The following is a 72,089-nucleotide window of genomic DNA, read 5'->3' on the forward strand; positions in this document are numbered from 1 at the left end:
AGCAGCAGCAGCAGCAGCAGCAGCAGCAGCAGCAGCAGCAGCAGCAGCAGCAGCAGCAGCAGCAGCAGCAGCAGCAGCAGCAGCAGCAGCAGCAGCAGCAGCAGCAGCAGCAGCAGCAGCAGCAGCAGCAGCAGCAGCAGCAGCAGCAGCAGCAGCAGCAGCAGCAGCAGCAGCAGCAGCAGCAGCAGCAGCAGCAGCAGCAGCAGCAGCAGCAGCAGCAGCAGCAGCAGCAGCAGCAGCAGCAGCAGCAGCAGCAGCAGCAGCAGCAGCAGCAGCAGCAGCAGCAGCAGCAGCAGCAGCAGCAGCAGCAGCAGCAGCAGCAGCAGCAGCAGCAGCAGCAGCAGCAGCAGCAGCAGCAGCAGCAGCAGCAGCAGCAGCAGCAGCAGCAGCAGCAGCAGCAGCAGCAGCAGCAGCAGCAGCAGCAGCAGCAGCAGCAGCAGCAGCAGCAGCAGCAGCAGCAGCAGCAGCAGCAGCAGCAGCAGCAGCAGCAGCAGCAGCAGCAGCAGCAGCAGCAGCAGCAGCAGCAGCAGCAGCAGCAGCAGCAGCAGCAGCAGCAGCAGCAGCAGCAGCAGCAGCAGCAGCAGCAGCAGCAGCAGCAGCAGCAGCAGCAGCAGCAGCAGCAGCAGCAGCAGCAGCAGCAGCAGCAGCAGCAGCAGCAGCAGCAGCAGCAGCAGCAGCAGCAGCAGCAGCAGCAGCAGCAGCAGCAGCAGCAGCAGCAGCAGCAGCAGCAGCAGCAGCAGCAGCAGCAGCAGCAGCAGCAGCAGCAGCAGCAGCAGCAGCAGCAGCAGCAGCAGCAGCAGCAGCAGCAGCAGCAGCAGCAGCAGCAGCAGCAGCAGCAGCAGCAGCAGCAGCAGCAGCAGCAGCAGCAGCAGCAGCAGCAGCAGCAGCAGCAGCAGCAGCAGCAGCAGCAGCAGCAGCAGCAGCAGCAGCAGCAGCAGCAGCAGCAGCAGCAGCAGCAGCAGCAGCAGCAGCAGCAGCAGCAGCAGCAGCAGCAGCAGCAGCAGCAGCAGCAGCAGCAGCAGCCAGAGCGATTCTGTTCGCAGACACTCAAAGAAATGAAGGGAACTAATTTATTGAGGTCGCATTAGGAAATAAGGTGGATGTCAGTCCGCAAGAAGAACGCGTCTGTGCGAACTCAGCTGTCGCGATGTGTGTCCGTTCTATCGCTCGGTCCAGCTGCGACTGCCTCTCTCGGTATTCACATTTCACACCTTGACATCCGTTCTTCCCACGGTTGAATCCCTGGTACCGGCACGTACAGTCGTGAGCAAAAGTGGAGAGACCGCGCTAACTGCTACGAATGCTTTTTTTTATGTATAAAAAGATGTGCCAGAGAAAATTGCTTGGGCAAGGAGGCAAGTATATTATGCATGGTACCTAATGAACTTCTCAGAAATAACTGTTTCACTGTCAGCAAAAGCTGGCGGGTAGTTTTCTCAAAGCGCATGGTCTCTTGACTTTTGCTCACGACTGTACACCAGTCACACATAAAGCCCTTGTCACACACACGTCAGAGACGGCTCGCTCTCTCTCCTCATGTGATCTTGCTCTGCGGTTTCGTATGCTGCGCCGACGGCCGTGAGAAAGTCAGTTTTAGCCTTGGCTGGGCACGGTGTCGGATAGCGGCGTCAGCGTTCGATGGTCAAGGTAGAAAATGCCTAAACTGGCACTTTGGTCGGCGTAGTCGGCGTAGTGCTGACACGACCCTCCAGAATTTGCGCCTGTCCTCAGGTGCAAGCATTCCGGGGAGATGCCATAAGCTCATTATCGACGAGATCACGCTCCTTGTACCTCCGCAGTTGTTTAACGTTCACTGTTTTTCGATTGATTTAACCAGGTGCGTGGTGTAGTCTTTCTATGACTACGAGGTTTGGCTCGATAACTTCTGTAATTTCAAAGGGTCCTTCTTAGCGCGCGTCAAGTGTGTTCTGTGCGCCAGCTTCGAGCACGACGAGATCTCCGGGGCGAAATTCTGTGGCCCATCGCCTTGCGTAATATCGGGCGGTTGATTCTCGTTGACTCTCGAGAAGACAGTCCCTTGTTTCCGTACTGACAATTGCTACAATTGCATGTATAATCTGCTCTGTTGCCACTAAGGTCGGTCTCACGGCATACACTAGATTGAGAGGCAAGCCCGCATCAAAACACGGAATAGTTAATTACAAAGCAAAGCGCTTTCTCATATGCGCCCATAAAGAGGTAACAAGGAGCTTTAAAGAAAGGCTGTTGGCCTCCAGTTTTATAGGTACATGGAGCGGAAAAACTACTGATAGATGAAAATTGAGCTTAACTGAATGTTCATTTTCCAATCTGAAAATGAATATGTGATGCCCCATGTTATGTTTGGGGCATCAGAGCCCCATGAGCGAGTAACCTCTCGATTCGGTTGCTGGGTAGAGACTACTTTATTGTGCTTTAGGAGAGAGGGGAAGAGAAGGAGAGAAAGAAGCGCGAGCGCCTGTAAAGAAGGCATTGCTTCTCGTGCTCTGGTCGCGCACATGGTCCCAGGATGGTCCAGTTCCGAGGCAACGCACGGCTCGGATTACGTCCGCGCGTCGTTGTCGGCGCAGGCAGGGGGGACCCCCGCTGGTCCCTCCGAAGCGGCCAGCTCGCAGGTACAAGGAGGCATTTCAACTGGAGCAGCCGTGCGTCCGTTTGCTAGGAGGCGGTGTGGCATTGCATCGGTTCGCGTACACAACACCCCTTCCTCCTTACACTGGGCCACCGTATCGGTTGGGTGGACTACGTTCACGTTGAGGCCTTGGCTGAGCTTGATCATGCCTGCGCTCGTTTTGTTGGCTGTCGCAGGGTTGTGTTGCGCAGTCATTTTGTCGGGCCTCAGCTTCTCCATGTTCGGAATGGGGCGCCGTAGGCAGATCGTCCTCAGGCGAAGCTCCCGCTTGTGGTGTCGCGATCATGTAAGGAGCTGGCAGTGTGGACTGTTGTTCGCTTGCTGCTGGTCCGCTGGTCTGATCGTTCAGTGGCGGATCTTCCGTCGGGTAACATGTAATAGTAACATACATAATGTTTACGAGCTGCGCATGTAGTTAACAATGCGCCTGCAGCAAAATGCAACTTTCTAGTAGATCGTCAGGATGCAAAAAAGTGCTGGACAAATTTTAATTTCACAACGGCATTGCACGCTCCGTTTGGCGCCGTCACTCTGAGCCCGCGATACGATGGTAACGAGGTGGATGAAAACGTTGACTTGAGGTTATATTATATCCGATGCATGGCCTCTGGCCGGCGTAGTGCAGTTCTCAGATTTCGTAAGGCTGCCGGAATGGATACTAAAAACATGTAATGCTTACAATGCAAATGTGTTGTGCATTACAAGTTAATCTCGGATTGCTCTACTACGGACGATGCTCCCTAGCTGTTACTGTTGTATATAACCTAATTATGGACACTGAACCCCGCATACTGTATTTTTTTTATTCTTGCAACCGTTTGCAAAAAAAAAGAGTGCCTGAACGTGTAGTAAAGAGCACATGATATCAGCACCGTGACAGCATTTTTACTGCTTTCACAATTACTTGAACAGACTTCGTCATTCTGCAAACGAAACCCACGCTGATCCCTCCGTTTATCTTGAAGTTTTAGTAATTAATGAAAAATGAAAAAAAAAGAAATCAAAACACCCTTACACCCTTGGAGATTGGCGGGTGCATTTTACTAAATGAACCTTTTCAACACCCCAAAAATCCCGAGTGGGGGTAAAATAGGTGGGAACAATTAAGAACACCCATTTCACGAAAAAACATGGGTGTTGTAAAGGTGTTAAATGACTAATATACCCTTAAGGGTGCAAGTTGGTTTGCTACAACAAGGAATAACTGACAGTCACACTGGTGGTCTCGCACAGAGCTGCCACCTCCCGAGCAAAAGGGCGGTGGCACAAGCACAAAACATCTCACACAGAAAACCGCTTAACTCTCAGAGATGAAAGCTTACGTGCCAAGTACGGAGTCGCCAGCAGTGCTCGACAGGACAGAACTACTCAACAGTGTCTGATGGCCGCTTTTTAATGCCAACGACAAACAAGGACATGAGGGCGGTCGCTTCGAATGATCCGCCTCAAATATACGCAGCTAATCAAACCCTTGATTAAGACTCAACACCAGTGGGTCGGTCATAATTTCGGACCCAGGCCCTTATTTCTTTAAAATAAAAATTCAGCATACATGCAGCATGCTCTCTCCACTCGAGGGCTCAACTCTCCCCACCGGCACTCCTCCTCCTTTCTCTATCTCACGGACAACATGGAAAAATGCCGCTGCCGCGTCTCCCGAAGAAGCGCCGCCGGGGGTTTGAGACGAGGACGCTATTTCGTTAGCCACAGGGGGCCAGGGTGACAGACATTCAGCGACCATCAGCGGGAGGAGCTCATCGCCGTCGCTGCTGCCCGAACCTACAGAGGCGCCGCGGGTGGGCAAGGTCAGATCGCGCTTTCGTTTAGGAGAAAGCGCCAAACTTCTCTATATAATAGAACAGTCCCGCGCACCCAAGTTTTAAGCTGAATAAAGCGCAGCTGGGGTGTATTCGAGATGCCGTGTGTCGAACATCTCCATTAACTGCCCCGTTCCTTCGCTAGCGGCGCCACGTGTGGGGCCGCTGGGAAAGCGTGTTCCTGAAAAACAGGCCCTCCCAGGCACAGGGGAGCGCAGCTATTGTCGCACCCCGAAAGTCTTACAATGCCTGGAAGGTGACAAAAACGAAACGTTCCCGCACCTCAAGCGTTGTCGGGAAGCGGCCGGCACCGGAGGAAAAGCACGATAAAACAAACAAACAATCAAAACGCTTCAATCCTGACTCCGAGGAGCGGGGTCCGGCTGCCCTTTGTACGCGGCGCGGAGCTACACGTGTAAGTTTCAATAAAAAAAGAATGGAGTTGCCTTTGATCGCCTCCTTGCACCGCCTACTCGTATTCAAACCCCTAACAGGAATGATCACAATGAGGATTAAGGGATAGCTTGCATGAAGATCGAACGATGCAAAATGTACACTTTGTAATATTTTAGAAAATGCTGAAGTGCTCTTTCATTGCTTAAGTACTGTAAAATTTAGACCTAATTTACGGGCCAAAATAATTTCAGTCTCCTTGGTATACAGAGTTCTAATAGTAGCGCTGGTATTCGGGGATAAAAGACAACGAGCATAAACGCAACTGGACACGAGGTGCTCGCTACTTTGATGGTTAAGCTACTCCCCAAAAACATGAATTGGGAGTATAATCAGGGGAGGCGGGAAGCCAGGACAAACTCTAAACAAAATAACTATGGCAGCAAGACAGGCACATATTACGTGGATGCAGCGGGTCCCACTGAGGATGGCATTTGCACCATTGCTGTTGTTCACGAAGGGAGGCCGGTGAACGGGCTCTCAGTTAAAAACTAACAACGCACTAATGTTGAAGGAAGTGGCGATTGGACTGGCCGCTACCCGCTGCGACCCATCCTACATAATATCGGACTCGCAACAGGCCAGTCGAAATTACGTGCGGGGTAGGATAGCGCCACTCGCCCACAGAATTTTATTAGCAAATGCGAAAAATTCAGATTCGGACTATTAGTATTATATGGGTTATATGGGTGCCTGGTCAATAGGGGGTACAGGGGAACGAGATGGCTCACGCGGCTGCTCGAGCGTTCCTCCCCCGGGGTTCCGCTCAATCCTACGGTTCTACCGAGGCAACCATACCAATCCAGCTCATCACTTAAACGGACATTACAAATCATTTACGCCTCTGCAGGAGGTCACTCCCACGACCCGCCAGATGTCTCGACAGATCAGAGGAGTGCAACATTACAGGCTCCAAACCGGGTGTTTTCTAAATTCCGCCATACAAAAACACGTGCATCTGACATTCACGGGTTGGTGGAAATTCTGCTGGTAGTAGTTGACCTATACCACATGGTGTGGGCCTGCCAGCAAAATGCAAAAATGAAAGTTATAAAACAGCCAACTAGGGAGGGCTGGGAGGCGGCCCTGTCCAGCTCGGTCCTGGAAACCCAGCTTGCCCTGGTCCAGAGACTTCGGGCCGCGGCGGCGGGCAATGGCGTACCGTAATAGGGTCTGCCACTCAGCTCCACAACCATGCGCACCTGCCTTCCCTAATCGTTTCACTGTAAATAAATCTTTTCTCCTTCTCCTAGCAAACATGACTGTCATAAAAAGAGCAATAGGGTGAGTTTGATTTGAGTATCAATAAGAGAAAGCGACGTATGGCCCGATGGAGCTTAGTTAGTTATTTATATGGGGTTTTATGACGCAGAAGTAACTGCGGATTTGATGCGCCAAACACAAGGTTAATTACTTTTTTTTTCTAAATATTTTGAGTTAGAAATGCTCATGTTTGTTTTAAAACATTTGCATTCTTAAGAAACGTACAGACAGGAGAAAACTCGGAAAATGCTTGTTCGCCTAGAAAATGCGTCCTAAAGGAGCATCCGCGATGTATTGATTGGTATGGTGACGTGGTCAAATACGCAAAAAATAGAGCTCTAAAACAATTTTCCCAGTAAAATTGCCTCTTTATGGAATTTCCCCATATTACACTAAGGCTCTTAAATCTTTGCGACTGTCTTCCGAATTATTCAGAGCATTCCGCGTGACATCTGTAGGGCCATCTAGGCACTCTGGAATTTAGATTCTTTATCTTTTATCTGCGGCCATTGACAGAAATCTCCTTCCTTCTTTCTAAGCTCTCCTCGAGACATTTTATTTCGGTGTCACATTCGATCTTCCATGCGAATAAGCGATTAAGATACAAAATTAGAGGCGGGAGAGTGAGCCTCAAGGGCAATAAACATCTTCAGAAATTCGTTTGCAGCGACAAAACCCTTCGTTTGCTCGGCACTGCGCCGTATGCGATGGGCGAAGGAGGTAAAAAGGAACGCCACTGCGCAGTTAATGCTGCGTGATATGGATATCTTAAGATATAAAGCTGCTCTCCATTAGGGAGTCTCCTAGAACAATCAGAGAGCCTGGCGAAAATAAGCGAATGACGGCAACTACACGGGACCTTCAAGCTGCACCATAGTTAGAGACAGCGCTCGAGCACCCAAGGCACATACAGACGCTCCACGTTTGGACTACTGGCGCTGAGAACAGATGAAATTGAACCCCTTACCTATCAAACAGGAGCGCGAGAGGGAATTGTATTGCTTTAACTCTGCTAATGATATTCGCACTAATCTGAACACGCGATGTTCTGCCCTCCCCAAGCTTCTAACAGCTTGCCGCCACGTGCCAGATTATCCGCGACTAGAGGCACTCTGTTTACATTTACTGACGCTTTGACTATGATTCGAATGGGGCGGTCGGAGGACCATATTGCAATTCAGACTGTTTTCTCGAGAGCCAAGAACACTCTCCTAACACGGTTTCGCCCTGCTATCGCGGGATTCCTATTGCCCTCTCCGGGGTTCTCCGCTAGACTAGAGGGCGTGGGGTTCCTATTGCCCTCTAGTGTAGCTTTCGCTACAGTAGGTTAATTAAAAATGTATTTCGCCAAGCCGGGAGGAGGACACTAGCAGTGTTTACTAAATGCGACAGCTAGCGCATCCTATCGCATTGCAACTGGTTCCTAGCGCATCGCATTCATGTAAACAGGAGTAATGCGCTAGGAAAGCGCACCGCATTAATGCCCCAAGCAGGGCTGGATTTCGAGGGGTAAGTGGAATTACCCCTTTCACTCAATCTCAGTAGGCCACACCGCGTTCCGCCACCACTACGCTAGAGACGATGAACTACATGCAAATGCTGTCGTATCGCAATACCGTTAGGCGCTACTAAATGCGATGCGATGCACTATTGTCGCCTAAAGTCGCCTATTGTCGCCTAAACACGGCTACTACGGCGTATGCACCTTTACCACGGTAACTGGGTGCGCCGGCACCGCAGGCATTCCGCCACTGCATTCGCTACAGAGACGAGGAGGAGGATAGCGACGTCTCAGCAAACGAGCCTCCCGGCGTGGTGAAGGGGAGGGTAGTTTCTGCACTGCGCCAGCGAGCGTCGCCCGGAAGATATGCATCGGCGAGAGTAGCCGGGCAAGTTGGTATATGATCACTAAAAACAATAGCGCACTTTCCACAGGACACAGGGAGTAAGACAACGCACTGCGCGTAACAAACAACTGAAGAAGTTTATTGCATGCTTGCAATAAATAGGATAAAGGCTCAGAAAACGAAGTCAAGAAAACTGTCTTCTTGTCACTCCTTATTGTCGTTGCTGGTGCAAATAGCTGACTTCCTTTATTGTTAGCGTCAATGATGCGGTGCTTACATATTTATCCTTTTTTGCTTTTCAGAATCATGTAAGCCTCATAAATCTCAGCATGAGTTGTAGATTGTATAGCTTCAAATATTGCATCTTTTGAAATCAGAATTTCATTTGCAATTAGTCACGTGTGCGGCTAGGCTTGCTGCCGTACCCTTTGCCAATTTTGTCAACATGGTCCATTAAATGAATGTTAATTCACCTTCCGGTTTGTCCAATATAAGTCGCTCCACAAGAATGTGATACCTCATAGACTGCATTGTCTCAAGCAATAAACTCGTCTGTGTTTTCTCCTGCAGCGGATGGTACCTGTAGGGCCTTTGTTCACCATTGCGCACAACATTGACAGTTTGTTGGGGGCATTAGAAATCAAGCTTAGGTCGCCCGAATGGAGCAGGAAAGCGTCTGCTGGCATCGCATGCGCAGGGAATAATAATAGTAAGTGCTTAATCAAGGTCTTCGTATATGCCTTGGACTTCGCAAATGTGTTTCAACAGCAGCGACTGTTATTATCGGCCGGGATCATCCTGCTATTACACATATTGCTATTGACACAATAAGAACGCATATTCGGCACCTAACTAGGGTTCCAGTCATCATCTAGCACACTTCCAATAATTATGCCAAGCAATGCATTCGCCAAAGTCATAGAAGCCCATCTCACCTATATTCCTTCGGAGTTCACCTCTGCTGCAAGACCATGCTCCCCCATATGGAGTCTACCTTGACCAAGATTACAATTTAATATTCCTTGAATTACGAAGAACGCCGGAATGTCATCACCTACTCTTAAACAATTGACATTGGATTATCTGCACTTCAAACATCAAAATCGCATACATGTCTACACAGATCTCTGAGTTAATCTGACCAGTTCCGCGGGACCTGTGGCTATACCGCCCAAGTCAATCCTGAAAAAGGTTAAAACATCATACTTGACTTCTGCAACTGGTGCTGAACTAGCTGCACTACGCGTGGCAGTTGAATTCATTTACAAAGAACGTCCACATTACTGAACATTGAGGATGGAATGAAAAGAGAGATTGCGCCCACACCACTAATGTATCGGGGGTAGCGAAAGTTCCGGAATTGACCATATAAATAAACAGGTCCATCAAACGTGTTTGATTAGAAGCTATGAATGAAAGGTGGAATGCTACTCAGCGACCCACAGCCGAGGAAGCGGGCCCGGGGAGACCAGCCGTACCTCCCCTGGGTAGTGGCGGAAAGGATAGGGTATACAGGAGGGGCAATAGGAATGAGGGTTAGGTTATGAGAAGTAGGAGGGGAATGTAGGCAACTTAAGGTTTTGACTGACAATTTAAATCGAGCTCCCTTTCGGGCCTCCGTAGAGGGCGAGCACTTGCTCTTATCCGAATGTGTGGCCCTCGGCCCCAAGATGCTTCCTCCACCACAAGGCGTTTGCCGCTTTTCCGGAATCTGAGACAGGTTCCCATTATGAAGCCGTGATTGAGGTTAATCGTCCCCTAAGCCCGGTTCCCCCATTCCGGCTCTACTTGAGGTGCTTCAGAGGTTGATTTCGCTTAGTGTTCGTCTCTACTTCAAGGCACTAGGCAAGTGGCCAGACTTTAATCTGGCGCACAGTGATGAATACTCACCTTCAATTTTCGGCCGACATTGCACGGTGGATGGTTTGACATGCAGGAGGAGCAGCAGTCCTGAAGCCCCATTAGCGACACGCATATGTCCGCTCTCGTGCTGTAGGGCCATGCATCATATAGGGGATGCTTCCCACGAGAGCACCTAGCGAATTGTTCGCCCGGCTACTAACCGCGTCCGAGGTGGTGTTCCAGGCCGTTCTCCAAGCCTACTTGAGCCGGTCGCTTGCAGACCTATCTAGGTGTTCCTATTCACTACGGGCCCCCTTTCAGAGTGTGTTCCAAAAGGCTGTTCCAAAGTTTCGGTTTTAGTAGCCTCTAGCTATTCTCCACCGTCTTTTTCTCTGTTTCAAACCAAAGGTGAGTTCTCCAGAATCTAAGCTTGGTTCGCTCCAGCCGATAGGCTTGCATCGAGGCACCGTTCTCTATGGCAACGAAAATCAACACCTATGCGGCTGGATAATGCCTTTAGGAAAGAGGCGACTTTTCAATCCAACATACAGAGTCAGCTAGCTGCGTTTCCTAATCGTACTCCGCAGCAACGCTATCGTTCCCTATGCCCCGGGCAGGGTTTTCCCGCATCTAACCGACTGCCCCGTATGTTGCTTTTTGTTCAACGTCCAAGGTTAAATAACTGCATTTCCTAACAGCACTCTGCAGCTACGCCATCCTTCCCTCGGCAGCGGGCAGGACTTTCCCTCGGCCTGCCGATCAACCCGGATACTGAAAAAGATCCCAGCATCAGAAGTATGCTAGCCGTGTTTCCTCGTGTACTCTTCAGCTACGCCGCCATTCCCCTGACAGCGGGTAGGGCATTCCCTTGGTTTGCTGACTGACTTTAAGACTGGACTCAATAAGAGCACAGCATCTGAAGTCAGCTAGTCGCGTTTCCTTTTGTACTTCGAAAGCTTATACGCAGTTCCCTTGGCAGCGGGCATAGCGTTCCCTTGGCCTGCCGACCGATTCGAATACTGGACTCAATTTTCCGGATTACACACGCCCCTCCCAAACAAGCTCTGGACCTTCCACCATTTCCGGCAACGGGATAACGTCTGTTTAAAGATTCTAAAGCAGCCCTTCAAGCCCTGCAAGCCGCACTACTCCGCTGGTCACATGAAAAACTCGTTGGAGATATCTGCTATAGTTACCACGATGCACTATGAAATGTCCCAATATTATTTTTCAGTGGCAGCCAGGTCACTGCGGCATCAAGGAAAACCACCAGGCAGACGAGGCTGCCAGTTCGGCCCACAGTGGCGGCATTATGTTTTTTACTTAAATATACGGCAGGCGCTTTGATGTGCCCTAGCAGGAGTGGTAACAATAATAATATTACATTTTATATAATGTTGATGCAGAATGTGCGCTTCGTTTTTTGGCCCTGGAGATCACCATTTCAGAGTGGAACACAAGGAGTTTTGCAACCGCCGCCTCAGGGCACTGGATCTTGAACTACGCCTCCACCTTCCCCATCAGATTGCTCGTCAAGAAGCAACGTTGCTGTGCCGTTTATAGCTCAATGTTGCGTTCATCAACAAGTATGCTTTCAGGATTGGAACGGCCAGCAACCCTGCCTGTGCAAAATGTGGCTGTGAAGAGACAATCGAGAATATCTTATTTGAATGCCCTGCATTTGTGAGTGAAAGGCATAAGCTGCGTTGTGCGCTAGATTGCCTCGATCCTTGCCCTTTAACGACGGAAAAGATCCTTGGCCCGTGGCCATGACAGTCGACCGCCTTCAAAGCATACAGGGCACTGTCTAGTTTTTAACAGCCACCGGCTAGTGTGACAAACTGAGTACACCACACCCCTTCCTCTTTCCCTCTTTCTTCCCTTGTCCCTTTTCCACAGTGCAGGGTAGACAACCGGAAGCGTTTCGGGTTAACATCCCTACCTTTCATCCTCATTCATACCTGCCCGCCGCCTGCCCGCCTGCCTGCCTGCCCGCCTGCCCGCCTGCCCGCCTGCCCGCCTGCCCGCCTGCCCGCCTGCCCGCCTGCCCGCATGCCTGCCTGCCTGCCTGCCTGCCTGCCTGCCTGCCTGCCTGCCTGCCTGCCTGCCTGCCTGCCTGCCTGCCTGCCTGCCTGAATTTTCTAAAAATGAACAGCCGCCCTTCTTGAACACCGGCAGACGTCTGGCTATCTTCTAGTCATTCGGTAATTTTCCAGCGATTAATGAGGCACGAAATATAACAACAAGGAACTTCGCAATGGATTAAGCATATTGTTTCAAAAAAAATGTTTCCAAGGTTATCAGGAGCACGTGAAGATTCAGTTTTTAAGTTTAATAGCATCGAAACTATGCCAGGGTGCGAAATAAAATTTACTTTAGATGGATGAAACATTTTATCATTGGATGAACAAATACCAGAATTCGAAAATACACTATGGAAATAACAATTGAAATGACACGCAGTATCCCCGTGATCGGTAATGATTGAACCATCAATACTGATCTGGGATACTGGTTTCTTTTTTTGGCTCATATGATTCCAGAACTGATTCCAGAACAAAGCGCTGGCGAGCGTTTAATGACTGGCCACCACTTGTGGTGCTCACGCGGAAAGAGCAAAATGTTGCGGTAAGTTGTTTTTAGATGTGTTTCTATGAGTCGGCCTCCCAACTCGCACCCTCATACATTTCGCGGTGTTTATAAAACACTTCTCCTTTGTAATAAGATTTCATACTGTCGCGATCGGTACTAGGATGCTCATAGTTGCTTTGTGCCGAATCGCTTTGAAATCTTTCGGCTCCATGTATTCCTATGGGCGCTAACCCTACTTTTCATTCCCAGTCGGCCCAGCCTGGTGACAGAATGGCCACCGCATTGTGATTACGTCACAGATTGGTGATGGTCTATAGTAACAAAAATTTGTTCGCAATAGTTCATTCGCGCAGCATTGTGAGCATGAACTTGTGGAATAGAGAACTTGAATGTTATGGCCGGCATTTTTGTGCCAGTTATGTTTATCTAACTTTGCTTATGAGGGTTAGCAATAATGAAACTTGGTCTGTAAAATAGAGGGATCCGTTTCCATCCAGGCACGCGGCGTCTTGCTTTAGCTTTCATTGATGTGGACAGAGACAGCCACTGATGCGAATGTGATATTGAGGGCATCATATGCAACTCTTGGAGTACATAAACCGGAGTAAAAATTATTTTCGAACCCAACCGTGGCAGTCGGATTTGCATATAGAGGGGAACCGTAAAGGGCCCCTGCATGCTGTGCCGTCCCCTCTACCGTTAGCTACGGCAGTGGGCTCCGAGACGACCGCAGATGCCACGGCTTTACAGTGTCCAGGCGATTATATACCGACCCCAGGCGGTGAAATGAGCGGCACCCATGCAGCGCTGCAGGGCTTGATTTATAATTCGTGAGTATAACAGACCACGGCACAGAACATGTACACGGAAAGTGTCATCAGAGAGTGTTCGGCCGCCTGGATACTTGAAATTCGGCATCGTCAGAATTCACCCAAAAATAGTGTCTAACCTAATTACAATTTACCAAGATACTTTGTAAAACAGGTTTGGGGTGCGACCTGATGCAGGTGAACACCTCCGGCAACGCAATCCCTCACCAGAACAGGAGTTGGCCACCCTGGTGCAGTAATTGTCCGCAGCCTCCTATGATAAGCTCCATAAAACCCCGGCCCTCACTCACCAGCGGCTGCGGAACAACTGACCACGGCGGCGGTCAGACCTGTGACGCAGCAGGGGGTGCTAAGAAAGCCTGGCTCCACTGGGCAGGCCGCCATTGGAAACTGACCCTGGCAACGTTTAATGCTAGGACCCTAGCTAGTGAACCTAGCTTAGCAGTGCGGTTAGAGGAACTACAGGGCATGAAATGAGACGTCATAGGGCTTAGTGAGGTTAGAAGGCCGAATGAGGCATATACTGTACTGAAGGATGGGCATGTACTGTGTTATCGAGGCTTTCCAGAGAGGCGACAACTAGGAGTAGGTTTTCTTGTCAATAAGTATATAGCGGGTAATATAGATGAATTCTATATTATTAGTGAGAGGGTTGCAGGCATCGTAATTAGGCTTAATAAGCGGTATAAACTGAAGGTTGTACAGGCCTATGCACCTACATGTAGTTATGATGACCAGGCAGTTGAAAGCTTCTATGGAGATGTAGAATCGGCAATGCGAAAAATAAAGACGCAGTATACTGTACTAATGGGCGATTTCAATGCCAAGGTAGGGAAAAAACAGGCAGGAGACAAGGCAGTAGGTGACTATGGCATTGGTTCTAGGAATAGCAGGGGGGAGTTACTAGTTGAGTTTGCAGAGCGCAATAACTTGCCAATCATGAATACCTTCTTCAGCAAACGGAAGAACCGGAAATGGACATGGAAAAATCCTAACGGAGAGACTAAAAATGAAATCGACTTCATAATGTGTTCAACCCCCGCCATTATGCAAGATGTAGAGGTAATCGGGAAAGTGCGATGCAGTGACCACAGGATGGTGAGGTCCCGAATTAGCCTAAATCTGAAGAAGGAACGCAACAGATTAGTAAGAAAGAAATCCATCAACGAATTAGCGGTGAGGGGGAGGGCTGAAGAGTTCAGGATCTCGCTACAGAATAGGTTTACAGCTCTAACTGAGGGTGGCGACATTACCCTAGAGGCAAGGAACAATAATTTCAGAGATATAATTACTGAGTGCGCGGTAGAAGTAGGCGGTAGGATAGTTAGAGGGGATACCGGCAAGCTGCCTAAGGAGACGAAAGATTTGATTAAGAAACGCCAGAGTATGAAAGCTTCCAATCCAACAGACCAGATCCAATTGGCCGAGATATCAAAGCTAATCAATAAGCGCAAGGTGGCCGATATAAGGAAGTATAACATGGAGAAAATTCAGCATGCTGTAAAGAACGGGGATAGCCTTAAAGCCGTAAAGAAGAAATTACGCATAGGCAAAAACCAGATGAATGCGATAAGGGACAAGGCGGGCAAAGTCATCACTAATACGGAAAAGATAGTCAAAGTAGCCGAGGAGTTCTATACAGATCTCTACAGTAGCCAAAGTAGTCAGGACCGTAATGAGATTGGCGGTAGGGAAAAACAGTCAGACGTTTCACCTGTGACAAAGACGAGATCAAGAAAGCACTAGAAACTATGAAAATGGGGAAATCAGCTGGAGAGGATCAGGTAACTACAGATTTGATGAAGGACGGGGGGGGGGGGGGATATCGTGCTAGAAAAACTGGCCACCCTGTATACGCAGTGCCTGGTGTCATCGACGGTACCGGAACCATGGAAGAATGCAAACATTATCCTCATTCACAAGAAAGGGGACTCTAAGGACCTTAAAAATTACAGACCAATCAACTTACTGTCTGTTACGTATAAGGTATTTACCAAGGTAATCGCTAATAGAATCAGGACAACCTTAGACTGCAATCAAGCAAAGGATCAAGCAGGGTTTCGGAAACGGTACTCTACTATCGATCATATTCATACCATCAATCAGGTGATAGAAAAATGTTCGGAATATAACCAGCCCTTATACATAGCATTCATTGATTACGAAAAAGCATTTGACTCAGTTGAAACCTCGGCGGTGATGCAGGCACTGCGAAATCAAGGGGTAGACGAGCCTTACGTGAAAGTGCTGGAAGATATATATGGTGGCTGCACAGCAACCATAGTTCTGCATAAAGTAACAAATCTCTCATAAAGAAAGACGTTAGGCAAGGAGACACAATCTCCCCAGTACTATTCACAGCTTGTTTGGAGGAAGTATTCAGAGACTTCGAATGGGAGCAGTTAGGGATAAGGATAGAAGGATAGTAATCTGCGACTTGCTGATGGCATTGCCTTGCTAAGCAACTCGGGGGACGAACTGCAAATAATGATTGATGACCTAGACAGGAAAAGTAGAAATGTAAGCTTGAAAATCAATTTTCAGAAGACTAAGATAATGTTCAACAGCCTCGGGAAGGAACAGCAGTTTACATTAGGTAGCTAAATACTGGAAGTAGTAGGCGAATAAGTCTACTTAGGACAGGTAGTAACCGCAGATCCGGACCACGAAAAGGAAACAACAAGAAGAATACGATTGGGATGGAGCGCATTTGGCAAGCACTCGCAGATTATGACTAGCAGCTTACCGGTATCGCTCAAGAGGAGAGTATACAACAGTTGCATCTTGCCTGTACTCACCTATGGGGCTGAAACGGGGAGGCTAACCAAGAGAGTTCTACTTAAGTTGAGGACAACCCAGAGGGCTATGGATCGAAAAATGGTAGGGGTAACATTAAGAGATAGAAAGCGTGCAGAGTGGGTCAGAGAAATAACTCAAGTTGCCGACATTCTTTTAGAAAAAATAAGAAGAAATCGACATGGGCAGGACATGTAGTGCAAAGAGAGGATAACCGATGGTCGCTGAGGGTAACAAACTGGATTGCAAGGGAAGGAAAGCGTAGCAGGGGGCGGCAGAAAGTTAGGTGGGCGGATGAGATTAAGAAGTTCGCAGGGGTCAAGTGGATGCAGCTAGCACAGAACCGGGTTAAGTGGAGAAATATGGGAGAGGCCTTCGCCCTGCAGTGGGTATAATCAGGCTGATGATGATGATGAAGATACTTTGTTGGGCGAGTTGGTACTTATTCATTATTAATATAAACAGCGCGAACACGGAGACAAAGGACACGATACAAGAAAACCACAGTACAAGCGCTTGTACTGTGGCTTTCTTGTATCTTGTCCTTTGTCTTCGTGTTCGCGCTGTTTATATTACTAATTATAATATCGGCGATTTAGTTTTGACCTCCAAATGTGGGTGGCCCATCATCAAATCTTGGCCACCTGAACCCCCGAAAATCAACCTCGCGCATATTTGAGGAACACTAAACAGCAGAAGCTCACTCTAACTTAATGTACAAAACGAAACGTGATGTTAAAACAAGAAACCACATTACAATGAAGTTAGACAAGCAAAAAGCAGTGCGGCAAATACATTTACCAGGTACTTTTTTGTGTTTATGTTTTTAAAAGTGCGGGCTTGAAAATGGAATAATATGCAAGTAAAAAATGATCACCCCTTCATGGATTCCTGCCTTGTCGTGGCGGAGGGGCTTGCGAAACTCGATGAAGTTGTGAAGTGAAGTGGAACTCAAGAGACTTAATTCTAATGCGCGAGAACAAGAGAGTGAGAAGTTTGGGCTTAAACTGAACATTAAAAAGACAAAGATCATGACGTCGTGCCCTATCAAGTCCTGGAGCATCAAGGGACAAGAAGTGGAAGCCGTGACAGATTTTCCCTTCTTGGGCTCTAAGAATACCGCGGAAGGTGACTGCATCCATGAAATTAGGAGACGCCTGCTTTTGGGAAAGACAGCCATGACTAGCATTGAGGGCCTAGTTAAGAGCAGAGACACCAGACTGTCAACCAAGATCCGTATAACTCGTGCTATGGTCTTTCCAGTTATTACGTATGGATGCTAGAGTTGGACTGTGAAAAATGCTGACCGCCGAAGAATTGACGCGTTTTAATTGTGGTGCTGGCGGAGACTCTTGAGAGCTCCTTGGACTGCCAAAAGATCGAATCAGTCGATATTGTCGACCATAAACCCTGACTGCTCATTGGAGGGTCAAATTCTAAGATTAAGCTTATCTACTTAGGTCATCTGATGAGAGTCTTCGCGACCCTATGGTCACGAAGACTCGGACACGACTGATTGACTGAACGACTGAACTGAACTAAAAAAATTATCAATCTGCGATGTTTAGAAATACAGAGTACACTTTTAGGAGGTGTAAGAGTGTCATAATTTAACACATTCGGTAATGAGTACCGCATGATCTGGCAACCATATCGGTTTGTGCTTATGGCACCTACCATTGTTTTTCTTAGCATGGGTTATCAGCGATTTGACGTAATTTCACAGCTGCAATTTCCTTGAGTTAAGGCCGTTTTAATTCATCTCTGCCGAATACAGTGATGCATGAACAAGAATTATGCAGATTAGCAACTGGGATCGCGGTCGGGTTCGCAAATATTGCTCTTCTGCGTGCGTCACAATCAACGTGTAATGTTACGTGTACGGCTATTTTATGCAATGTGTATACTGGTCATGTTGGCAGAGGTTGTTGTACAGCTAGGTAGGAATATCTTAGTGAAGAAAAAGAACGGTAAACGCTAATTTTGTGTTTTGCGACAAGACACATTCCAAGCGCGACAAAGTCAAACGCTAACACCTCTTTCCTAGCTAGTCATCAGTACTTGCAATTATGTACATCAATATTTCGTCCATATTTGCCCCTGCCAAAAATGCACAGATAAGATAAAATTGCGACATGGATCAGAACCAATACTCAATTGAGAGGAAATTACAGTCCAGGGTCTTTTCATTCCCTAGCGCAAGCTAGCGGCGACCACGCTCGACGAGCAAAAAAAGGTGGGATAAGAGGTGGGCCGAATGGTCCGCAGAGTCTCGAACAAGAAAGGGGTCTGAGAAGCAAAGACGCTCTACGACTGGCCAATGCCTTTGTAATAAGCAGAATACTGTACACCCCGTATCTCCACCTCAAGAAACACAACGAAAACAGCCTAGAGGTGATCGCGCGCAAAATAGCGAAGAAGGCCCTCGACCTCCATATAACCACGTCGAAAGTGAGACACTCGTTCGGGGAGCTGAGAGAAGCCCACACGCGAATATCGCATACACAGTCAGGGCGTCATCGAATAACCCGTATACCGTTAAAAATGGCGACAACGGGTTGGCGCAGAAGCTGCCGCTTTTTTCCATCAAGGCAAGGAGTCCCGACAGAAAGAGATTACCGATCCGGAAAGGGCGACAGCTAGACGCCAATTGGAGTGACAATCACAAGAAAAAATCCGGAAAGGAACACGGGGGTTTTTCCGTTGTTCAGCGACAGTGGTCAACTACGGACCATCGGGAACAAAATGTTCAAGTGTCTCCCGGTAACTCCATCAAGGGTCGGTACTCTCAAGGCGGCCACGCGGACATCTCTACTGAGAATATGAGCGGAGTGACAGACGGTGTCGTCTCTGGCTAAGCTTCTTCAATTCGTCATGCCATCAGCGCGCGGCGGCCTGCTCAACGCAGGTGTGCTCCAGATCATGAGCAGCCGGCAGCTACCGATCACCGCAGGTGTTTCCCAGACGATCAGACGGCGCCAGATACCGAGCTCCTCGTGTGCTGCTATCTACACCACAACACCAGCTTCCTCCTCACCTTCAAGTCTTAAACTTTCGAGGGCGCGGCTCAGCGAGAGTGGAAGTGTTGTAATGTCAGTGACCTTAAAGTGATAAGGACACTCCCTCAACAACGAGCCCGCCCTTCACCTAGGGAACCTTGGGAACACGAACCCTTCAAAAACTGCATGTGTATTTTGGCATCGTCAGTTCTCCGTAGTTCTTCTCCACTTCTCCTAGACATGTGGCGCAGTGGTTACGGCGCTCGACTACTGTTCCCAAGGACGCGGGATCGAATCCCGGCCTCGGCGGCAGCTTTTCGATGGAGGCGAAAAGCAAGGCGCCCGTGTGCTGTGCGATGTCAGTGCACGTTAAAGAACCCCAGGTGGTCCAAATTTCCGGAGTCCTCCACTACGGCGTCTCTCATAGCCTGAGTTGCTTTGGGACGTTAAACCCTACGAACCAACCAACCAAGTTATCGTCCTTCAACTCCTAACTCCTTCGAACCGCAGCACATCTTCCTGGGTGGAGCGGGTGTCGATGCGGCCGAGGATCCGTCCAGCGGCACCCGAGTTCCACCTCTAACGATACACATACAACACACGACTGTAACTGAGGAAAGAGTAAGACTTCTCCAGGAGTGGCGACAACAAGTCCAACATGTCCACTAAGGTGTCCAAGGACGACCACGAGTGTAGGCGCATGGCCAGGGAAAAGGCCTTAGCTCACCACTCCGGAGAGAAACCAGGAGTGTCGATGCGTCCGGCCGGCACCAAGGCGGGTGGTACATGGCGGCAATGATCCACTTGTCCAAAACGGTGAACGGGCTCACATTTAAAGCTCGAAACATGACACAGGCAGAGGAGATCTCCATCGTGGTCGCAGAAACACACTCTGATTCCAAAACAATCCTAACGGACTCACGAGGGGCGTGTAGCAACGTTTACTAGGGCGAGGTCCTGTATCTGGCCTACCGGCTACTAAACAACAGCTCGGACTTGGCCTACCGACTACTGCAAAGCAGTTCGTACGCAGGAAGTGCATCCCGCCGCTTCACAGTCTGGGATCCGACGTACTCGGGAATAGGAGATAACAAGGCAGCAGTTGCCGCCGCCCGCGCTCTTTGTGACCGGGCAACCACGTCCTCCTCCTCATGAGAAAAATTTAAACCAGTCTACACTTTCAGAAAAATTGCTCAGTTGTACCAAAACAGCCATAGTTTTAACACCCCCGCCTTCGCGTAAAGGTTAACGAGACCGGATTAACCCTTGTTTCTTCGCCTGCTTACGAACACCATGATGTAGCCGGCGTCAGTGCAGTGGTGATACACCCGACTACTGCGCTGGGGTACCCGAGTTCAAGACCGCAGCGGCTGCGTTTCGATGTTCTTGTTGTGGCTGTGAGAAGGAAAAGAAGATGCACGAGCCTGTTACTGGCTCTGTTATAGTGCTCTAGAATTCTTTTAAGCAAAATAGCTCTGTAGCTGAACCACCTCCGCAGCATCCATCGAAACGCAGCCGCCGAGATCGGGTTCGAACCCGGGTACTCCGGCACAGCAGTCGGGAGTATTACCACTGCACCACCCAGGGGGGGTTCTGATTTAAAAAAAGAAGCCGATTTATTTATAGGAAGGGAAAGGCGCTGTAACTGTCTCACTTGTTTTCTGTGGACACCGAAACCGCTCCGTGAGGGAAGGGAGGAAGGTGGGAATGAAAGTGGAAAGAGAGAAAGAGGAGCCATAGTGGAGGGCTAAGGAGCAATTTCGAACACCTGGGAGCAGGGGGAGGAGGAAAAATTTTATTTAGCCCTAGATTACTTGGCAGTTTTTGGACGTCTTCAGAGATGTCTGGTTGTTGAATCCACAAGAGTCTTCTCCGTCGACCTCGTCCACTTTTGCACAATGGTCGGTTGCCCTCAGTCCAGGACTCCGCTAGCTACTGCCACCCGTCAGGCTCGCTGTACCATACCTTGCTGGTCTTCGCAGCGGTCGCTGGACAGCAGTCTCCCATTGCTCCGCACTCGTGTTTCGAATTTTGGGGACCACATCTATGTGATGTGATACAGTGTTGGTTTTTCATCGCACCGCGGACATCTGTCAGCGTATATGGTAGGGTGCATTTTGTTTAGTATCTGTAGGTTTGGGTATGAACCCGTCTATGTCTCCATAGGACAGCTTCCTCTCTGGTGAGAGAACTGTGGGGTGGGGGATATCGCATTCTTCTTCCTCTATAATTTTCTGGTATGGCCGAGTATGCCTTGGGTGCTGGCAAAAGTTCCGCGGACCTGTCGGATGCTCGGAAAGTAGTGTATGCTCGAGCTATCCTGCCAGCCTCTTGGTTCCCTGCCACCCCCATGTGCCCCGGTACCTACATAATTTTGTGTCTGGTCTTGTTTTCTTCGTGGTTTTTAATTCTGTCGCTCGCTTCGAGGATAATACGGAGCGCGTGACGACCAATCCTACCATTCATGAAATTTCGACAGGCTGTTTGAGAGTCCGTGAGTATCGTTAGCGACCGCCCAGCTCTATAGCCCTCCGCCACCGCTATATCAATGGCTACTTCCTCGGCCTCTGCTACTGTGCAGTGTCGGATAGAGGCGCTGGTCACTTCGCGTAGAGACGAATCGATCACCATGGCCACTGCTGTGTCCACCTTTCGAGCACGCGTCTGCATACACGGTCGTGTCTTGAGGAGCGTATGTTTTTTGAATAAATTCGGCCCTTGCTTCTCTTCTACATTGGTGGAGTTTAGGGTTCATGATTCTCGGGATTGGAGCTACCTTGAGGGACTTGCGAGTTCGTCGGGGATCGTTACCGTCCTCGCGATTTCTCGCATCTGCTCACAGTATCCGAGTCTCTGTAAGAACGCTCTTCCAGTCATTGTCTGCAGCAGCCTGATTTTTGGCGACTCAAGCTGCGCCTTGTGTAGTTCTTCGAATGTGTTTTGCAATCCAAGAGCCATGAGCTGTTCTGTAGACGTGTTGCGCAGTAATCGCAGCGCCTATACGCTTTGCGTAACAGGACATCCGCTTGTTGTATTTCACTCTTGTTGAGACACTGGTAGGGCAGGCTGTACATAAGTCGGCTCACTACCAGGTTTCTAACTAGTTTTAGTGTGTCCTCTTCGCGCATGCCATGCCGCCTGTTGGTGATGCGGGTGATCATGTGTGTCATTTGTAGCGGTTTTGTTTTGAGCATGGTAAAAGGCCCCGCCGGGGTGGTGCAGTGGTAAGACGCCCGACTACTGTGCCGGAGTTCCCGGGTTCGAACCCGACCGCGGCGGCTGCGTTTCGATGGAGGCGAAACGAAGAGGCGTCGTGTGCTGTGCGATGTCAGCGCACGTTAAAGATCCCCAGGTGGTCGAAATTACTCCGTAGCCCTCCACTACGGCTCCTCTTTCTCTCTTTCCACTTTCATTCCCGCCCTCCTCCCTTCCCCTACGGCGCGGTTCGGGTGTCCACAGAGCAAGTGTGACAGTTACTGCGCCTTTCCCTTCCTGTGAACCAATTAACTTAGCATGGTAAAAGTGTGACTACTGCGTTGGATCGATTGAACCCACATACCTAATATTCTTATTGTCTTTTCCGGGATGGGCATTCCTTCAAGGTAGATGTTGAGTGTCAGGTTCTCACTGGTTGGAACGGTCCGGTTTTGTTTGCCTCTCCACACTCGAAGCAGTTCCGATTTCTCGGTCGAGCATGCGAGTCCTCTTTCTTCGACATACTTCTGTACACAGGAGGCCTCTTCCTGTAGTTTTTCTTCCTTCTCCCCGAGGGAACCGGTGTTCGTCCAGAATGTTATGTCGTCTGCATACATGGCGTGCCTGATGCCTTCGATCTTCTCTAGTTTTCGTGCTAGACCTATCATAGCTATACTGAAGATGATAGGTGAGGTGACTGATCCTTGGGGTGTTCCTTTGTTTGGCGCGTGAATTTTGTTCGATTGGAGGTCTCCCATGCCGATGGTGGTAGTTCTATCTGACAGGAAGGCTTTGAGGTACCCGCGGATTCTGCGTCCGCAGTCCAGGTCGTCTAGGCCTTTAAGGATCGCTTCGCAACTGACGTTATCAAATGCTCCCTTGATGTCAAGGGCCATTATGACATTTTCACCTGTTCGGGGTACATTGCGGAGCACATCTTGTATTTGAAGCAGCACGTCCTGCGTCGAGAGTTTTGCTCTGAAGCCGAACATGGTATGGGGTAAGTGTTCATTATCTTTCATTAAATTTTGCAGTCTGAGCATCACCACCCGCTCGTAAAGCTTGCCGAGGCACGAAGTGAGCAAGATGGGCCTGAGATTTTCAATTTGGAGTTGTTTTCCAGGTTTAGGAATCATAAGAATCATTCGGCTACGCAAATTTTGACCGATTTCATCTACCACCTGGGGATCTTTAACGTGCGCTGACATCGCACTGCACACGGACGCCTCTTCGTTTCGCCTCCATCGAAACGCAGCCGCCGAGGTCGGGTTCGAACCCGGGTGCTCGGGCACAGTAGTTGGGCATCTTACGTACCACTGCACCATCCCGGCGGGGCGTTCTGATTGATTGATTTATAGAAAGGGAAAGGCGCGGTAACTGTCTCCCTTGTTTTCTGTGGACACCTTAACAGCGCCGTAGGGGAAGAAGGAAGGTGTGAGTGAAAGTAGAAAGAGAGAAAGAGGAGCCGTAGTGGAGGGCTACGGAGTAATTTCGACCACCTGGGGATCTTTAACGTGCGCTGACATCGCACAGCACACGGACGACTCTTCGTTTCGCCTCCATCGAAGCGCAGCCGCCAAGGTCGGCTTAGAACCCGGGTACTCCGGCACAGTAGTCGGGCGTCTTACCACTGCACCACCCCGGCGGGGCAGGCGGGGCGTTCTTAACTGATTTATATATTTTAAACTGATTTATTTATAGGAAGGGAAAGGCGCGGTAAATGTCTGGCTTGTTTTCTGTGGACACCGCAACCACGCCGTAGGGGATGGGAGGAAGACGGGAGTGAAAGGGGAAATAGAGAAATAGAAGCCGAAGGGGGGGGCTTCGGAGTAATTTCGACCACCTGGGGATCTTTAACGTGCGCTGACATCTCGCAACAGACGGACGCCTCTTCGTTTCTGATTTATTTATAGGAAGGGAAAGACGCGGTAACTGTATCACTTGTTTTCTGGGGACACCGCAACCGCGCCGTAAAGGAAGGGAGGAAGGTGGGAGTGAAAGAGGAAAGAGAGAAAGAGGAGCCATAGTGGAGGGCTACGGAGTAATTTAGGCCACCTGGGGATCTTTAACGTGCGCTGACATCGCACAGCACACGGACGCCTCTTCGTTTCGCCTCCATCGAAACGCAGCCGCCGAGGTCGGGTTCGAAGCCGGGTACTCCGGCAAAGTAGTCGGGCGCCTCTTCGTTTCTCATGCGGACAGAAAAAAAAACTTATTTATTTATAGGAAGTGAAAGGCGCGGTAACTGTCTCACTTGGATTTCTGTGGACACCGCAACCGCGCCGTAAGGGAAGGGAGGAAGATGGGAGTGAAAGTGGAAAGAGAGAAAGAGGAGCCGTAGTGGAGGGCTACGGAGTAATTTCGACCACCTGGGGATCTTTAACGTGCGATGACATCGCACAGCACACGACGCCTCTTCGTTTCGTTCCGGACAGAAAACAAAGAAGACAAGAAGGAAAAAGAGGAGGGAGAAAGACGCGCGCCACAACAACAGCCGTCGTCCACCACCGAAGCAGTGGCAGGTGCAATGACGGCCTGCAACATATAAAATTCGGTGGCTGGCTAGCCCCCGCCGCAAGCGGCATTGACCTACCGTTCCAGCCCCATAGGGCAAGGAACTGGCACCCTTCATTAGGCGAAACGAAGAGGCGTCCGTATGCTGTTCGATGTCAGCGCACTTTAGAGATCCCCAGATGGTCGAAATTACTCAGGAAGCTCTCCACTACGGCTCTTCTTTCTCTCTTTCCACTTTCACTCCAGCCCTCCTCCCTTATTTTATGGCGCTTTTCAGGCGTCCACCGAAACAAGTGTGAAAGATACCGCGCCTTTCCCTTCCTGTGAGGCAAATATTATTATTGGTTTGGTTTGTGGGGTTTTAACGTCCCAAAGCGACTCAGGCTATGGGAGACGCCGTAGTGGAGGACTCCGGAAATTTCGATCACCTGGGGTTCTTTAACATGCACTGACATCGCTGAGCACACGGGCGCCTTGCTTTCCTCTATCGAAAAGCAACCGCCGATGCCGGGATTATTTATAATTATTCTTCTTATCACTATTATCCATTGTATGCAGTACGCTGCATAATATTAACCAAAATTCGTGCTCTACAGTAACCACCCAGCAGAAAAACGACGGATGGTATCAAATGGAAAATTTCCAATGGGTTTGCTCCTTTAGTTGGATCAGTGGGCACTAATTGGCGTTAGGTCCAAGTTCCAAATTGTGCCAACAAATATGAGGGAAAATAACTGAAAATTTTTCAATGGAATCAACTGCTTATTTTTGACAGTCCCAGGTTTTATCTGAAACGCAACAATGTTTCTTTTGAACACATTGTGGGTGAATTGAATGCTCTAAGTTGGAAAAATGGCTGGCTGTTCAATGAAATCTAGGATGTTCCAGTTAATACGAGCTCGTTCCAGTTCCTTCCCTAGCCATCGGTCTTACTTTCCGGGCTAGAGGAATGGAGCCCCAGCTGCAGGCCGAGGAGCGGTTGCTCTCCTTTCGTGATATTCTGTTGCACTAACCTGATGCCTCCCCTGATGGGGCTGGGACAAGTGGGTCACCGCCGCTTGCGGCGGGGACTAGCCTGTCACAGAATATTTATCTGTTGTAGGCCGTCATTGCACCCGCCACCGTTTCGGTGGTGGACGACGGCCGTTGTTGCGGCGCGCATCTTTCTCTCCCTCTTTCTTTTCTTTCTTCTCTATCTTCTCTTCTGTCTGCACGAGGCCGCGCCGGGGTGGTGCAGTGGTAAGACGCCCGACTGCTGTGCCGGAGTACCCGGGTTCGAACCCGACCTCGGCGGCTGCGTTTCGATGGAGGCGAAACGAAGAGTCGTGTGCTGTGCGATGTCAGCGCACGTTAAAGATCCCCAGGTGGTCGAAATTACTCCATAGCCCTCCACTACGGCTCCTCTTTCTCTCTCTCGACTTTCACTCCCATTTTCCTCCCTTCCTTACGGCGTGGTTGCGGTGTCCGCAGAAACAAGTGAGACAGTTACTGCGCCTTTCCTTTCCTATAAATAAATCAATCAATCAATCAGGCCGCGGAGGTGGCTCAGGTAGAGATTCAGTACTAGGCCCGTGCATTTTCTTTTCCTTCTTCCTACAACCACAACAACTTGACAAACGAAGGGAATGTACACCCCGAGCCACCTCTCTCACCATAGGGCAGGCCGTACACTGGCGAAGCTTGCAGACTCGGACTGCTCCATACCCTACTCTACTACATGCCCGATATCCAGACCAGTTTTCCTCATCATGCTCTCTGTGGCAAAAAAAGGACACTTCCTACACATCGTTCTTACATGCCCCACCTTTCCTTATCCCCCATCACCGAATGTCGCCGAGTTGTACTGGGAGTCTCTCATGAAGAGCACCTCAAGTCGACATCATTAGATAATTTCCAGTGCTATGAGGAGGATTGCTCTTCAAGGACTTTTACATTATATGGGTGTCTCCCATGTAGTGAGGGAGACCCAAGTGCCATGCAGGGGGCTTCGCCCCCACTATTTGTTCCAATGGCAATAAAATGCTTCTACCACCACCGTTCCAATTCAGAGAGGGACAGCGACGCAACAAAAGTTAAACGTTTCAAAACGCAACCTGATAGCGTCTGGCTCCAGATAAATTGCCTGGGCCCCGCCGGGTGGTGCAGTGGTAAAACGCCCGGCTACGGTGCCCGAGTTCCCGGTTGCGAACCCGACCACGGCGGCTGCATTTCGTTGCAAACGAAACGCAGTGGCGTCCGTATGCTGTGCGATGTCAGCGCACGTTAAAGATTCCTAGGTTGTCGAAATTCCTCGCAGCCCTCCTCTACGGCTCCTCGTTCTCTCTTTCCACTTTCAATCCCACCTTCCTCCCTTCCCTAATGGCGTGGTTAAGGTGTCCACAGAGCAAGTGTGACAGTTTCTGCGCCTTTCCCTTCCTCTGAACCAATTATTATTATTAATATTATTATTATTATTATTAGTAGTAGTAGTATTACGAAATTGTCTGCCCGTGCTTATCTGGACCCAGTGGCATTTATGTGGAACCAATAATAGTAGTAAAATTCTTTCCGCACATTTTAACGAATTTTAGCGCATTTAGCCCGAACAGCAGCTTCGCGGTCTAAATGGCGGAACTTCTGATCGCAGCACGCACTTCACTCCCACAGTGATGTCGCGCGCGGTTTCTTTTCACCTACTCTGATGAGCCAACCCATCGATCACAGTAAACGAAAATTATATATTTGCGACCTTTGTTTTTTATGGCGAATACAATACTGCTCTCACTTCGAGCCTTTGACGTGTCGTGGCGCGTCCATATATGACCTTTCACGTGACCGTGTGGCGTCACGCCAGACCGAGAGACGGGGCCCCTCGCACCATCGGAGTGTGGCGGCGAGACATACAAGGAGCTGTGTCGCAGCCGAGAGAGGTCGCTCGCTGTTTGTGACGTCACGCTAGGAGGATAAATGGGGCTGTGGCTCTACTCATCGCAGTAGTCAGAACGCAGCCTTACGGTATGTCGGATGATGTGTATATGGCGTATAAGGCCCATATAAATGGGCAAACAAGAAGTGAATTAAGTTACTAGGAGCAACCAGAAACAACAAACAGTAGCATCCCTGCTTTCGTATTACTCCAATGTAGATTCTGCAGTGCTCTAATTTTTTTACATCAAAATAGCAAATGAAAAAAAGCTAGTTGCATATTTGCGTTGTTTCTTTTATTTTTATTGCTGCTTTAAACATAATCGGTACATACAGCGGCCATCTCACGACGATAATTTGTCATTTTAAAATTAAACAAACTGTTTCACCTGGTCACGCAAAATTCCTGCAGATTTTGGTGATCTAGGCATCCTGAAAGTACTCATGTCGCCAAGGGTTTTAGAAATGATGTGCCATCAGAACAGGAAACCGTATCTTGAAAGGGGATGCGGCGCGTTATTTTATTACCAGTGCTAAACAAAAAGCAGCCTGACAGAACATGGACAAATAGGCAATCGCTTTTTCGTCATAGGTTATGTAGCATCAGCCTGATTTAGGCCTTGACGCCACGCAGTAGTTTTAAGTGCTCACGATCACAAGCCTAAACATGGTCTTGTCCATTTTGACCAATCCTTCTGCAAATCGCTGCATGAGCTTCGCCAAGGTATAGGCGCTGCGACCAGGTGTTACATTCATCCAATTAGTTAGGGGGACATTTTTGTAGCTCTTCGTGTGAACGGCAAGTTTTATCGATCCCTCTATCAAGATTCTATGTTGCGTTGTCGTATTCAGAGAATCAATGAAGGGTGTTTTTGCGTTAATTGAACGATGACTTTTCTCTATCTGGTGACCTTTGCCTGCAGCACTTCGGTGGGCCTAGTTCCCTCATTGATTTGAACTCTGCAGAAGTCGTATGGAGAGCGTTGCACTAGCTGTTCCGTACGGGCGACCTCCTTCCACATCCCCGACGCTGTAAGTACAAAGAGCAACAGGGATTCGTGCCCCCCCTCCCCCCCTCTAGAAACCCCTGCTTGTATTCCCTGCCTTGGAAATACCCATGTGTGGCGTCATTTCTGCGGACGTCGCACAATCAACGCAATCTCCTCTATGTAGCTTCATAAATACAGGCAGCGCAGCACATGCAGCGGAAAGATCTGTTACTCTGTTGTTTTCTGACTTGAGCAGCCATGCGTGGATTTGGAAGAATATTTATTGCACTCCTCCTGCTATATCGGCAAACTTTCTCCTCTTATTGTGGTGTAGGCAAAGAAGCCGGTACTGCGTGAACATAACGCCAGTTGCAATGCTTGCACTATTATAAATCCTTTGTCTGGCATTATGCACAAAGCTCTTGTTATGAAATGCGGCAATTATCGGGCAGCTTTCGTTTGGAGATATAGATATCTGGTTGCATTAATGAGAATCTGGGCAACTCACCGGGGGGTGTTTATCCTGACCGTTTCATTTGAGCGTATGTGATCGCACGGAAAACACTCTTTTCGTGATGTCTGTTTTAAGCGAAAGCTTCACTGGCCCGCAGAAGAGCGATAGAAAGAGAGAATACTTTATTTTCACCGACATGGACCTTGAGGCAAGGGTTGAGCCAGGGGGAGGGTCTCCTTGCCATCTCTCCTTCGCCGTGGCCGCAGAGAAGGTCTAGGAGTAAGCCTCCTCCTCCAGCCATAGAACGATCATTTTTTCATACACATTTGGGCTGCGGATGTAAGACTCCCAGGTAATTTGATCAAGGGGATCAGTTTCTTTAGCTCCCGGAGAATCGGGGCATTGCAAGCTTAGATGATTTTGACACAGAGGTACGTTGCAGAGATTGCAAGCCTCTGGATCACCTGTCAACTCATTATGCAGAGTAACATGAGGAAAGAAACGATTGGCCTGAATTTTTCGCTAGGCCCTGCATTCTGAGGGTATAGTAGGGACCTACCTGGTGGTGGATAGATCCTTATGTTTAGTCGGAGTCTCAAAACGCTCCTTGTAGGTGATGGAAGGGTCTTTGTACCCGGGTAGCGGGGTTTCTATGGCCGCTCGGGTGTATACATCTCGAGAGAGGTGAGGGGCAGCCTCATTTCCTGGTAGACTCTCGTGAGCTGGAACCGAGATCACTAAAATCGCCCCGTATAGCGGGTGCTTTCTCAGTAGACTGGCCACTTTCTTAGAAATTAGACCTTTGCCGAAGTTTCTAACAGACGTCTTATTATCTGAAATTATAGTTTTGGCTTTAGTGCCTGTACATGCTAGCGCTATCGCAGTCTCTTCAGCTATTATAGCGTTACGCGTAATAATGGATCCAATTACTTTCTGGGAGTAGTTGCCATCTACCACTGCTGTGACCGCGGCCCGTTCTAGTCCGCAGACAGCATCGCAATAGGCTGATTCCTCAGGAGGGTTGTTTACTAGTTTGCCTTGAATAAATTTTTGTTATGTGCTGTCTTCGTTCCTTGTCATGAATCGGGTGCATATTCTTAGGGACCGGTGCGATTTTGAATACTTTCCGCGTCTCAAGCTTCAGGAGTTCTGGGACATAGGGTGGCTCACCTGACTGAAGCTGTAGTTCTTGCAATATTTTTCGACCCACTACAGTGAAGGTGAGCCGTAAAATCTGGGCCTCCCTGACCGCTGTAGCAATCTCTACCCCGGTATTATGCATTCCCATAGCTAGAAGCTTCTCTGTCGACGTGTTGGGGGGGGGGATGCCTAAAGCTCTTTTGAATGCCGTTCTGATCATCTTCTTTAACTTCTCTACTTCACCAGGATTGAGATTGAGAAAGGGGGTGGCATAAGCTATCCTGCTGATTACAAAGTTATTTGGCAGTTTTATTCGGGAGTTTTCTCTGAGGCTTTCGTTCCTGAGAGAGATTCACCTGAATATCCCCGTTACCTCGTCGACATACGTCTGAAGCTTTTTCTGGATGGTGGTGTTTTTCCTATTCTGCTGTAGGAAATACCCCAGGATCGTATTTGTGCTTACTCTAGATAACTTGATCCCTCCTACGTATACCTCCAATGGTTTGTGTAGGTGCGGTAGGTGGGATTCTCTGGTTAGTTGTGATTTGCTGCACATTGAGAAAAGTTCAGATTTGTTAGGAGAGCAATATAGTTCTTCATCTAGGGCGTAGTTTACAACTATATACGCCGCTTCCTGCAGCCTATGCGATATATCGGCGCTGCAGCCTCCATCGGTCCAGATTGTTCTATCGTCTGCATAGATGCTATGTTGATGCCTTCGATCTTATTAAGATGGGACAAGAGACCTTTAATTGCAAAATTGTAGAGTACCGGGGAGAGGACAGATCCCTGGGGCGTTCCTCTGCCCCCGGCGCTGATGGGCTCGGACCTAAGTCCCACGAAGTTAACTTCAGTTTTCCTGCAGGTGAGGAAATCTTTGACATAGTTAAAGCACTTGCTTCCCCCTCCAGCCGAGTTGAGGCCTTCGAGAACAGCTCTGTGCTCGACATTATCAGATGCTTTAGTGAGATCAAGTCCCAGGATGGCTCTATATGATGCATCGTCCTCGGGAGCGTCCATGATGTCATGCTTTAATCTGAGCATGACATCCTGTGCGCTTAATCCCAGCCTGTACCCTACCATCTCCACTGGCCAGAGTGCCTTGCTTTCCATATGCCTAGAGATTCTGATTTGGACCACTTTTTCTATGAGCTTTCCCTGGCAAGAGGTGAGAGATATGGCCCTCATGTTAGACAGTTCAAGTTTCTTGCCCGGTTTAGGAATAAGGACCAATCTGGAGATTTTTCACTCCTCTGGGATTTCGGCCCCTTCCAAAATTTTATTCATTACTTCGCAAATGACGTGTAAAGAGTCTTTGTCCAGATTTTTAAGCACAGTGTTTGTGGTATTGTCTGGCCCTGAAGCAGATCTCTTTTTGAGATCCTGAAGAACCACCCTAATTTCTTTCAATTCAATTGGAGCATCTACGGCCTTATTCTCGGGCCTGGTATAGCAGGGTAGAGGGGGGCAGGGATCCAGACATGTATATGTTGTCCTGATTGCATCTAGGAGCTCCTCGTTTCCCCCTCAGAACTTATGCTTGATCTTAATCTGGTCTAGTCTAGTCCGTCTCTTAGTGTTATTGGGATCGATGAGGTAGCGGAGGATAGCCCAGGTCTTGGGAAGGCTCATGTTGAAGTTCATCTCATCACACACCTCGGGCCAGCTCCTTTCGGACAGCTTGGCTGCATACCGCTCAATTTCCTTATTGAGGTTAGCAACCATTCTTCTGAGATTTCTGTTCCATCTTTTAGTTTTCCACCTTTCCTCCAATTCTCTCTTGGATTTAAGGAGGTGTTTGTCTAATTTTGAGACTTGGAGATTCGTCACCTGTTCTTCCGTGGCCTCCTTTATAACCGATTAAATTCTTGTTGCCACTCAGTCAGGGAAGACCAGGACTTATTACCTGCAGCCCCTCTGATGGACTGAAATTTATCCTAATCGATTGTTTTCGCTCGTAACGCGGTATCCCGAAGATTAAATCTCAGCCGAATTTTTATGACCATATATTCGTTGCCGTTGTGTTTTCATCTTGTGGGGCTCCGCAGCTCCTTTAAGCGTTTAAAACTGCGCGTGCCTTTTCCTATTTGTATTCTATTTGCGCGGGCAGCGCGAGTGCGCATGAGTTAACGATTGAAACTCCCTTCTAACATCATTGTTTTTCCTGACGCATAACCTTTTCATGTCGCTCTTCTATCACACTTCATGAATTCATGAATCTAATCTGTTATGCATTTTATCTTTTTAGCCCATCAATTCATTATCTATGTGCTTGTGTCCAGCATTACGTGCTCAGAAACGTTCTCCTGTTCCATGTTTCACAACTTCCGAGTGCGCTATATTCATCCTTTTTGAAGTACTGTATTTCCTTGTTTTGTTAGATTTGCATTTATTTTTCTTAATCTCCGAACACCTGCTCCTGCCGCCTGCATCAATTGTTAATGACTTCTTGTGCACCTATTTCTGCTTAAAGTTTTTTTCTTCCTTGTATTGAAACTATTCGTGCTTTTTATGAATCCCCCTTTATGTAAAACCCGCAAGGGCCCCTAGGGTATTTGAAAAAAACAACAACAAATACATTTTGCTCACTTTTACATAAAGAAGCGACCAATCACATTTGGCACAATGCCGCGCAGGATTTCCGCTGCCTACGTTGCGCGCATAATATTTTCGCCGCTAGTTAAGACAATTTTGCGTCTACGAAGACCCTAACGTCAACCTGGCGTACTGTATACGAGGTATTCAGGCGATGTCCCGGACGTCATTTTGTGGCGCAATTCACAGCTTCAACAGTAAAAGTACAGATAAGGAGGGAAGATAGGCCCGTAGTATTTGACCATCCTACATGCACCACAGCATAGCGGCTACTGTTATGTAGGTGCATACTACATATATGATAACGAAGCTAGCTGTCTATACATACTAATAATTGCGGAACCCACAAATAACTGCGCTATATTTATATGCATTTTTGTACATTTCCTTTGAATGGTTATTTCTAACGGATCTTTCCATGAACGATAAGAGCAATCACATCCGTAGTTCCAGAAATATCCGTATATCATCATACAGCTTAATTTAGTTTACACTATAGGCTTGAATAGTTGCCAACACTATCCGCCAATAATTTTCGTCCTTGTGAATTATTTGTTCGACTGCGCGAAAAAAACAATCTGGATAATAAGATCAAAATATACTTTCCTATGAATTGAGGGCCCGCTAAACAAGTGTGTTATCAGGCTCATCACTTGATGTTTCAGCACACGAAAGAAAGGCGCATGCATTGAAGGGTTTTTAGCAAAGGAAGCACGCGGAGGAGGAGGAGGAGGAGGAGGAGGAGGAGGAGGAGGAGGAGGAGGAGGAGGAGGAGGAGGAGGAGGAAAATCTTTATTTAGCCAAAATATTCGGCGGTTTTTGGACGTCTTCAGAGATGTCTGCTTGTTGTATCCACAAGTCTTTTCCGTCGACTTCGTCCACTTTTTCACAATGGTCGGTTGCCCTCAGTCCAGGACTCCGCTAGCTACTGCCACCCGTCAGGCTCGCTGTACCATACCTTGCTGGTCTTCGCAGCGGTCGCTGGACAGCAGTCTCCCATTGCTCCGCACTCGTGTTTCGAATTTTGGGGACCACATCTATGTGATGTGATACAGTGTTGGTTTTTCATCGCACCACGGACATCTGTCAGCGTATATGGTAGGGTGCATTTTGTTTAGTGTGTGTAGGTTTGGGTATGAACCCGTCTATAATTGTCTCCATAGGACAGCTTCCTCTCTGGTGAGAGAACTGTGGGGTGGGGGATATCGCATTCTTCTTCCTCCATAATTTTCTAGTATGGCCGAGTATGCCTTGGTTGCTGGCAAAAGTTCCGCGGACCTGTCGGATGCTCGGAAAGTAGTGTATGCTCGAGCTATCCTGCCAGCCTCTTGGTTCCCTGCCACCCCCATGTGCCCCGGTACCTACATAATTTTGTGTCTGGTCTTGTTTTCTTCGTGGTTTTTAATTCTGTCGCTCGCTTCGAGGATAATACGGAGCGCGTGACGACCAATCCTACCATTCATGAAATTTCGACAGGCTGTTTGAGAGTCCGTGAGTATTGTTAGCGACCGCCCAGCTCTATAGCCCTCCGCCACCGCTAGAGAAATGGCTACTTCCTCGGCCTCTGCTACTGTGCAGTGTCGGATGGAGGCGCTGGTCACTTCGCGTAGAGACGAATTGACCACTGTGGCCACTGCAATTTTGTTGTGTCCTCCTCTCGAGGACGCGTCTGCATACACAGTCGTGTCTTGAAGAGCGTATGTTTTTTGAATAAAATCGGCCCTTGCTTCTCTTCTACATTGGTGGATGTTAGGGTCCATGTTTCCGCGGAAAAAAAAGTTGCGAACTTCCGCCTACCTTTTCCTACCACGAGGGTAGCTTTGTTGGGAACATCGGCATCAGCTTTTGAGTAATCGTACGTAACGTATTGCCTTTAAAACAAGACGAAGTAAAAGTTAGGCCTCGTGCTTCGCAAAGCGTTTATTGCTTTAAGGCAGAGACATTCTTGCAAACTATCTTATAGGTTGGTTTGGGGGTTTAACGTCCCAAAGCAACTCAGGCTATGAGAGACGCCATAGTGGAGGACTCTGGAAATTTCGACCACCTGGGGTTCTTTAACGTACGCTGACATCGCACAGCACACGGGCGTCTTGCTTTTCGCCTCCACCAAAACGCTGCCACTGAGGCCGTGATTCGATCCCGCGTTCTTGGGAACAGTAGTCGAGCGCCGTAACCATTGCGCCACCCCGGCGGGGTCCAGTTTTCTTACAGGAGGAGTATGAGTTTCACTCTCGATGGTGTCAGCAAAGTATATTTAGGTGTAGGCCCGTATATGCACATTTAATTGTTTGAAAGCAGTAGTCCTTACATTTTCACTTTCCGTTTTCCGTAGATGCTTGCCGTGCGCCCCAAGCGCGCACTCCACGACAAAAGCGAATAAAATAGACAGCCTCGGGAAGGACTGGCTTAATTTTCATTCGAATTGTTGTCTTTGAAGCGCCAGTCTAGTAGGTTGAAGCAATATGAGTTTGGAAGGCAGTTATCTCCGACAGTCACCAGCGCGCTGCTGTGCCTGTCACTTGTGTGCTGACGTTTAGAAACAAAAAAGCCGCAAAATACAAAAGGCGGTCAACTGGGTCCAACTGATTCGACCTGTCTGCCGCATGGACACTAGTTGTAGGAGTAGACGGCGAAGAAAGGTTTACAAGAATAGTTTTTTTTTAGAGCGCAGCTCTTTGGCGCCGGTTCCTGGGTTTCGCGTCGGCGTAGGCGTCTTCGGCCTCGTAACCAACTCCGCCCCTTTTCATCCCCCCAGTCCGAGCCGGCGCTACGACAACCGGAGCGTCGCACAAAGAGAGGGGGGGGGGGAGGGTACACTCGGCGGCGAACTAGAGGGGCAGGAGCACGCGCAGCGACTGACTGATGCCGCTGCCGCCCTAGTATGCCACCATAGCCCTAAGAAGTCAATAAAACGTGACAGCGTAGATTGAGTTATAGGAAGGGAAAGGCGCAGTAACTGTCGAACTTGTTTTCTGTGGACACCTCAACTGCGCCGTAAGGAAAGGGAGGATGGTAGGAGTGAAAGTGGAAAGAGGAGCCGTAGTGGAGGGCTACGACTAATTTCGACCCCCTGGGGATCTTTAACGCGCGCTGACATCGCAGAGCACGCGGACGCCTCTTCGTTTCGCCTCAATCGAATCTTTTTTTTATTTTATTTATAGGAAGAGAAAGTCGCGGTAACTGCCTCACTTGTTTTCTTTGGACTGATTGATTTATAGGAAGGGAAAGGCGTGGTAACCGTCTCGCTTGTATTCTGTGGACACCTCAACCACGCCGTAAGGGAAGGAAGGAAGGAAGGTGGAGTGAAAGTGGAAAGAGAGAAAGAGGAGTCGTAGTGGAGGGCTACGGAGTAATTTCGACCACCTGGGGATCTTTAACCTGCGCTGATATCGCATAGCACACGGACGCCTCTTCGCTTCGCCTCCATCGAAACGCAGCCGCCGAGGTCGGGTTCGAACCCGTGTGCTCCGGCACAGTAGTCGGGCGTTTTACCACTGCACCACCCCGGCGGGGCGCCTCCATCGAAAAAAAAAACAAACACTGATTTATTTATTGGAAAGGAAAGGCGTGATACCTGTCTCACTTGTTTTCTATGGACACCGCAACCGCGTCTTAGGGGAAGGGTGGAAGGTGGGAGTGAAAGTGGAAAGAGAGAAAGGGGAGCCGTAGTGAAGGGCTACGGAGTAATTTCGATTACCTGGGGATCTTTAACGTGCGCTGACATCGCACAGCACACGACGCCTATCGAACACCGTCGCCACCATGCAGAAAGAGGAGGAGGGTGTCCCCCCCCCTCTTTCTGCATGGCGGCGAGGGTGCTCTTCTATTGCGGAAACGCCGGCTCGCTCTCAGCGGATCACGGTGCATCCCGTTCTCACTCGCTTTAGGCGCTAGCGGCGCCGGCGCATCAGTCAGTCGCTGCTATCAGTTCGACGCGCAAAGTCTTATGGGCCCACGCGCTACTTCCCGCAACCTCCCGTTAACTGAATTGCACTTTTTCTCCGACCACAAAGCTTCTTTCATGGCAGCCAAGAGCTGTTAGTGCAGTGTTTCTTGAAGAAATACGTGTGAAAAATTAAAAAAAAAAGTCTGTAATTGTACATACGCGTCTTGCTCGAAATCTTTGTCTCAATCTATCAAAAAGGGGAAAGAGGTGATGAGCTGCGCTCTCATTTCGCATTAGGAAGCAATGTAATTGTGGCCATTTTCTTTTTTGCTGGGCATTGAAACATTGAATTTGACCAAAACAAAGTCAAAATCCACACAACGGTGGACAAGCAGAATAATGAAGAAGCGAAAATGAAGTAAAAAAAAAAATGACCCGCCGCATGGTACAGCGGTAAAACACTCGGCGGGGGATTTAAGGGATCAAGGTTAGGTTCCCGGGTAGCGAAAAATATTTTTTTAATCAGGAAGAGTCAGACAGGTTTTAAGCGTTGCTAGGCAACGACGGCAGAGCTTGGCGAGGGGGCTGTGCAACTGACCTGGGAAAAATAAATTTCATAAGAGCAAGAACATACGGCATACAGTATAGACGAAGCTCGGCTCGCGCCCTATTAGTGAAGCAAAATCATCCGGTGCCCACTCATGGCGCTGCCTGTTCTCCGTGAGTGCGGCCCCCTGGGCTTCTGCATGGTGTCTATACCCGGCTCTGGTGCCCTTGATGTTCGCAGGCAGCCATGCAGGTGTTGAAGCGTAGCAAACCATGATGGCCATGCTTTATCGAGCTTCGGCTTAATAAACTAGGTTGTGTTTATCAGTCTAACCTGGCTTAGCAATAGCACACAATCAAGCATAACAATGCTTTCGCTTGTATACTCGGGCCTAGCCGAGCTAAGCCGTAGGCATTTTTTCTGTTCAAGCCGCGTTCTGTTTACGCAATCTACGATGTGCGCAAAAGATGTGCGCTTGTCGATTATGAATCATAGAATATCGATTTGTTCCAATGCACGCAGGGGTAATATGAATACCTTAGGTTTCGTAGCATACCTCTGTCGCTATTCGCAGCGCATGGAAGATCCATACAGCCAGGAAAGATGAAATTCTGAGTGTGAGACAGGCTTGACTTAACTCATTCCTGAAAATATCAAAAGCTGTGAAATTTGTCAACGTCCTGGGCACGACAGGGTGAAGATGTATGAATATGTAGTGCGGAAAAATAGGAAAAGAAAAAGGAAAAGTCGTGTCGCTTAATTTCGAACCTTTTGGGCTGGTGTACGTGCTTAAACAAAGGAACGAAAAGACGACAAACTCAAGAAAAAAAATTGCCTTAATAGTCACCGGTGTATTCACGTCACGTGCTTGCTGAATAATGCGATTTTAGAGAAATAAAGTGATGAACCACAAAACATAAAGAAGCGATAATCAAGACAGCCGTTATAGAGGCTCGCCGAAGCGCCGTAAGAGCAACTCATTTTCTTTTCGCTGCTCTGAACGCACGAAAGAGGCATAGCAGAAGAAAGGCTGCTTCTGTTCCCGCAGCTCCGGCGCTATGATCTTCTTCTTAGCCCCAGCAGTGACGGCGAGATGTAAGGAAAAATTGATTCTGTGGGAACCGGGAAGCAGGGCTTTCAAACCCGTACAGGATTCAGGAGCGCAAATAGTTTGCAGAGGCTTTTGTGAGCGGTAGGCTCGACGAGCAGGTATCATCACGAAGAGCGAAAATGGGATGGGTGTTCTGACAGCCGGAATCGCAGACGGATGGCAGCGAGAAAAGAGGGATCGATTCATCTAAGAAGAGTAGAGCTGAATACAACAAAGTAAATACTAAATTTCAAAATTTTCGGTTATGTATCACAAAATAATATTTTAGTGAAATAAAGCTTTAACCAAAAAAATTTATAGTACAACGTACGTTTAGAGCATCGAGGATCAGTGGTATGTAATGTCATTGTCGGCACAGAAAATGTACACATTCCGACCAAAATCAAATGCCTCCCTTGAATATGTGTGCAGTGCGCCAAGGATGTAAGATATCAGCAGTGCAGCGATACGGCTTGAATTCCCCCCCAGAATGCCATGAATTTTATATCAAACCTGAAAGGAAGCATAGATGATTCCTTCCTCATACTTCTACCCATGTTCTTAAACTAAGACGGTAAGACGAAAGAGTAACATGTAACACTGCAAGTAACATGTCGACATGAAACATGAAATCCAATAACAATGTTTAGCCTGCCTGATTCCTCATGTAAAAGTGATTTAGTGGTGGTCTGAAGTAATTCCCAATTTTCTGAAGAAACTTTGAACATAGAGCATAGCTGATAATAAAAAGGCTAATTCGTACCGGGCGGATGAATTCCAATAAAGCTACAAATTTTGTTTTGTCATAATAAATTTTTGAGGGGACGGGCTTTGTGTGAGTTTATTTCTTCCGACGTTCGCCTCGCATAATAATTAAAAATCAGAATGTTGCGTTTGAAATTGTCAAATAAATGTTTTTCTAAGGATCGACCTTCTTTCTATTTTATAGCGATGTTTTATTGCCCTCATTTTGAGCCTTCCCCGCACAATAGGAAAACGCCCACGCTTGAGTGAAAATGAACCAAGAAAGATGCTTTGAGAGTATGTTATGGGGATCCTGGTGGACGGTAGAAGGTAGCAGCTTTCAGCCCCTAAAACTAGCCGGACGCTCTCGAAAATAAATTATATAAATAATTGAAAAAACAGTTATAAAGCTTTATTCGGACCCGGTAGGGCTAGAAGAACGCGTCTCTAAATTACGCTCCGTTTTCGGAATGCTACTCGGAGAAAAAGAACAGGTCAGACGAGAGGGAAGCTCCAGCGCGGGATAGACGCTGTTGATGCGCGCCCTTTCAGGTGTAGCTCGACACCTTGGAGCACACATAAAAGAGCACTTGATTTTTGAGCCCATAAATAATTATTGATATCAACTAAGTGCTCCGTAACAAAATTGCTTGGGTTCTCTAATGGCTTTAGCCCCGATGGATAATAAATCAGCAAGCTTGCGAGAACTCAACTTACTGACAGCTGGTATCAATGCTGGGATGCATGCGTTAAGGAACGGAAAGTTTTTCATGGACCTAGGTGCAAGCAGAGAGTTCGTGCAGTCTGAGGTGGCGGAATGGGCCATTCTGAAAACTCTTTTAATATGCCACTATAGCTGTTCAAATTTAGTCACGTCACGCTCCATTTCTTAGTGCCACGAGGAATGACTGAGGCTCATTGTGCTGGGCGATGCAGATATCAGTGCGTGTTTCCCGAAAGCGCTCGAAGAAAAAACCTGGTGTCAAATGCTTAAAGATGAATTTCCGGCGTCATTGGAGCCGTTATCAAAATAGGAGTGTTCAGAATCCCTAGACACGACAACCCTATTCGAAATGCTTCGAACAGAACGTTCTAATGCATATTACGTGCGATATTTGCATTATTTTCGCAATTCCCGAGATCTAAAGGCCCGTCACGGTGTCCCATTGGGAATATGGCTATCCTATTTGCTTTACCTGGCCCACAATTTTCTAGTTTAAAAATACAGGGCTCAAATACTTTAGAGCTGAAAGAATTTTCCTTAAATTTATTTGTTTCGCAGCTTTGATCGTGTGCGCTTGCCAATCTGCCATGCAGAAGTTTTTTCATAATACGCAATTTAGTCTATTTTGTCCTCACAGTGCAGAGTTTATTACAAATGTAAGGAGACAATAGATTACAAGATTACGGAGCCCAACTAATACAAGCGTAGAAAACAAAAAGGATGCAATTATAATAATGACAAGAACATTCTTACCGCAGCACAGCCATATTGATGAATAGTAATAAGAGGTACAACAAATAGTATAATAACTCAGCTAATGAACACAAAAATTGACCTTACGCGAGTAGAGTTGTTAGGAATCTTTTTAAATTGAAGAGAAAAATTCATGCTAGCTAATTTTAAAGGAAGGAATTACATTAAGGAAGGAGGTCTTAGAATAAAAGAACCAAGCCGCCAAGTGCTAGAACCAAGACCAGTACTCATGTGGCCGTATTTTGTCTGGTTCCTCCTCCATCGCCGTCCACCCCAATGTCTGTGTCGAAGAAGGAGGAATTTTTCTCTGGCTCATTATCGATGCTAGTGGATTTCTGTCAAATAAATGATGCTAAACAAGACCCTGTCGCATACTAGCATGGCGAAGAGAGGCGCCTATGCGCGCGTCTCCACTTCCTGCTTAGAAAGCCCCATTGCAGGTTATGCAAGTCTTATATAAGAGCTCTGGGGTCCCCATCAAAAAATATTTCTAGCGCATACAGTTTTAATTTGACTTAATTAACCACACTAAATCATTGGAAATATTTCTCATCATTGCACTGTCTGTCCTCTCAGCCTGCTGTTCAGTAGATTTTAACGCTGCGTTTTCTTTTTGTCACGGAAGGTCTGTTATCGGTGTCCTTATGCCTTGCTGTGATCATCGCGCACTCCGTAGGCAAATTGAGAAAGATCACAGTTATCCTTACTGATCCCATCCTACACAAAACTACTGCGCAAATAACCGTTAAGTGGTGCGGGCGAAATTCTCTGAAACAGTGCAGTAGAAGGTGCGTACCCTGCCGCAATTATTAAAATGCGCCGCATGTTTTTAGGAGACATAATACCACTGAACACTTAAGAGGAAACTTAGGCCTCGCCTAAGAGCAGACAAAACAGCGCCTTTAAGACCGCGATTTGAATTCCTCAAATATACTGCATTGAGCGAATCACACACAGTTAGGCAAAGGGTTGAGCATCATCGGTTTATTTGTTTTTGGGAAAAAAAAATCTTTCACTCATCGACGGGCACCTACACATATACAATGAACCGCATAGTATTTCAGAGGGCACGCATGTGGTCGTCTAGATTCCCTATCGTAATCTAGGCACTGACGTGAGTAACAGATGCATGCTAAATGTGAAGCGAAAAGGCATCAGACCACTCTAAACTCTGCTCAAAAAACCCTTGCGTCGAAATTGTGACACAAAATCACGGGCGCGTTTTATCCGACACCGTGTTTCTGAATTCTGGATTGCTGCGATCTGCGATGGGGAATTCTATACCGAACGAACGGTATAAGGGGTCGCGTAATATTATTGAGATGTAGTTTTTCGTGTGCAATACCTGTTTTGGTCATTTGTTGCCGCTGATGTGAATGTCTAATAAAACTTTTTCTAAGCACAGAACTTCAAAATAGGCTAAATTCAGCGCAGTAGAAAGAAGCGACGCCGCTCTTGGTGAGCAGCGTAGGGCAAAAGTAAGCATTGTGCCGCGTTTGAATAGAGAATGGTAGGAGGCGCACAAACCTAATAGGCAGTATTGCTAGAGATGGACAATGACCATGCTTAGGGATCGCTGTCAATGGGAAAGAGATGACTCAGGTCCAGAAAGAACAAACTGTAGGATCGTCAACAACGTTTTTTGATAGAGAAAGAGGGTGGCTTTAGCTTTTGTTAAGTACTGATGCTTATTTTATTAGCATTAATGCTAGTTGTTTTCCACATTTGCACAAAATTAGTGCTCTGAGGAGTAGTAATTATCGTGGACACTTAACCTCCGCCCTTCAAAGGTAGGACACGTTAAAGTAGGGAGGTAAAACTAATTGCTTGGCTGAAAAAATCCCCTTAGCCTGTGGCAAGATATACATCTGCCAAACTGGCCGACGTGCGAATGATCGGGCTGCAGAGAATAAGCGTTCTTTGAAAAACAGTCTGAATTTATACTTATCTTGACCTGCGATTTCAAGCCAATGTTTGAACCGCATTTCACAGAAATAAGGATTTTACGCTTGTCAAGACACAAATCTCTAGGGACACTCTTGCCCGTGAGTTACTCGAAGCCTCCTATATAAAAAGGCTAGGTTCGGAATAAATCAGTTACACATCGGCATCACTATTTAGTAGCGAAAGTCGTCTTTCGAATTTTGTTAATACAGCGAAAACCAAAAATGGCATGCTATGTTGCCAACAGTGTGGAAGCATTTGTTTTTTGAAAAAGTTTCTATGTGGTGTTGTTTCAAAAAAAGAAATTGGCTTCAGCGCCGGTCCTTTGTGTCTTTGTGAGTGTCTATTTGTTAGCGCTGTGAATCTTTCCTTTTTCACGTTAGTGTAGGCTGCCAGCCCACATATAAAGTAACACTCTAAGCAAGCCAAACGAGCGTACCTGCGTGATCTAGGGCTAAAGCGAATGCAACGGTCCTGGCGGGATAATTCTGGCATCACTCTCGAGTAAGAGAAGAGAGCCTGAGATGGCAGCCCCGACCAAAAGATATATAAGGCAAGTCTACGTTCAGTTACGTCGTGGCCATGCCAGCTCCAAGCAACAGCTTGCCACTACCATGCCCGCGATATTTCGCTTACAACATCGGTGGCGACGCCAGATTTTCGATTACGTAACATTGAAAGCTAGTGCGTTAAAACAGCCTGTGCCAGCAGAGGGCTGGCAGAGCTTGTGAAAAGTTTAACTAGTACCGATAACGCAGAAGGCTTATCATTCCGCTGTCTCCGACCTTTTATTAACTAATATCTAACGACGCTTTGGGGTGTTCGGCAAATGTTAAGGAAGTGATTGTTACGAGAACTGAGACTATATGTATCTCAACGAGGAACCGCAATGGGAGGCGCTGACAGAAGCTATTATTGCTATATTGTCATTCTTAAAGGCGAAGTTTTAGGTTCACCCAAAAGGTTTATGGTGGTAGCTTTACTACTTAAAGCTTAGCATAGGTCAAAGTGGGTCTGTCTAGCCCCGTAGGTGCTCTATGGTGAACTTGAACTATTATAGTGTGTTGTGCATGACCCCTCGACTTACTAACAGTTTATGATCACATGACCAGTTTACGGATCCAACGTTGATATTACAGATAATTAGTTAATAGCGAATAAATATTAAAATATACGGCTTTTGTCAATGTATATATCATTGGCAGCTTAGGTTGTAAATAAGTGCATTCGATTGATGGTAGGTAATTAGCGAACTGTTAGTAAAATAGAACTTGAAACTAAAGCATCAAGCGATACGTTGTTGAAGAGCTTATCTTGGCGGGATTGCTAAGAACTAAGCCTTAATTCATTACCTCTGATTAGCTACCTGTAAATAAAACTGAACTGAAAAGCCACAGCTTTGACCGCTGCACGCCAGCAATTTCCCAGAGCGACTTCTAAGATGCAGCCTCCCGAAATAACGCAGCATGACAAAGTAGCTAGCTGAGCAAACCGAAGCTTAAGTGCCGCCATTATTCAAAACCTGTCGGCACATTTACATATCATTACGTCAGTTAATTTGTAGGCATTAGGTGCTACTCTTTGACTTCTATTGTCTGTTTTTTCATCCTCTTTAGAGAGTGATCTGTCGGTTTTGCATAGTTCTTCAGTCGTAAAGGTTCTATTCGTCAAACCCTTTTCAATGGTTCTAAGTTCTGTTACACATAATAAACTTAATAATTTGTAATAACTAATATTTGTAATTAGAGTCACGCAGGTATGCTTAGAATTTGGTATTCAACTGTGTAGGCTTGATGCTTTACCGCAAAATTCAAATCATAATTAAATGACCTAATCAATAATTATTAATTAGGACCTATAGAAAGTTCAGTGCTAATATTATGTGCATAATCTATCCAATGATATATTACTTGCTGATGAAACGTAATAAACAGTTTATAATAAATTAGAGAAAGGCTGGTCTGGACGAGTCTTCAGCTGGAGGGAAGATTGCTGGAAAACGTATCAACAACCGTAGATATGAGGAGGATAGCCCTTTAATGGAAGAAAGTGAAGTGCAACTCAAGAGACTTCTGATGCGCGTACAAGAAGAAAGTGAGAAGTTAGGGTTAAACTGAACATTAATAATACAAATATCATGGCGTCTTGCCCTATCAAGTCCTCGAGCATCAAGGGACAAAAAGTGGAAGCTGTGACAGATTTTCTTGTTTTGGGCTCCAAGATTACCCCGGAAGCAGACTGCAGCCATGAAATTAGGAGACGCCTGCTTCTGGGAAAGAGAGCCATGGCTAGACTTGACCGCCTAATAAAGAACAGAGACATTAGTCTGCCAACCAAGATCCGTATAACTCGTGCTATGTTCTTTCCAGTTGTGATGTATAGATGCGAGAGTTGGACTGAGAAGAAGGCTGACCGCCTAAGAATTGACGCGTTTGAACTGTTGTTCTGGCGGAGACTCTTGAGAGTTTCTTGGACTGCCAGAAGAACAAATCAGTCGATATTGTCGACCATACACCCTGAGTGCTCTTTGGAGGGTCAAATTCTAAGGTTAAAGCTCAGGTACTTTGGTCATCTGATGAGAAGAGAGGAGTCGCTGGAGAAAGATTTGATGTTGGGAAAGGTTGAGGGTCGCCGGAGAAGGGGTAGGCAGCGAACGCGATGGTTAGATGGCATCCTCGAGGCACTGCAGATGAAGCTATGTGATTTTAGGAAGATAGTGAGAGACCGGAAAGCGTGGAATGATATGGTCCATAGGGTCACGAGGAGTCGGACACGACTGAACTGAACGGAATCAACTAGCTAATTACCGGTATTTAAGGTCTGCATTTATTTCAGTGCAATTAAAGCTTGTATAACCTGTGCTACAAAACAACATTGTGGTTTTATACTTGACATAAGCTACGTGGCCACCACGACACATTCTGTAGACACGCTACCTAACACGTAATATATAATATTTCTTTAACATAGATACAACCATATTTAGAATATATTATATCTGATTTGCGCTGGTCAAGCATTAACCAAGAAAAGCTTGTCGTTAGCAATTACGTTTAGCGCCGTAGGAAGCAGTAGCGAACGCTTGTCAAGCCTTACCATATCCGCTGTGATGGCTGCAGGCCGTGCTGCTACCCTTCACCAGTAGCGTATGCCAGTGTGCAGGAAATCCACTCCACAAGTACTAGAATAGCCTCCATGGCCTAAATAGGCTGATAATGGAGGAGGTACATTTTACGGAGCAACTTGTAGCATGAACAGTGCATCCATCCAGTTCAACAGAAAATAATGGAAGCAAGAGCACTGATGCAATAATAAAAAAATAAAATTCTTGTCACTCGGAAACAATGAAGCATCTACCAGTAACACACATTGTAATTTCGATAAATAATTCAATTGTCGTATCGAGAGCATTAGAAGAGAGAGTCGTGAAGTGTCAAAATTAAATAACACCTAAGTGTTCACTGAAAAATACCACGAGGTCAACACGTGCGAGCCATACATAAAGCTTCAGACACAACAGCATTTCCTTTCATATTTTGCCGCTTTCAAACCGACTCATGATCTTCAAGTTAGATATAATGGGGAATATCATGCATAGGTCGTTGAGAGAAATCGTTCCGCGTTCGTATTTCTAAAGAAAAAACAAATATGAAAATTTATATGTGTCGCATTGAGGTAGCCCTGACATTCCTCGTTATTAATGGCCTTGAGCAATGGCAAGGAAAAAAAATACGGATACTAAATATTCTGATTCCCAATTGTAAAGCACAGAAAGAAAAGCCTAGCAGTGGTGGTGCAGCGGTTACGTCGCTCGACTACTGCGTGCCAGGATGCGGTATCGAATTCCGGCCTCAGCTGCCGCTTTTCCGTGGAGGCGAAAAGAAAAGCGCCAATGTTTTGTGCGATGTCAGTGCACGTTAAATAATCCCAGGTGGTCAAAATGTTTGGAGCCCTCCACTACACCGTATCTCAAAACCTAATTCACTTTGGGACGTTAAACAACATAAACAAAACGAACTAAAAAGGGAACAATCGAAATGATGTGGCGGCTGCATGCAAGAGTAGGTATGCGCAGTTTATCAAGTTTTCAACGATATGTCTGCACCAATTCTTTCCCGACATTGGTAATCTACGCTGCTAAGTTAACTAAAGCAGTCAGGCTCCCTGGGTACAAATCTTTTTCGCTCCTACATAGGGAGAGCGCAGCAAAGTCCTGGTATACATCCGCACTGATATGACGTAAGTTTTAAACCCAGTCCCACCTCACTATGAAAATCAATACTCATGTTTTATCGTGATGACAAAAACGTTACAATTCACACTGATTGTACCACATGTGTCTCCATCCTCACAATTGGACTGTGAAAGGGCGAAGGCCATTATGGAGGCAACCTCGGTTCCTTGGATGATTACTGGCAATTTTACCACACACTACTTACCACGGGAAAGTACATGAGACGATGCCAAAGAGAGGAATCTGTCCTTATTTTTTTTTTTGGTAATGACCTCTATATAGTGAATGACGGCAGTCCGACTTACCTTCGCGGCTGTTCCTAAAACAGTTGTCTGGACCTCACATTAGTTTCTCGGTCCTTGCGCAGCTCTGTTCGATTGCTTTATGATGTGGAGACTCATGAGAGTGACCACATTTCTATACTTACCTTAAAATAAATGGACTTGGTGCGTCCGCCCAAGCTAGGCAGAGGCACATCGACTGGAGCTTATTTCAAAAGCACATGGAGGAGGCATGCAAAGAGACCTGCACTGGCAGGTTAAAGGAGACTATAGCAAGTGTTATGACTGTTGCAAGTAAATACATCTCGTCACATAAAATACGCAGTGACATTGAACATCGAACTAGAACGCTTACGTGCTCTTCAGCGCGAGCAGAAACACGATACAGACGAACCAAGCGCCTAACTTATCTGAGAGCGGGTAAACGTATGCAGAAAAAAAAATCTAGCGAAGAAAAGATAGACTGGCGGATCAGCGCTGGAAAACTTTGTGCCAGTAATTGGATCCTCGAAAGCCTATGTACCTCATCTGGCGGACTGTGCGGGGCCTTCGCACGTCTGCACAACCGACAGCCATTTGGTACTTTGGCAGAATATCAAGATCGTTAACAGATTGAGGTAACAACTCACTTCTGTGAGAAGATTGCGGGTGCGACGACTACCTCGGTTTCCCGTAGAGTGGGGCGTATCACAGTTGCGGACGTCGTGGTCTTGACCGGGCCCGGGCAATTTTGTACATGCGTGTGTTACCGCGGACTGAGCACTCGTGTGTCACTCGCCCGTCTTCAACTTCGGCACCTCTCCCCTCGCTTCAGTCACTCCACAGCCTTCACGGCCACCAGAAATGCACGCGCGCTGCTCACTCGACCTCCGCAGCAAGCCGCTCACCGCGTCGTGAAGCAGCTTGGGCTTACCTCCTCGATTAACTGTCGCTCGCCTTCAGGCGCATTATCCGGCTCTTGGATTACCTTTCTTTATCCCGAATACTTTTTTCACTGTTCGGAATGTGTTGACGCTAAAACTCTGGCTCATCTGTTTTGATCATTGCCTGCATTCTCCCAAAATCTCTATTTCTCTCCCTCCTTGATCCCATCCCAGACTTTTCAGGCGCAGAGCAGTGCATTCCAAACAGGGATGCAATACGTCGTGCCTATGTTCGCTCAATTGTAATAAGCAGCACTGAGCATGGCGGAAGGAAAGCTGAGAACGCTGCTCCGCCGCGGCTTTGCTTCGCGTCGCATTGGATAAAGCCGGATCTTCGGCACTGCGATGCAGGTTACGTGCTAGACATGCTGAAATTCAACGGTTACGAAAACAGCGGAAGCGTGACTACTGATTCTGATATTGCAGCAAAACGGTGCAAGAACCACGAGGAATCAAGAAACGTATCGAGCGAGCTCATGCAAAACGAGGCATAACAAAGTGTAAAATGCATGAAAAATACAGCACGGCTAAGCAGTGCTATACGCACTTACTTTGCATTTGATTACCTATGCAAATTGGTTGTATTTTTTTAATCCTCCCTTTTAATTTTTATTTTATTTCTCTGCGCTCCCAGTTCGTTACTTATACTTCAACTAATTCCTGTACTGTAGGATGTATCAAGGTTTGGTGCTTGGCCCTTTATTAATTCTAGTATTCATTAACGACTCACCTTACCCCTCCTTACCACGTCCCGAAGACGCCTGTATACAGACAACTGTGTTTTATACCGTGTAATTATTACACCTGAATATCATTTCAAACTAAACGCTCCTTTTGCTAGTTTTTTTTATTGGTATAGTACATGGAAAACTAAAATAAATTGTACTAAAAGAGTAGTCATGTCATTTACGAATAGTACGTCCCCTTCAGTTTTTAATTATTCTTTCAGCCACTCACCATTTCTCGAAACTTCAAATATGATACTCTAGGTGCTATATTTACTTGTAACGTGTCCTGGTAAAATTATATTATTTTGTTTACTCCAAAGCACTCAAATTCCTTGGGTATTTGAAAAGGACTTTGCCTAATGCTCCGAAAGGGACTAAGCTACTAATGTGCACATCCCTAACTCGTCCGGTACTTGAATACGAATGTTCAGTCTAGTATCCACATAAACATTGTGAAACTGGTATAATTGAAAGCATTCAAAGAAAAGCCATCAGGTTCATATACATTCAGCACGATTGCCATTTCTCCCCTGCTTGTGCCGCGTCCACTTTCAATCTAATCGCCTCTTCGTGCACCGTCACATGGAATCATTGAAGTTTTTGCATTGTATCGTTAATTCGTTTTCATGCAGAACCTAAAGTCTACCTTACCCCCAATATTATCCGATTAACCAGGAGTAATCATAGCCTTAACTTAAAACCGTACTTCACTTTACTAGTATATTCAAAGAGAGCTTTTTTCCCCCGGACAATTCAACATTGGAACACAATTCCTACCACAATGCGGCCTCTTCCATTGCGCACATTTTTATCAGCCATCGATGCACACGATGTATTTTTTTTGTGTGTGTATGTGTTGTGCTTATTGCGTATTGGTTCATTCTCTTTTTCATTTTTCAGTATCTCTACCATAGTATATCCACTATCTGTGTTAACATGTTAAGTTTGCTTGGTTTGGTTTGTAGTATTTAAAGTCCCACATACTCAGTTTATGCGAGACGTCTACTGCAGGGCTTCGGAATAATTTCAACCACCAGGGAATACTAAAGAGGCAATGACAGCACACAGCACACATTCGCCAAGTTTGTTTGTAACTTGCCATGTTATTATGTATTTTTCTTAGCCACTCTCCTGCAATAGCCTCAGCAGGGGCTGCAGTACGTACAAGTAAAAAATAAAATAAAATAACTGCAAGCGTCTGAGGAACAAACTATACGTTTTGCTTCAATGACGTCAATGAGTCTCTCACCGGGCGCTCTCAGGGAGAGCCATTGCCAAAATATTCATATTAATTCAGTGAATAACGTCTACGTGTAAAAACTATATGCGGTCTCGGTTATTTGATATCTAAGCCACGCTCTGATTAAACGCGATTTTTTCTGTCAGTGTTGCACTTCGTTCCAATTAAACGGTAAGTTCGAAATATATCAAGCAAAGTTTGTGCCGTCCCAGAGTTGAAAGCCTTCCAAATACACTTCAAAGACAATGCTAATGATCTTGCCTGGCCAGAATAAAAACCACGTTTGCCCCTCTTTATATAGAACAGGATAGACATTCTTTTGTGAAACATTGAATACGGACAGTCATATCAGGCTGAGCCTACTAAAGGAAATGCGATTCACTCGGACTTCCCACAAAATGTTTTTCCTTGCCTAGGTACATTTTCTATATATGTATATTGTGAAGTGGAAGAAGTGCCCGAGGAACACTGTAGTCTGTGGCATCGTGGTCGCTGCGCGTGTCGGACCTGAATGTGTTCGCTGTAGCTGTGTTCATCACCACAGATCTGCTCTGCCTGAGTACCTCAATAAGCCCCCATCTTAATATAAATATAAATATATATATATATATATATATATATATATATATATATATATATATATATAAAAGCGAGCAGTGGCGCGGACAGGAGCGCTCGCGCTAGGTCCGCTAACATTAAAAAAAGAAATGTCATCTCACGGTCATCGAACATGTTCTCTCTGTTCCCTGTTTTCATCGGCTTGCCACCTCGTAACATTTGGTATAGGTGCGGGGTGTGCCTTTATTACCCCACGTCGTGGCCCCAAGACTCGGCGCCCTGCGACGTCTTGCGCCGCTGAAGGTTAGGAGGCATTGCATGGCTGTTCCTCAGCCTTCCGGACCCAGCAAGACCTTGCCTTTCCTCCGCCCCGTCCCCCTAGCCCCGACCACAAGACACGACGAAGGAAAGACTGACCCGAGACGCCACACATGACCACAAGACACAAGGAAAGACCCGAATGACCATATGTGACTGGCCAGATATGCCGACCAAAGACCCCAGAATCCAAGACACCACTACCCTTGAAGACATCCTCCCCTGCCTATATCATGCGGTGTGTGCCTTGGCCTCCGACATAGAGTCGTGGCAACTTGTGGCCCGAGAGTGTCCTGGGCCAAGGTTCATAGGGAATCATCGTGCCGGCAGGCCGTTCTATTCCTCCTTCTTCCTCTTCTTCTTCACGTATCCAGACACGCCCATCATGATGTCATGGAATAATCAACATCAGTAAACTTCCCCGTCCACGATTGGGACGATCACTCGATGGCCCCGGGTCATCTTATGGACGAGCAAGGAAGAAGGAGCGGGCAGTGGCGCGGGCTGGAGCGCTAGGCCCGTTAACAATAAAAAACAAAACGTCATATCACGATCATCGAACGTCTTCTCTCTGTTACCTGTTCTGCTTTCATCGGCTTGCCGCTTCGTAACAATATACCGGGTGTCCCAGCTAACTTGAACCAAGGGTTACAAAAATAATATATTTTAGGTAGGTGAATAAAACCAGTTGCATACAACCGGCAGTCGCCTTGCGCACTACAGGAAATTTTTTGTTTTGCAATTACTTAATTAGCAAATTATGTTAATTTTTCTAATTTTTGAAATATTCATCTTAGACCAGAAATGTGAATTGGAAAGTTGTAGAGGACCTTCAGAAACACCCATTTCATTAATTGCGATAAAGAAAGTTTCACGTGTATCTTTTTTTCCGGGCTCAGAAGAAAGCCCGCGAAATACAAATAATACCACGTGACTAGTGCATTTGTGCGCCGCGATTGTGGTGCTCTCAGTCGTGGTTTGAGCGAACGAAAATTAGCTGCGGCCGTGTCTTCTTGGCCCCGTTAAAGCGGCAGGCCGATATGCCTGCGATGGCTTCTTCGCCCGCGTCAGACAGCCGGCCCACGTGACGGTGCAGTAGCAGGGAGAGCGGCGAGCCGACAGCAACGACATTCTAACAAGGCCTTTGCATCACCTTCTCTCTCATCAGCGAACGTCACGACAAACGGATGAGCGATAAGGTATCAGCTACTGAATCTGCGCATACAGGCTTGGATAAAGGGGCGAGATGACATCATGTGACTCGACTAAAATTAGCGCTGCAGCTTCATTTGCCGGTTGTTTATCGCCATCCGCCTGTCGTGATGTAGGCTGCTGCGGTGCGCAGGCCTGGCCAAAATCACGGTGGCGACGGGCGAGCTCGAGCTCGCTCGAACCATCGCCAACATTTCTGTCTGCCGCTGCAACGGGACCATCGGGTCACGGCCGCAGCTGATTTCGTTAGCTCAAACCACGACTGAGAGCACCACAATCGCGGCGCATAAATGCGCTAGTCACGTGGTATTATTTGTATTTCGCGGGCTTTCTTCTGAGCCCGGAAAAAAAGATACACGTGAGACTTTCTTTATAGCAATTAATGGAAGGGGGGTTTCTGAAGGTGCTCTACAACTTTCCAATTCACATTTTTGGTCTAAAGTCGATATTTAATAAATTAGAGAAATTAACATAATTAGCTAATTAAGTAATTGCCAAACAAAAAATTGCCTGTAGTGCGCAAACAGGCTGGCAGTTGTATGCAATTGGTTTCACTGACCTACCTCAAATATATTATTTTGTAACCCTTGGTTCAAGTTAGCTGGGACACCCGGTATATGAAATAGACTGTTTTGTGCAATTAAATTTACCGTTCTTAATTTCTCGATGCTAATCTTTACAGCATATACTTTCCTATATTTTAGGAGTAGTTTGTCAACCTCTAGCATGTGTGCTCCTTCTTGTCGAAATATACACAGGTTATTTCAAGGTTTTAAATGGGAACGCAAAGCCCCTTTATAATTTTCCTCGTGTCCAGATTTGAGCAAAAATGGTAAAATAAGAAAAATAGCCTTTCATCTGACCTAAAAACGCACAAACTGTCAAAATGGGCACTGTTATTTACATATATTTTACAGCCTAACAGCCTACTACAGGCTAGGGCTGCCGAGGCAAATTATCAAAACTCACATTGCTTTTCATCACCCTCACGCACTGGAAGATGTCACTTAAGGTCAATAATCTCGTACCTTTGATGTAATGTCACCTCAAATGATAGGAGAGCACGGGAACTGAAACAACAAAACACGCAGATAGTGCTGATCAAAATTTGTGGCAAGAAGACTATTTTAACTTCAACGTCACGACGGTCACTGTGCCCTAGCATTAATTTATCCAGCGGGACTCCAGCAGCAAATATTTTTATAGCTCAAGACATTTGAGGGTACTGAGACCATCAAGAAATGAAGCATTTCGACATGAGTCTTCCCATATTCGTTCCACTCTTTAAGAAGACCGCTTTTGTTGTCGATGTGGTCTTCAAAACGTAGACATGCATAGGCTGATGAATCGGACTCAAGAGGGTAAGGCTCTCGTCTTGACAATTCGAGCAAATATAACTTTGGCTTAAACGGCGACTATCTCTTCCTTCATGTTACAGTAGGCTATTTTGGACGACCTTCCTCTCTTAGCATGTCAAAGTAAGTCCTTTTGTCTATGAAGTCGACTGTTTGAAACAACTCCAGTAGCACGAAAGCATAAGACTTGGCAGCATGGGTGCTGTTTCTCGCTAGTAGAGTGCGTGCTGTCAGCACGGTAAACCCTATAACACAGCATTGCGAAGTGCAAATCAACTGAAATGCTTCAAATAGATCCAAATAAGCTGAGAGTTCTTGGTCTAGATATTCATCAATCTGGCAAAGGAACACAAAGGCTCCATGGGATGAAAAAAGTAGCTGCAACTTCCTTCCACTTTAAAAACACATTTTGTCAAGGGGAGATGAAGCCCAAATGGAGATGGCAAGACGTCTTGTACACTCGGTGCTTCAGCCCAGGATACTATACCAGGCCCAGTTCCAAAGATTCACAGTGGGCAGAGTTGGAAACAAAAAAATAGGAGTACTATGCGCACAATCACTGCCTTACCAAAACTTTCCCCCTCCCTATTCTCCAGGAATATGCGCAGCTCAACACACTGATAGAGTTCGTTGAAAAGCGAGAGGCACAAGAAATATAAAACGAAAATATGGTATACCCATTGCATCCTTGATCAGTGTAGTGACAGCTAAAAGACGACAATAGCTGATCCCCCTCCGTGGGATTTCACGATTATTACGACCAACAAAGCGATAGAGCTACGTCGTAAATATGAGCCGGCGCCTCGCCTTCTAGTTGATGTACTCCTAGGAACCTCTATTGCATATACCAAAGTGTCTGTTATAGAAAATGGCGGCAGAACGGCAGCTACCAGCCCGACCCATGAATAGCTAAACGTACACAATGAATACGAAGCTGAAAATCCGGACCCGCTTGTGATGGAACTGTATGCTATCCGCGATGCAGTGAAGGCCAGGACACTGCCTGTAACCCAGCAGATCTATGCACCTAATAAGGAAAGAAAGATACGCTTACAGATACACTGGACACAAGATAATGTTAAGAATGCTGAGCAGAGAAAGGTTGACAGTCCCACACATTAAAATCTAAACACTAATGCACCCCCCCCCCACCCAAGCTACATTTTGATGTCCGCTTTTTTATACCCATCCTAGCACTCTCTTTGCTGAAAACTACACATGCCCTCATTCCGCCGTGAACTTACCCCTCCCTCATAAGTTAACTAGAATGGAGGAGGTATCCCTGCGATGGATAAGACCTGGGGTGGCTCTTACCCCGTCGCTCACGTGCCGATGGGAATATCAAGACAAATGACAGACCACGTACCCGCTCGAAATGTTCTGCACCGGCTGCAGAGGTGGATCTTCGCAACCTTCTGTGGACTTAGGCAGCGGCGAGGGCGTCAAGGACACTGATTCTTCAGGAAGTGGGACTCAAGCAGAACGTTTTGCTGGGCTAGTTAATTCATTGTAACTTGAGTGAAAACAGCGCGAAAGAAGCCCGAAGGCGAAGCGAAGAAGGGACAGGAAAGTGGGACTGTCGGCGACGAAGGAAGAAGATTTCTACAAGTGGAAAACAGACAACACTAAAAGCAAAAGCCTTCTTCAGTTTCTGGCACAAAACGAGTTACATGACTTTCTAAAGTATGCCTTGTGATAAGTTAGCGATAAAAAGTGCAATAACAATATGACGGAGCGTATACCGACTTGTATAAAAAATGAATGCGCATGGATAAAGATATGGTCAGACGCAATTTAGCGTTCAGTGGAACCATTCAAACAGTTCACAGGTGGTAATCAATGAAAGTGGTTGCAAACACTGGCCAACCAAAGCTTATCGTCCATGTGAATGTTCATCTTTATCACCGCACTCGAGTATGCTGCGTCCTGGTGGGAGCAAATGTCAAAACAGAACACAATTTTAGAACTTTATATTGCGGTCTCAACCTCGCTTACCAGTGTGAACTCACATCATCTTCCGAGGATGGACCCCCAGAGCAGGCCCGCCAGCATTCGTAATGTTAAGGACAGTGCGTCAGTTCTTTGCTACAGGCCATGTAATATTCAATGCTCCGAGTGCACTCACTATGCTAGACGTTCTCGCTTCATCGCTTCAAGAAGTTGAACGAAACCTTTGTTTCTAGGCCGAGTTACATTTTTAACTAACCCGCCTAGTTCAGTTGTGAGCGGTTGAATATTTTCACAGATACCTTGCCGTTTATATCCTTAAGTTCTACTTCATTGTTCATCGTATATTCTCGGGATGTACTATTGGCGTCAAATAAAACACGAACAGCGGAACGTGTGCCGATAGGCCCTAACTGAGGCCGCCTCCCTGTCGTTATCAGAGAGGCGTGAATTTCCGGTTCGTGATAGCTTGCTTCTATTTCCTTTGGCGTTCGTTTTCTTGTTTTCCCACTGGAGTGCCACATTCATGCTGACTACCGATCGCAACTGCCACAGCGCGGTTTTCTGGCGAAGGAGGCTTATCAGAAAACAGAGCGATGAAAAACGTCATGTGGCGCATCGACCGTTCCCGATCGGTCGCCTGCGCTGTTCGCATCGCAGCTGGATGCTGATAACATGGCATCGGTGGAAGCACAATCAAAGCGCCGTGCACGGTATAATTCGTACTGAGTATGAATGTGGCGATCCAGTGGCAAAGCAAAAAACGAACGGCAAAGAAAATAGAAGTAAACTATCGTGATCCCGAAATTCGCGCCACTCTCTGATAGTGACAGGCAAGCGGCCTCAGTTGGGCCTATAGCCACGCGTTCCGCTGTTCGCGTTTCATTTGACGCCGATAATACGATCATAAGTGCATGATAACAAATTTAAGATTCCTCGCTTCAAGGTTTATTGAAAGCAACGCTCCTCCACTTGTATTTACGTCCTCCGCTCCCCGACTCGCATCATTATCAAGGAGAACCCATCTATATGCTGGTCACTCCTACTTGAGAATTTATCTGTTCACTACCTTGGGCGTTCTTTTTTAGGTGAAAAGAAAGCACAAAATTTTCCGTAAAGTGACTTGTATTAAATTACCATTGTTGTTATCTTTCTCTTGCAAATATTATATCGACTGCGCATTCCAAGGGCAGACAATCAGACTTTCCCTTGCCGATATACCTGTAGTTAATTTTTTTTGTGTTCTTTGCAAAATTTGCGTTTGTGTTCACATAGCTGCATTTCCTTTACAGTGTGTGCACTTAATTTCATGCTAACGCCATATGCTCATGTAAAGAAAAGCCAAAAGAACATTTTCACCTGATAACTTTACGTATCGGAACATTATTCACCACTACTCCGGCATATTCAACAACGGGAATTATATTACTATCTTAGGTGCGGCTTCAAATCGATAGCGATTTCATGTCAGGCCTTTCCAAATTTTACACACTGATAGGCAATGCATGGGGTCAGCAGTTGTGTTTACTTGCAAGCTAATTCAGCAGTGTACCTCATCGCTCACCTGATGTTGCCGGTATAGATGGAAGCCTCGTTAGTTCAGTCCTCCTTAACGCAGAACGGACATTCGCTGTTACATATGATTATTCTTTATTCCTTTCAGAATAGATGTTTAATTGCAGATGAAAGCAGCTAATGCCTATCCCCGTTTATTGAATCGCATCATTATGTCTTTTTGATCGACATTTTGTGACGAACATCAGTATGTCTTTTTTGAGTAGGATACCAGGAACAAAACCTGTAATTGACACGAAGCGAGGCATTCTGCTGTAATTTAAACATTTGCTTTCAAACAAACTATGGCTCTGGAAGCCGCAAACCACATATATTTGCAGACCACATATATTCTGTTCAATATAACTGACAGAGCACATTGTACGCACCATTAAAATTCTGCGGGAGGCATTCGAGCTGGCAGTGCTTGCTTTCTTAGATGCGTATCTTGGACGACAAACTCCAGCTCTGAGAGACATGTGGAAGGAGGAACTAGTCGCTGCTGTTAGTGTGGCCTCGGGTTTTTAAATTACCTGCAGTACAACACATTAGCTCGAATCTCTTAAGACAGAAGTATGAAAGAGGATTCAACAAGTGTAGATGGAGAGCTCAAGCCGAGCCGAAGTTTCGACAAGTCTACAGGCCAAGACAAGTCCACTTGTCGAAAAGTTGACTCAACTTGCGAAATGGGGCTCCCCATCTACCCTCGTGCAGTGCCTTTTCATACTGTGCAGGCAGTCATCTTCGTTCTCTCGATCTATCTAAGACGGAAGTGGTTCACAGTGAGAAGAGAATGCATGGGTAAGAACCTCCCCATCTACCCTCGTGTAGTGCCTTTTCATACTGTGCAGGCAGTCATCTTCGTTCTCTCGATCTATCTAAGACGGAAGTGGTTCACAGAAGAGAATGCATGGGTAAGAGCCTCCCCATCTACCCTCGTGCAGTGCCTTTTCATACTGTGCAGGCAGTCATCTTGGTTCTCTCGATCTATCTAAGACGGAAGTGGTTCACAGTGAGAAGAGAATGCATGGGTAAGCCCCTCGGAGTGAAAACATGTAGTCGGGTGTTTGACATTACGTGGTAGGGCGACATTGTGATCTCAGGCGCTTGCGCAAGCGTTTGATAGCTGGTGCGAGCGTCGACAGCCCATAGTTCTTGAGGTTTTGTATCTCTCTAAATCGTACTAAACCCCGGTGGATGGTGATGTAGCGGACCTTCTGGCACGATTTAGATATGGGCTTAAAATGCAATGTGTTTAATGTATCCAAATAGCAGCGCTGCAGCGAAACATACATTTATACACGGTGTAAGGCCGCGGTGGCCCTTTCTTTAAAGTTTCGGCGCGTGCGCGGCAGAAAACGGCGATGGAATGTTCTCCAAGCTACGAGAAAGCGACGCGACCGATTACGTAATCTCGGCTACCGCGCTGCGCCTCCTCGCCCTCGTCGTCATGCGCGGAGTCACGCGTGCATTCCCCCACACGGTCCCGGCCCTCCTCCTCGCTTCGCGCGGGAGGGCCACGCGTGCTGACCATGTTCGAGTAAATTCGAGGCCTCTCCAGAAGGCCGAGGGGGGAAGGCTTAGCTTTGGCAGCGCTAAGCTGTTTTCCGTTCCTCCTCCGCGCCTGGAAGGTTCTGCGCTGGCTATTTAAGAGCGCGCCGGGCAGTCATCGACGGTTCTGGTTCTGAGTTTGGTTTGATTCTCGCTCGGAGAAGACAGCGTAGCAGGCAGGCCCCGACTTAGAAGTCGTAAAAAGAGCTATGCGCTCGTTTTGCCGTTAGTTATTCGCTTAGTCTCTTTTGCGAAGTGTGTCGCTTCTCTGTCTCGTGTAACTCAGTTTTCTGTACCCTGTGCTTCGTGTTCTTGTTATATAAAGTTAATGCTCGTTTTGTTACGGCAAGTTCGTCGACCTTCGTCTCAATGTGTTTGCGTGTGAACTACACGTTGCCTGCCGAATCGAAGGAGCACCTTGGAGAGGTGTGGAAGATTTGAAGAACAAGAGGAAACTTACGTTTACTGGCGCAGTGGACAGTACGATTCGACAACTGCAGCACGCCGCAAGCCCAGCCCGTTACTCGAGCCGTCGCAACGTTATCGGCGCTCACCGAAGTCTGCCGGCCGTTCAAGGTGGAAGAGCTTCGCCGCGTGCAAGGACCTAGGGACCCCAAGAGGAGATGGTCAGAGGCAGCGGCGAGTAGGAGTGCCCACCAGCGAGGAGCGGCGCGGCAAGGAGGGAGCAACCGTTGCTGAGGTGCTGAGATCTCCCGGTCGTTCGGGGTAGAAGCTTCGTCGACGCGTGCAAGGACCCAGGGACCCCCAGCGGTGACGGTCAGCGGCAGCGACGATCGGTAGTGCCCCACAGCGAGGAGCGACGCGGCGAGGAAGGCGCAACCGTTGCTCAGGTGAGCGGGATTTCATGCGTCCGTTGGTGTGCGTGGCTCAAGCATTAGGAGCGGGAGGTACGCGGTGTCGACGTGTAGTTAGTTCGATTAGTAAACGTGAACACCAGAAAGTCAGTATTTTCCGGATGGACCAGTGAGTCCCCGTAGCTGCACTAAGACGGAAGATTGCGTAACAAAGACGAACAGTAAGGACCTAGCGAAGCATCGAGAGACAGAGGCGAAAGCAGAGACTGAATTAGAAATTAGAAAGATGAAGATAAAAGCCGAGGTGTAAATGAGAAAGATAGGAGCTAATTTGGACAATCGCAAAGATGGAGGCAGAATTGAGAAAGCACGAACTGGAAACTCAAAAAGCGATAGCTGAAGCTGGAAAGGTGAAATCGAAACAGGTATTCAAGCAGAAGCAACTAAAAAGAACTCTTCGAAAGAGCGGCGCCGGACAGTACTTGTAGAGAGCCCGTCAGGTGACGAAGCCGTGGGGTCCAACGCAGCAGCGAGCGAGCCGGCGGAGACGACCTTCGCCGGGGAGAGCGATTCAGACGAAGTGTGCGGCACGTCGCCGGCCAAGGAAGTAAAGAACGCCAAAACAACTGTGGAAGCTGTAGCGACATAAATGCCCGCGTGCGCTCAGATTGCCGAAGGTGTCGGCATTCAGCCAGGTGCACCGGAAGGTGCGTGGCAGCACCAGACCGAACTCAAACATGCTGTATATGAGGTAATCGAAGAGCGTAAAGTTGCGGCGTATTTACAAACTGATCATGTCGCGGAAAATGCGGGTGAAACAACGACATTGGGCGCGAGCGCTTACCAAGAACAGGGCGCCACAGTTGGTTCAGTGACAGCTGGCGCGAGCGATGGGATCGGTGAGATCCGCGATCATGCGTTGACTGCAACAGATGCTGCTTGTAGGGCAGAAGTCTCAGCAGCTGTCGCAAATACTAAAGTGAGCATTACGGTGGTCAGCACCACAATAAGCACGGAATTAGCCACCACTCGCAACTGTGAACCAAAAACACTCCATGAAGTAGCGAGCACCCCATGCGAAGATGAGCTTAGTAGCATAAACGAAAATTCAAGGGAGTTACACGATACGTCCCACCGTCCTGGCACTAAAGAACAGGAAGAAAAGAAACCGCTATGCAAGCCTGAGCCACCTGAGCCACGTTGCGCCGATGGGCGTGAGCGGTCCTGCTCGCCTGTGCTTGAGAGTGTGTGCGCTCGCGAGCATGGAGTGGTAAGCGAAGCGTGCAAAGAACACTTGCCGGACTTGACCACATGTAATGTGTGCGGAACTCCAGGATCTGGGACTTGCCGTGAACGTTTTGCATGCTGTGCAGTGGCTGTGCTCGAGAGAAGTGCTTTTGAACTTCGTGCTTTTGAACTTTGTGCGCCAGTAACTGCGACTGGCTTTGAACATCATGCACGCCGCGAAGCGACTATGAAGAGAAAGTGTGCATGTAGATCATGTACTTGTGAATTGAAAGTCGCGGCCTTTTATATTTGTTCAGTTTGGCTGGGCAAAAAAGCCCAGCGATCCTCTTATGGCAGGGCGTGTAAGGCTGCGGTGGCCCTTTCTTTAATGTTTCGGCGCGCGCGCCGCAGAAAATGGCGATGCAAATTTCTACAAGCTATGAGAAAGCGACGCGACCGATTACGTAATCTCGGCCACCGCGCTGCACCTCCTCGCCCTCGTCGTCATGCGCGGAGTCACGCGTGCATTCCCCCACACGATCCCGGCCCTTCTCCTCGCTTCGCGCGAGAAGGCCACGCGTGCTGACCATGTTCGAGTAAATTCGAGGCCTCTCCAGAAGGTCGAGGGGGGAAGGCTTAGCTTTGGCAGCGCTAAGATGTTTTGCGTTCCTCTTCCGCGCCTGGAAGGTTCTGCGCTGGCTATTTAAGAGCGCGCCGCGCAGACATTGACGGTTCTGGTTCTCAGTTTGGTTTGATTCTCGCTCGGAGAAGACAGCGTAGCAGGCAGGCCCCGACTTAGAAGTCGTAAAAAGAGCTATGCGCTCGTTTTGCCGTTAGTTATTCGCTCAGTCTCTTTTGTGAAGTGTGTCGCCTCTCTGTCTTGTGTAACTCAGTTTTCTGTACCCTGTGCTTCGTGTTCTTGTTATATAAAGTTAATGCTCGTTTTGTTACGGCAAGTTCGTCGGCCTTCGTTTGAGTGTGTTTGCGTGTGAACTACACGCCGCCTGCCGAATCGAAGGACCAGCTTGGAGAGGCGTGGAAGATTTGAAGAAGAACAAAAAGAACCTTGACGTTTACTCACGGATTTACGTAAAAGTGCAGATAGAACATGATTGACAAAAGCGGCAAAAGAAGGCTTACCGTGTAGGTCAGGAGAGCATATATTCACGAACAAAAAAATTACGTTAAGCGGTACACCGGACTGTCGCTTGATCAACACCAAACATAACTGCTGCTGATAGATATCTGGGTAGCTAATTTCAAACCACTGATTCCTTATAGTTTTGCCTGATTACGGCGATTAACTGTAAACTGGAAATCACTTCGAGAAAGGCAATGAACTATAAGTCTCTCATTGCTTTTTTATAGATAATTTCTATTCATTTTAATAATAGAGCAACTGATATCATTGTATATTAGCGATCCGTAAGATAGAAATGAGGCCTATCTTTACCTTTCTCTAATATTTTTTTTTTTCTCAAAATGAAGCCTTTTACTTATCTTCGCTTCCCACAAGCTTTCACGAGGCTTGGTCGTATATTGAACACTGAAGGTTAAATTCTTCAAGATTTCTTCAGCGCGTCCTTAAGTTAATCAAGTAAATAATTACATTATTTACACGTTAGAACAAAGCCCGGCATAGGGGAAGTCTATATGTGTGTAAAGGAGAGTGTTTTGCGCCTAGTACAGCTCTGTTCAACTGCGGCGTGAACCGTACAGATTAGGCCAAAGCTGAGACGCGAAGTAAAGCAAAGGTAACGAACGCCTAACCAAGCAGAATAAAGGACAAAGCTGTCAGGAACATGTTCATTAGCCGCCAGATTAGTGTGTGTCGGATCGGATGGAAAAAGCCCAGTATTGGGCTCTCACAAGAGCGACAAGTAAAAACAGATACTGCCACAAAAAGACGCCACCAGGGACGGTGCTTAGGATCGAGGGAGAAAATCGACGCAGCGTTTCGTGGCGCCCGTCCAGCAATGACCTCTTCATTGGCAGTGCTGCCGCTTAGCCGAAGGCAAGAATTAGCTCTCGATTGCCAATTCTCGGCATTTGTGCTAATTGCATGGGAAGAGGAGTTTCATACGCGGAATCAGCGTTTCAATAGAGGTTGAACGCGAGCCTAATTCACTTTCCGACCTTAAGTCCTGCAAACGGACCAACTAAATCCAACGTTTTCATCTCATCGATACAAAATATAGAACAGGAGGACCGTTGTTACTGAAGAAACCATTACCCTCTGTTCCTTACGTTACGAACGTGGAAGCGGTGATAACGCGCAGAGTACGTGTGTGCTTGAAATCATCATATTCTCTGGATATCTCGTAAGGGGTTTATATATGCGGGCGATGATTATCTACCTCGCACCTATACCTCAGACTTCCCGCCTACATGCCGCGTTCTGACAACGTCGCTCCACCTCACATGTGTTTGTCGGTACAAACGTGAAAGAATTAGTCGCAATGCTCTAAAAGTGCCGACATTCAAGTTTCCCCAGATAGATAAAGAGGGTGGCGAAACGCAGAGATGCTAATTATAAAAGTGGATGACGCGTTTAAAAAGATGAAAAAGAAACAATGAGGAACACTTTCACAATAAATCACTTCAGGCACGCTCTCAAGGAACAAAAAAGTGCCTTCTAGACGTTGAGTTCACGCGGCAACTGTTCTGAGGAACCAAGAATTTTATCATCTCTTAGGGAGGAGGATCGAGGTGGACCGGATGGTCTTCGGACTTATTTGTATTTTGTGAGACCTTATAAGGCACTTTATTATGTCAGTCAGGTGTATCAAGCTATAGTTTGCAATTATTAGCTGATCTCCCAGAAGAAACGTGTATGAATTCCCCAGGTGGCCTATTTGTATGTCGTCGAGTGTGGTTTGACAAGAGAAATGCTTTGTCAAATGCACTGTATTTAAAGTGTCTAATTCTGGTTGGGGCATAAAGATTTTTGGGTTGGTTGTGTCTAAAATACAAGATTGTTGGTAATAACTCGCTGCGTTCAGCATATCGAGGCACTCGCCCATATTGTTCACATTTTATCACCGATGATATGGTTATCATCCCACTAACTGCAATCTAACCATTACACGAGCAAGTGTCCTTTCCTTAATTTTAAGCATAAAATGCGGTTAGCTCCCGTTGCCAGCAACCATGAAGGGACGTCGAGGCAAGACCGAGGACGAACACACGGACACCAATTCTCGTTCACCAGAGCACCAATTTCTTTTCAACAGGTCGCGGAAACGTGAACATCAGGGGACCGAACGAGGTTAAGCGGGACATGTTCTTCGCTCTGTAACACCTCAGCTCCGTCCACAATGGCGTGGCCTTGCTTCTACACAGCCGCGAGCAGATCACCGCACCAAGCCGGGTATGGATGCATGAACGGTTCAATGTGCTTTCGTGCATTTTAAATCTAATTCCTTCACTGTGCTGCGGCGTCTGCTCATGGCGTTTACCTTTCTAGAAAGCGGCTGAGAAGCAGTCGGTTACGGTGCTTCGTCTACATTCTTCATAGGGCAGTGTCACCTCGTGGCCGCTTATGCTCCTGAATAGTTCTGCATTTCGATCGTTATGAAAGGAGACGTAGGAATTGTCCTGCGGAAAGCAATCTCTTTGCGAATTATACGTCACAGCAGAAGGCTTCTCGCCCCGGCGAAAGAGATGCAATACCCCTGACCATATCATGCTAACACCTACTCTAGATTACGGGAGAGGTAATAATTTCTTACCAGCAAATGAAATGGCACCTTGAAATTGGAGGAGAGTATCTCGACATTAATTAATGCCATTTGATGTTATATCCTGCAGCAACTGAAGGTTTCCTCCAGCTTCGTAGCTTTTGCATGGGCCGCGATGTAATTAGTTGGGTCCCGGGAAACGTGAGCTTTAGTGACGATTGCGCAATCACTAGCCCCCCTGACGCTTCACAAAGCACACTGTTTCTACATATTAGCTCGTACAGGTGCTACCAGTAATCAAAGGTCATAATTGGTGCCGTCAGATATGTCCCAGACGCCGACAGCTTGCTATATCTGCAGCTTTTAGGCTACAGAAAGAGCTGGCTTACTTGCTGATTTTGCAGCATCCATCTATGCATTCTACGTCTGAGGTCGTCAACCTCAGAAACGTATCCACCTTCGTCTACCCCATAGGGGCCGCCGATAGTGTTTCCCACTGTCTACAGGATGTCTCCTTTCATGTCAGATGACGTCTTTGTCCCCGTGTCGGGGCCTACGGATTGGGTCGAGTCACCTACCTAGTGAAATTCACGGACAAGCCGAGAATGATTCATGTGCAAGGGTGCCGTTATTCGAGATGCAGAACCGGGTACACAGCTTTATGGCCATCGAAGGCCACCAGGTGTTGAGCCCTGGGACATGAAACGGTTCTGCGTTCGATGCAATCACCCAGGCAACATGGTGGCATGATGCATATTTCTATGTGCGAAAGGTGGGCTGAATTCGGTCACGTAATGTTTAGTTCAACGGCCGCCTGCTTTCGGCGCGATGGAAAACAAGTAACTTTGGAAAGCCCACGACGGGGTCACGGAGCAACACCTGCCCAACCATGAGGTGGAAGGTAACGCCTAGGTCACCAGTGAGCACAAATGCTTCTAGCACACGCAGCTGGTGGTCTCAGCACCTCCCCTACCTTGAAGATCGGCTTACCGAGTTCCCTAAAATGTATAACGAAAAAACGCATTGTCACATGAGCTGACGCTTCCTTGACAAACCGAGCGTGCGCTTGTAGGTGGAACTGAAAGGACATGCCTTGCATGGGTGCATGCTGCTGACCTCTTTCAGTGGAGTTATTTAACCTGTCTTAAGAAACATCACCAAAGCATCCGTGAAGGTGAAATTATTCGTTTCTTACCTTCGGATACATTTTCCTTCCATTTGTGACATTTTTGGACCGCTTATGTTCTGCCACGACGCCGTTTCGCTAAACAAAGCGCGCGGGACCAGTCTCCGAGGCGCTGTACAGCGCGCAGCTACGTTCCGCTTCGCACCTTCTTTCTTAGCAGCCAACACCGATTTCGTTTACAACCCTCCAAGCCGCCGACAAGGACTAACAAGTCGAAGGTTCCCCTATAACCTATGCCGAGTTTGATTCCGACTCGCACTGGGTCCTTGCCGTAAAAGCAGCTGCGACCTGCTAGCCCACCGTCACACAACCGCCTGCCTTGCTCTCATCCATGGTCCTTAACTCTTCCGCCAACCACCGTTCCCGTACTAATACGCTCCGTCGTCCCGCTCCCTCCATCATCTGCTAGCAGTAGACTTCAAGATCGTATTTCGACCGGGAATGGGTCTTTACCTTCTCACTACCATTAATTGAACTCGACAAAAGCTTTTGTTGGGCGAGTTGGTGTTTTTTATGATCCATAACTACAGCGCAAACGACAGGACAGAGCGCTGTGTGGTGTCCCTCCTTCATCTTTGTCCTGTCGTTTGCGCTGTAGTTATGAATCATTAATTGAGCGCTGATTCACGTCTTCTGCACCCTTCCTGAAGTTGACTATGCCATCACCTGTGCCGTTGTCTATGTACAAATGAAGCCACGTGGTACTTCCTAACAGTCTCCTTCCCGTCTGAGCCTCGCGATCTCTATCTCCAGATCTTGGAACTTAGCATTGGTGCCATCTCTTAAGCCCCTGCGAACCTACTTCGCCGCAATTGACAAAACCTTCCGTGGAATTATAGAACGCTGTTGACTTCCAAACCCAGGAAGAGAAAACATAAGACCAGTAATCTATGAATATTAAATTCCCTTGCCTTCGCCGATGAGCGCCAGATGTGGCGTTCAAATTCCATCATCATACCTGCAGATCGTGTTCTATGCCAATTCCTGCCTTTTCAGTGCAATTGATAATACATTTAAAATTAGTTTCATAGCACCTATAAATGCCAATTTCGACGTTACTGCCTGGAAATGCCTTATTGTGGCTCATTGCCCTAGAGTTCGATGCCATTAGCGTTGGCTGAAGAAGCCGAAACAGCTGTTTTTCTTTAGTGAAATTTTATCTTTGCAGCTTCCACAAAAGGACTGTTGAAAAGGTAATCAACCGGATCATGCATCATTTCGGAAATTATTACATATGAGTTATACCTTTGTACCAGCATTTTCCAGTTGCTTTATCCTGCATCCATATAAATATGGTTGCATGCACCATCTAGAACAAGCTTCACTGGTTTAGACTTCGACTTCCCGCCTTATCTTACTTTATACACCGAAGCTGCATGTTACCTTAATCAAATGCTATTTGGCGGCTATTTTGTAGAAGCACGCCACACTGGAAAGCTGCCAGTCGTACGTACACACGAATACGCATTCGTGTCTTCAAGTAAACAACCTCTAACAGGGCTCTCGTTTATTTCATGTATAAAGAGCGTGTTTCGCCGTCATTCGCACACTATAGTCCCTTAATTCTTCCAACGGATTAGTTCCGTTGATCGTAGCTAGAACTCGTAACCTCCTTCTAAAAGCAAAGATTACAAAAGTAGAAGGAGCGACGCTGATGCACCTTACCTCGTAGTTTTCATATTTGGCCACGAATCTCGACCAGGCGTACTAGTCATTCCTTCGGCAGTGGACTACTAATGCACCACGCTACAAACTAGATGGTAATACTGTCATCTATTCGGCAAAGTGAGCACGTAATAGATGCGTTCAGGTTTAATCACTTCTGTTACCCAAAAATTGTGGAAATTGCGGTACCCTTCGGCATCTTTATTTCCTAGCATGCCGCGAATTCAAAAAAGCTATCCCAGCTGTATTAAAATTAGCCTTTTACGCTATAGCGCCTAAGACTTGCCACCTAATGTAATTGAGGGCAAGGTTTCATGGACTAGTCGGAAACATGACAGAAAACTATTTATTACGATTTTTTTTCGAGAATGGGGACAAAACAGGTTTTTTATGTTCGAGGTAATGACATTTTCGGTGAGATCAATATGCACAAATGGCTGCGGACAGGTTTTGTATTGCGAAAAAAGGATGATGATGATGATAGTCGCTAGGGGCAAAGAATTGGATAACAAGGGAAGGAAAGCGTAGCAGGGGGCGGCAGGAAGTTAGGTTGGTGGTTGAAGTTAAGAAGTTAGGAAGGGTTGAGTGAATGCAGATAATACAGTAGCGATTTAATTAGATTAATGTGGGCGAGGCCTTCACCCTGCAGTGTTTATTGCCCGGATGATGATAGTTGTTGCGCATCATTCAGTGTGATGTCCTACCATTTCGCTTGCGATTTTGCATCTGTCTACAAACGACTGATGGCTGGTTTACGATAGGGATTTCAATCAATGACGCATATATACTTTCAGTTGTATGCCGTTAATTATAAGTGTAGGTGCCGCAGAGACGTAAGGCATACGCTACAATAATTACTTTCCCACAACACCAACCAAAATAAAAAAATGTAAAAATTCGCGAAATGAAAAGGCTGGGTGAAGGCGTCGTCAGGTCATCTTTAAGGAGAAGCTTGAGAGTCCTGTTATGTTAACACGGTAGCGTTAAATACCCGTTCACCGAACATCTGACGTCGACGTTGGTGTTAACTGTGAGCAAAACTTCCCGCCAATGGGGGCGGCAGGCGATAGCTGGCAGCTGACATAGCTATGCACTCACTAGACATATGCTTGCCTGATGTTACATTTTGCAGGAGATTTCAACTCGGAGCTGTACTTTCGTTGGGAGAGTGATACCATAATCAACCTGCCTGGACATTTACATTCACGTTACCCTCAGGCCATCCCGGCGTGTTTAAACTGCTTGGTTAAACTGGACTTTACTTGTGGACTGGTAGCTTATATATCGTGTCACACCCTTAAGGACGTCAGTTAAATAGCCCCAAAATTGTTTTGCGCTATTACCTAGAATGCTCGCCATTTTAAGCTATGAAATATGTTTGACTAATACATAAAACCCTCCACGCAGTAGCAGTGTTTAGGGCGCTAGACTGCTGTACTCAAGGATGCGAGGTCGAATCACGGCCATCACGCCCGCTTTTGGCTCTTGAGGGCTGCGGAATGTCATTTCATGTTAGAGGAACTCAGTTGGTGAAACTGTCCAAAGCCCTCCACTCTGCCGTCTCTCGTAGATTACGTCCGCTTTGGGATCTTAAACCCCATAAACCCTACCACATTGTTACAAAAATGTATATCCTATGCACCCAATATCCGAATCAATCCAGCATATTTTTCTCTCAGGGCCACCAAGCACAAAGCATACCTCAGCACACCATGCAAACGTTCAACGGCGAAGAAGTTTTCTGCACAAAATCATTTTTAATAACTACGGAAGTAAAGCTTTGCACGCTTATTTACCGAAGGTTCAGTGGCTGAAAACACTGACGGGAAAATGAGTTGAAACCATGGATTTTAGTTGCTATAGAACTATCGCAATAAAGCGTACCACCCCTATTTACACTGCAAAAAAAAAAAAAAAAAACTGCCTATAGCTAGTGTGAAGGAATGCTTGTAAGGATACGAGATGAGCACGCCGAGTTCTGCTTTATGGTCTCTGTACATGAAACAAATAAAGGGACAGTTTGCTGGTCAGCATTTATAGCAAGAAAGCTTGAATCCGATTCGAAGGTTAGTTTTTCTGTAAGCGCTATATTTTTAAAGATGACAAACAGGAAACCCATAGCTAAACGTATTTTAACCAATCCTTGAAACCTATTGTCGGAGATAAGACAAGGAATAACCAGCTTCGACAGCGTTCAGGATCGAACGGTTTTTTGTACTGCGCCGCTCCCGCTGAGGAGCCTAGTGCAAAACTCTTTCCAGTGCCGTGCCGTTCTTCGCGATAAGAGAGTGGCGTGAGGGGCGCTACAGCGCTCCACTCCGTAGTGCGGAAGCCACAGGATCTGCCCATGCAGTGGACGAGCTTGGTGGCAGAGTTGGCAGAGTCGAAGCGAGAGTGAGTGGGGGGATAGGAGTCGCGGTTGGAGGAGTGGCAATATAGGCAGGCTTCCGTCTGTCAGCTGACACATTTTCACAACCGTTGATGTCTAGGGTGAATCTCTTCCTCGCACGCTGGAGCATGCGGAACGGTTCGAAATAAGCTGGTGTTAGGGGAGGATGGAGGTGGTCACGGCAAACGAAAACATAGCTCCAGGAGTACAGATCCTGGCTCACAAACACGGATTGAGGGTGACGATTAGCAGGGATGACCGGAGTGATGTGTCGAAATGTGTTCCGGAGGCTCCGCAGGTAGGTAAAACATCATGGATGAGCGAAGGGGTCGAAGGAGAGAAGAATTCCCCATGAAGTCGCAGCGGAACGTCATAGACCAGCTCAGAAGAGGAGCAGCCAAGGTCAGCCTTGAGTGCTGAGAGGATGCCAAGAATGACAAGGGGAAGATGGTTGGACCAGCGTTACCTTGGTTGATAAGTAGTAAGGGCAGCCTTAAGTTGGCGATAAGGGCGTTCTATCATGCCATTTGCCAAAAGATGGTAGGCGGTTGTATGGATGTGATGGACGCCCAGGATGTTGACAAGGGGGTGAAGTGGTCCGACTGAAACTGGCGGCCGCGTTGGTGGTGAAGACCGACGGGCAGCCGAAACGAGACATCCAGCCGGCCATGAAGGCCGTAGCAACTATCTCTGCCATAGTGTCAGACGTTGGTATAAGCACGGTTTAGTGTGTGAAACGATGGGGTGAAAGTCAAATATGGAGCGACGGAAAGCCAAAAGTACATATAGGCGCGGAACACCAGTGGATATCTCGCATGTGATCAACGTGGAGGAAAATGGCAGCTTACATTCAGCTAGGACTGGGACTTGGACAAGGAGCGAAGGCGATGCAGCTGTGCGTCGTTGCGATGAGCGGCTGCTAACTCCTCTGTGTCCGCTGGTGAGTCGGACGTCATTGCACCGCTACGGGAAGGTACATGAGCAGCAGCCTTTTCCAGTCCATGGACATGACGGAGATCCACTCTAAACTCTGAGATAAAGGACAGTTGGCTAATCTCGCGTTCAGTGTAGGATATGTGATTCCGTTGGAAGGCAAACGTCTAGAGATTATGGTCTCCGATGACTTGAAAGTCTCGACCCTCCAAGAAGTGGCAGAAATGCTTGATGGCGAGTTACACCGCGAGGAGTTCTCGATCGAAGCTACTGTATTCAGCCTCTGGTGGATTTAGCTTTTGTGAGAAAAAGCCGAGAGGCTGCCAGCCATGAGCGTGCTACTCAGGTACTGCACCGACTGCAATGCTGAGATGCATCAGTGACAAGAGGAAGGGTACTGTCAGGAACGGGACATATATTAGCAAAGTTGCATCTGCGAGCTCCTTCTTCGCAACAGCGAATGCTGCCTCAGTGTCGTCAGGCCACTCATGTGGCGCAGCTGGAGCTTTTTCGGTAGCTAAAATGTCGGATAGAGGCCTCAGAAAATTGACACACTTGGGAAGAAAGCAGCGCTGAAAGTTCACAAGGCCCAAGAATTCTCTGAGCTTCCTAAGTTATGTGGGGGTGGAAAATCGAGAAGCCGGATACTGAGCGACAAGATGGCCTGTAAACGCAATTTGTGCGATGCCGAAAAGGCAGTTGTCCGGATTGATAAAGAGGGTGTATTCATCAAGGCTTTTAAAAATGGCGCGCAGGTTAGCTCCGTGCTCATCCTCGGAGCGTGCGACGACATCATCGATTAAGGCGAAAATGAAGTCGAGGCCTCGCGTAACCGCGTTTATAGCTCGGTGAAAATTTTGTGCAGCGTTGCGCAATCCGTACGGCTTCCTCACATACTCAATGAGGCCAACTGGTGTGGTAATTGCTGTCTTCAAAATATCAACAGGCTTCACGGGGATTTGATGGTACGCCCTCACTAATCAATCTTAGAGAACATCCTGCAACCAGCCAAATTTGATGAGAAGTTCTGTATATGAAGTCATGGATAGAGGTATGGCAAGGTGTGAACATTGAAGGCGCAGTGATCGCCAGATGGCCTTCACTCCAGTCATATGGATCTTTCTTTAGCATCATGTGAAGAGCGCACAATGCCGAGTTCAGGCATATATGTACTCACGGCAAGTGATAGCAAGGCTTTCTCCGGACGGGTGGCTAGAGCGAGCATACACAGGTGGTCTAGAGGTCACGACGTGTTGGGAGATCGAATGTTTCACCAGCGACGCTCTGGTGTGCGGCTTTGAGAAATTGGGAAAATCGGCAAGGATTTTCCCGTACAGCGAAACAGGGACGAAAGCTCTGAGACCTGTCGCCGAAGAGATGCAGAGTACGCCGTTGATGGAGCGTTTTGTGCTGAGATTGATGAAGCGATGGCCCTGCATATCGACAGAGAGGTTGAAGAAGTTGATGAATACAGCGCGGAGAACAGCTTGCGAGACATCGGCAATGAAGAAAATCTTGTGAAACTTCTGGCGCAGTATGACAGTAATTGTAAGAAACCGTCGGCCGTGCGTGCGGATGGGGGAGTTGTTTATCGCTTTGAGCGGGGAGGTCGATTCGTTGCAACGGCGATCTGCCCAAACTGCTTATTTTACACTGACATGTGCTCCCGTGTCAACGAGGAACCCTGGCGTAGAACGGCGTGGCAGAGGTGCGAGACAATCAACCTGCCTATCTAAAGCATCC

Source organism: Amblyomma maculatum, chromosome 1 (genome assembly GCF_055883805.1).
Source record: "Amblyomma maculatum isolate TAMU_Amacu chromosome 1, ASM5588380v1, whole genome shotgun sequence".
Classification (NCBI taxonomy): Eukaryota; Metazoa; Arthropoda; class Arachnida; order Ixodida; family Ixodidae; genus Amblyomma; species Amblyomma maculatum.